The 67,238-nt window shown below is 43.6% G+C and overlaps 5 protein-coding genes across 5 annotated transcripts; 3 read left to right on the top strand and 2 right to left on the bottom strand.

The window, feature by feature from the left end:
* The first annotated feature begins 207 nt into the window (after positions 1 to 207).
* On the top strand, positions 208 to 16,914 carry tgm1l1 (transglutaminase 1 like 1). Its single transcript, XM_068571652.1, has 14 exons — positions 208 to 444; positions 4,706 to 4,986; positions 5,156 to 5,347; positions 7,793 to 8,044; positions 10,429 to 10,547; positions 11,055 to 11,162; positions 11,591 to 11,768; positions 12,283 to 12,421; positions 13,343 to 13,535; positions 13,931 to 14,084; positions 14,292 to 14,576; positions 15,300 to 15,460; positions 15,565 to 15,701; positions 15,798 to 16,914. Exons 2-14 carry the CDS (start codon positions 4,707 to 4,709, stop codon positions 15,940 to 15,942), a joined length of 2,343 nt encoding a protein of 780 aa, XP_068427753.1. The 5' UTR covers positions 208 to 444; position 4,706; the 3' UTR covers positions 15,943 to 16,914.
* Positions 16,915 to 18,567: 1,653 nt separating this feature from the next.
* On the bottom strand, positions 18,568 to 22,456 carry abhd4 (abhydrolase domain containing 4, N-acyl phospholipase B). The gene is made up of 8 exons (XM_068571555.1): positions 22,302 to 22,456; positions 21,214 to 21,299; positions 20,941 to 21,045; positions 20,541 to 20,829; positions 20,035 to 20,222; positions 19,840 to 19,951; positions 19,547 to 19,733; positions 18,568 to 19,215 (listed from the first exon to the last, which is right to left on the bottom strand). The coding sequence occupies exons 1-8, from the start codon at positions 22,352 to 22,354 to the stop codon at positions 19,126 to 19,128; spliced, it is 1,110 nt and encodes a 369-aa protein (XP_068427656.1). The 5' UTR covers positions 22,355 to 22,456; the 3' UTR covers positions 18,568 to 19,125.
* A 414-nt stretch (positions 22,457 to 22,870) lies between these two features.
* dad1 (defender against cell death 1) lies at positions 22,871 to 25,167 on the top strand. The gene is made up of 3 exons (XM_068571556.1): positions 22,871 to 23,193; positions 24,032 to 24,201; positions 24,957 to 25,167. Exons 1-2 carry the CDS (start codon positions 22,983 to 22,985, stop codon positions 24,160 to 24,162), a joined length of 342 nt encoding a protein of 113 aa, XP_068427657.1. The 5' UTR covers positions 22,871 to 22,982; the 3' UTR covers positions 24,163 to 24,201; positions 24,957 to 25,167.
* A 2,805-nt stretch (positions 25,168 to 27,972) lies between these two features.
* On the top strand, positions 27,973 to 32,559 carry pigr (polymeric immunoglobulin receptor). Its single transcript, XM_068570521.1, has 8 exons — positions 27,973 to 28,042; positions 28,668 to 29,003; positions 29,575 to 29,656; positions 29,881 to 30,107; positions 31,571 to 31,667; positions 31,786 to 31,874; positions 32,031 to 32,080; positions 32,208 to 32,559. Exons 1-8 carry the CDS (start codon positions 27,994 to 27,996, stop codon positions 32,289 to 32,291), a joined length of 1,014 nt encoding a protein of 337 aa, XP_068426622.1. The 5' UTR covers positions 27,973 to 27,993; the 3' UTR covers positions 32,292 to 32,559.
* Positions 32,560 to 51,462: 18,903 nt separating this feature from the next.
* lrrc24 (leucine rich repeat containing 24) lies at positions 51,463 to 56,056 on the bottom strand. Its single transcript, XM_068571041.1, has 4 exons — positions 55,839 to 56,056; positions 54,704 to 54,982; positions 53,915 to 54,083; positions 51,463 to 53,479 (listed from the first exon to the last, which is right to left on the bottom strand). Exons 1-4 carry the CDS (start codon positions 55,998 to 56,000, stop codon positions 52,233 to 52,235), a joined length of 1,857 nt encoding a protein of 618 aa, XP_068427142.1. The 5' UTR covers positions 56,001 to 56,056; the 3' UTR covers positions 51,463 to 52,232.
* Between the last annotated feature and the right edge of the window lie 11,182 nt (positions 56,057 to 67,238).

Genomic DNA, 67,238 nt, shown 5'->3' on the forward strand with positions numbered 1-67,238 from the left:
TGTGTGTGTGTGTGTGTGTGTGTGTGTGTGTGTGTGTATGTGTGAGGAGGGGGGGGGTAGTGGGGGGGGGGGCTACTACTCATCATGTAGCCTGAAACATTACGTGCGATTTTTGACGTAGCGCGCACTCATCGCCACCGGGACCTCATACGTCTGGGAAACTTCAGCCCGCGCGCAGGGTGGGGCTGCGTGGGCTGGGCTGAAAGAGGGGCGTGTGTGTGAATGTGTGTGTGTGTGTGTGTATGTGTGTGCGCGCGTTTGCGTGTTCGCATAAAAAGTACCCTTGCCTTACATTCCGGGAGAGGCATTACATTCTGATTCAAGAACGGAGCGGAGTGAAGTGAAACAAAGAGAAACTTTCCCAAAAAGTGTTGCCGCGGAGAGAAAGTCCGGACGCAGCGGAAGGATTCATCGCGGAGCCGCAGCAGAACACACGCAGATAAAGTAAGTTTTGCAGTCACTCCTACTCAAAGTGTTTTTTTTTATTACTTAGAAGAGACATGTTAAGTGAAGTGCAAACTTGAAGCGGCACGCGCACGCGCACGACCTAACGGTTTCTTAAACCAGATCAAGTCTCTCTTACAATTGAGCCTCACAGGATGATCCTCGAGAGAGGGAGGCTCACATCACAGACAGATACATATCTGTACAATAATAACAAAAAGGAAAGACGATATTAAAACAAATAAATGCATACATCTAAATATAATATTGTCTTCTGTTCATAAGCCATAAGTTGTGACTTTGTTAAACTTCTCATGGACTTGCTGAACTTTTGTTCATCAGCTCCCCCGATTTGGTTTCGAGGAGTATAAAAAAGATATATATATATATATATATAAACCATTGCCATTACTCTTTTGTTTGGTTTTCTGCACATGTTGTCTTTTACTATGTTGTAACATTATATATATATATATATATATATATATATATATATATATATATATATATATATATATATATATATATATATATATATATATATATATATATATATAAATCAATTAATTTTACACACCACCAGACAAGAAGCCCACTCGGCTGCTGAAAGCTGCAGTGTTGTTGTTTGGAAACAGTGACTTAAATTGGAGGCTCTTATCTCTGGGGGCCAGTGGGCATACCACACCAGAGGGGCCGGCATGCCAACACAAACCGATGAAGGGAAGTGCAGAGCTGCAGAGGGTTCGGGAGAGGGCACAGCACAACGAGGGAGACGTGATACGTGATAGGCGGGGGACAAAAGATGAAGCAGAAACACTTGTTTTCAAGCTTGGCCGGCCGCTGTATTATAAATCCATTTAAATTTGTGCATTAAAGTGTGAGGGAAGAGCAGCCGAAAAATTAGGCTAGTGGAATGGCTTTTCATGGTTTTAGGGGGTTGAGTGGATGACTCTAATTGGGCAATTTTAAACCACCTAAGGTGCAGTAGTGAGATAACTTGGCTTTATTAAAGCCTGTGAAGACCCACATTACAAACAAAACAGCCCGAAGGAGCTTTTGTTCAGTTGTTACATTTGATAATAACCCATATTTGCAGTATACTGCTGGGCCAATTACAGTTGTAGTTTTTTCTTTCATCAACACAAATATTTGGTCACCCATAGTCTGAGCGGGTGAGAAAAAAGCAGAGCCAACCAAAATGCTCTGCAGCCTGTCGTGCATTTCACTGCATTTCAATGCACGTGAGGGGTTTCTTTTCACCAAAGTTAGAGATGGAGCAAAAGGCGGCCCCGAACGGTTCAGTGAGCGTGACTTCAGTTTTTGGGTTAGGAGGTAAGGGGGGGGGGGGGTCGTGTTGCAATACGCACACAGCTGACTTGATCCATTGTGTCTGTCACAATGATTATAAATGTTTTCAGCCAAATATTTAGAGGACTTGGTAACAGTCAAAGGCAAGGTAATGTCATCTGACCGGCACGTGAACTCCAAGAGTTGAAAAATCAGAAGTAGCCCCAATATCCTACACACACGCACACATGCATCTACACCCACCCACACACAAACACACACACACACACACACACACACACACACACACACACAAACACGTGCACATTCTACACTTTCACATGGATTTTTTAGGGTCTGATATGTGAGGCGCCGCTCCCTACCACCTGTTCCTCAGCTGTGTACCCTTTGAACTGCATCACATACCATACCAGCCTCATGCAAATATTTAACCATTAAATCAATAGAAAACAGGAACTTTATCAAGGACTCTCTCTCTCTCTGCTGCTTATCTTTATAAAAGAGTGACACCTCGCCACCTATCCACTTTCAAATTTTCGCTTTAACTTGCAAGCAGAATGCTAAAGGTTATCACAAACAAATTAATGAGACATTGCGAGCGCACAGAGCTAAGTTGATGTGCAATGGACCACTTGGTAAACCCCCTCGCCTCCAGCGACAGAGTCAAAGCTCTACCGCCAACCAGGAATGGTGTGTTTATCTGCTCCAGCATCAGCATCAATGTTAGCTAGCCAGGCGCTTACTACACACAGTTGTAGCCTCGCCTCGTCTACTATCTCCACATTGCTTTTTAGGGTGACAGTTTGCTTTAAAGAGTCCTTGTGCAGGGCTGGAACTGAACAGAACGTCCCGTGTGGGAGCCAAAGGGCTCCGATTTCGAGAGTCAAGCCAACGATAGCGGCTCCGTCCCACATGGTAGCTTATTGGTTTTAGACAGGTTTGCACTCCAGTAAACTCCAGGCAAAACATGGTCTGTTTTTTTTTTTTTTTTTGCATAGATGCAAGTAGCCATCAAAAGCCCACCCTTTTTTGACAAGTCTTGTTTTTAAATTAGCTGAAGTTGACCGGAGACACAGCTAAGGAAACTAATTCAAAGAATTAGCGTTCATTAGCTGGCGAGCAGCTACGAGTGATGAAACCTGTAATTTCAGCGGGAAGAAAACGGACTATGCATGCTTAAAGAAAAGAATCCTGTTTCTGGGTCTCTGTGTGAAAATACACACTTTCTAATCAACAAAGTTAACGAGACAATCGGAGGCAGAAGATGGTGGGTCAGGACTTTCAAGGGAGGCTATAACCAACATCTTCTTTGCATGTTTACAATAAAACAATGCAGTTCTCCTGCCTTTCTGCATTACTGCATCTCATTACAATTTATGGATGTTTTAAGAAGAGCTAACAAAACGCCTCTGGTGCTTTACGGTGCCTCTGCCCTGTGTGGCATTTATGTTAAGACAGAGGAGTTGCAAATGGTGAGAAAAAGGAAGGAAAGGTAATGAGAGGGAAAGACCCCTCCCCTTCTCCTTCTCCTTTCTTTTCACTTTCCTAATGTTGACATTTGGTGTATGTAAACACAATTGTCAAACTCTGAGGATGGGCAGGAAGGGGCGGTTTATCTCCAATGTGACAAATGATCTAATTTCCTTGTGTTTATTGGCACGCTGTTTGAGGGTGGGGATGTGACAGTGTGATAAATGTTCGTATGATCGACAGTGCTGGACATCCGCAGTGTGCAGTGCTGGACAGCCGCAGTGTGCACACGTACAGAGATACACACACAAACTACATTATTTCGTAACAGCCGAGGGGAGGCAGATGAAATCCAGCTGCTTTGATCATGTATGTGAGATTGAGTGTAGCCAACAAGGACGAAAGGCTGAACAGGCCACAAGATAGTTTGAGGAAACTCCACGGCCGAGGAGAGCGTAAGTGCGGAATGTGGTAATTGTGGGAGAAAGGCTTAGGGTCAGAAAGAAAGGGTGTATTTGCTGTTTTTATGACCGTGAGATAAAAGAAAAGCAAAATCTTGGTGGAATGAAATGCACTGCAGCACACTGCCAATGACCTCAACGGGCGTGGGCAGCATCCGTCAGTCTCATGAACAATGTTGTTGAGCTGGGCTTCTCACTGCTGTCTAGTTGTTGCAGGTGGGTTTGGTTTGCTCTCACCACATTACAATTGAATGACGGGATTGTGTATGTGTGTCGCTCACATTGTCAGCAAAAAGAATATTATTCGGAAAATTCAACAGCACATTTCTGTTCGTAGAAAGAACAAACAAACAAGCCACAGCACAGTCAGCAGTTTCCTCACGAGGAGGGCTTCTTTTTTTTAGAGAAGTAGTTCCAATAAAAAAAAACTGTTTACAGCGAAGTCTGGGGATTATTCTGGCACACTTGGTCAAATAAAACCCAAAGTATCTGCATTGATAGAAAACACTAGTGCAGTGGTTCACAAGCTGGGGGTTGAGACCCCTAAATGGGTCCCAAAGAAGCTCTGAATGGTCACAATGTGATTCAAATTAAAACCGAGAAAAACAAATCTGATAGTAGTTGGAGGCTTGTATTATATTTTCCTTAAAATATAATACTGTCAAATCTTTTAGCCTCTCAGGATTCTCCAGATGAGATAAACTAAGATGGACAAACTATTCTGTCCACACAAAGGCCATACCATGTGATGAGGGGTCCCAATGGGACATTGTTTCATTTGAATGGGTCACTAGCCAACACATGTTGGGAACCAGTGCATTAGGGCTTAGTGCGATGTATGTATGAAAGGTGCAATGCACATTATCACCAACGTTTTCATTTAGACCTCCTCATTGTTCATTTACGCTATAGCTTAATTTCAGGAGGTCTTCTTCTCTGTGTGCCAAAACAAAGTGGTAACTTAATGTATCTCCAATTGTATTCCTGACATTGAAATAGCATTTTCCTCAAATGTCCCCCAGAATGCCAGGTGAGCGGTTATCTGTGAGAGGCACGTCGGATGTGGGGCGCTTCCCCGGAGCAGCACCGCCCACTCGGGTGGAGCTGACCATTCATAAACAGGGAGAGAAGAAGCTAGAAGAGGGAGGCTGTCGCCGCTGGTTCCGGAAGATGTGTCCGTGCTGCTGTAAGCACCAGAGCAGCACCTCCTATGATGTTACAGATAAGGTGGAATTTGTCAAACCTCCGGCTCCAGAGCCCATAAAGCCGAAGCCTGAGAATGGAGAAATGAAGGAAATGGAAGGTAATGTCACATACTTTAAGTGTACATTTTGGTATTAAATTGAAGGGACTAGGTTTAATTAAACTTGATTATTTTTTGCATGTTGCACATCAATGTTGACCCTGACTTAGTCATAGAAGCTACAATACAGACGCATACTTAAAATTCATGTTGAACCGTCCTCTCTCAGAAATAAAGTTTTTGGTGAACTCAGTGAACCTGCTGAGCTCCAAGACGGGCCAGAACCGACAGGAGCACCACACCGACTTGTATCATGGGGACGATCTGATCATTCGCAGAGGACAGACCTTCCAGATGGAGCTGGAGCTCAACAGGCCCTTCAATGCTGACAATGACAAGCTGCATCTGGAGCTTAAGACAGGTATGGAAGGGGTGGACAGTGCCTGTGCGTGTGTCATCATATCTTCCAACAGGGTCTATGAGTCATATGATAAAGAACTACTATCAATATGATTATTAGCAGCGGCGGAAAATGCATTCAGGGCTTAAAAAGCAGATCATGTCACATCAAATGGCCTATTGCATTCAGATTGACCCAAACTGGGTTCAAGAAAAAAAGGGATACAGAAACAATAAGGAAAAGCAAAACAATCAAGTAAAAATATATTAATAACTTGATGGTCCCCCAACTCCATCAATTAAACATTCTTTTATGACTTTGAGGGAATCAGAAGCGACAGATTACAAAAGGAAAAACAAACTCAAAGCAGAGTTTTGGGTCAAGCTCCAAAAACTGGATCCTACATTTCCCATAATGCAACTCACAAGCATTTAGTCAGACCATCCCAGCATGGTCACTCAAACCAGTTAATTTCAACTTTCTGTTTGAAACTTGAAAGCCCAACGCCTATGCCAAGATATTATTACTTCTGGGAATTAAGGAAGACCTGTGATCATCTATCTCAACGGGACCTACTTTTACCCCAGATTACTCAACACGTAAAAACACAGGGTTGTGTTTTTACGTCACACCGCGCCATAGAAGACGTTATACAACTGTTTTACACAGATTGAGTGGTACTTTCCACGATGTGGGAACTGATCTTATTGCGTAGAATTGGCGGGATGCCCCTTTAACCAGTGGTTGCCACAAGCCCGTGTGAAACGCTGAGCAATGAGCGACCAGCTCTAAATGAAGCGTTGGCAAATGTGGTCTGAATGCCACGCATAGCAAGCACATATAAATCAAGCAGCAGTGCAGCCGTAGCTGCTACACAAGTTTTGGATTCCTCCCAACAGCTCACAGTCTTTACAGCTTCCAGACAGCAGGACACCGGACACCTCGCTCTGCTATCTACAGGCCTCATACTCCAGCAATCCACTACTTGCTTGGGAAATAAATGGCCTTTACATCACCGCAGAGCGGTGATTTGCCATCACCTGCTGCTTATATAGTTACACGGAGGAGAATGAACAGAATGGACACACATAAATGTCTGAGCCTCCACAGTCGACAGGCCCCCATTACCTTTGCTTTCACCGTCGCGTTTGCTGTGAAAAGATGTTAAGTGCTGCCCTGAAAGCGGGTTATTTCCTTCAACTAGGAAGCTGAATACGGATTCAAAGTCAATAAAAAACACACACAAAAAAGTCAATCCGGCTGAAAAGAGTGTTTTTCATGGATTTCCTTTTGAACATGTCCTCAGAGATGAGAGAGGAAGCCTCGGCTGCGGTCGGATGGAGAACAATGGTTTCTCGATCGACTCCATATTTGCTTAAGCAAATGGCAGCTAAAGCTCAGCAGGGTGGCACAAAGCAAATAGTTCAGCGGAAATCATCCAATAATATTTTGAGAGTAGGTCAATAAGTCTTAATCACACTAACTGGTGAGAACGGACTTTGATATTACCATTTTGTCTGAAAGCCACGTAAAACGCAATGGGCTTGGCTTCCTGCAGAGATGCGTGCGTGCGAGCAGCGTGGGAGGTTTTTTCAGACTGTGGACAGCCGGGTTAAGGCCTGAGATACATGGTGGTTTACAGTTTGCAACACAATTATCAGTGCAGTCCTTTCACCCCTAGTCCTGCTGTCTAACTTTATTTATTCCAAATATTCAAGGATTGCAGCTGCACAACAGAATTTTCACTCCAACATAAAAGGCAAAACGTTAGTCAAATATAATTTTGACTGCACAAGCAAAAATGCACAAGTTTCTATTCATATATACGAACACATATGCATAAACTCTCTTTAAAGCATATTGTGACAGACATATTGTGACAGCATCAGCTGTGTTGTGTTTATTATATATGCTGTGTTTCTGAATTGCATTTTTGAATTTACTTTTCTCAAGCTTTATTTGCTATGAGTCATTTTTATATAAAATGTTAGCTTATTTATATTTTCATCTAGTTGTTCACAGCAAATAGATTGCATGCAGGTATACTTTGATCTTGGCATTTTGGGAAACATGCTTATTCGGGTTCTCACCAGAATTTGCTAAAAAAAAATGTCACCACTCACACGTTTGCCTGTTCCATTTGATGCTGCGGCAAGACCGTTAGCTTAGCTTAGCATAAAGACATGAAGCAGCAGGAACCAACTAGACTGGCCGTTCCCGGATAAGTCACTCTTACGCTTGCATTTTTATACTGCCTGAAGAAGCAAAGAGATAACTTATTAAAAAGAGCGCTTCAGAGGTCTTCATGCAAAGCTAAACAACGGTTTTAAAGCTGTGATTTCATATTTAACAGACAGACATGAATGCGGTATCAATCATCAACATCCAACAACTTTATTGTCCAGCACAGCAGGCGTTTGTAATTGAGAAGTTCCTTTATACTCAAATGTAATAAATATGTTGCAGGTCCGCTGCCCTTGGTGTCCAAAGGCACCCATGTCATCATCCCACTGGTGGATAGTCTGGAGGACGAACGCTGGGAGGCCAAGATCGTAGAGCAGAACGGCAACCGGATCAAGCTGTCCGTCAACTCGCCAGCCAGCGCTGTGATTGGCCTGTACGGGCTCTCGGTGACAACTAACTCGTCGAAGGGCGAGGCGGCAACTACTCACGACTCCACCAAGAACATCGTCATGCTCTTCAACCCTTGGTGTGAGGGTAAGATTGTCGGCAGTTGTGAACAGCGGTGGGACGGAGGGGTTTACACAGATCGAGTGCAGGAATGTGGCAGAGGGAAAGGAAAAGAAGACGAGTCATCGTTGATAAGAGGAGAAGAAATGTAGGAAGAAAGCACAGATGCCTTTGCATAACAAAATGTCAGGAATGAGTTATTATCCGACTTACTGTTGGGTTTGAGGCGGAGTTGCTTCAGAAAAATCAATGTTTTACTTGCAGGGGAACTGTCTGATGCAGCCCAATTACCAGGGAAAGTGTTCCCACAACTGCTTTAATTTACAAGAGCTTTAGCATTCCGATAGCAACTACTTGCACAAAGTCTGTCTGTTTTAATCTGCGACAAGGATCATGAGATAATGTAACACATGTGTGAGGAGGCCCAACTCAATCCATAAGCATGTTGCTGTCCATCAAAAATCGACAGCGTGACCTTGTATGAGAGTTACATAAGCCCACTGGCTAAGGTTCAAGCCTGCTGGCTCACTTGGTGATGCCGCTTAAGCACCAGGCTGAACTCAGTCTGGGACCAATTGTGTGTAAGTTGAAATGGGCCTTTCAGTGGCCTCATTGATGAAGCGTTTGCACAAGATAGCATTTTTTTTAAACCTTTGTCTTTGCATAAGTCAAACACTTTAATTTGAATACATATTTTATTAATTCATTACGAAATCGATAAACGATGTACATTTGTTTGTTTTTTCTCTCATTAGATAAGCCAGCGATAACTTTTTTTTTGGCACACACAGGCAGACAGATTCCTGAGTTAAATATGGCTATAATGGCTAGCAGACGGTTGCCTATTTACACACTCAACAGAGCATTGTTAGCATTTGGAGAAGTGTTTCCAGAGGTCCAATATCCACTCCCAATATAGGGGCCTGTTTCACAAAGATAGACTTTGACTGATATAAAACGATAGCCAGACTTCAAATAAATGTCTCAATTCATCTATTAAACAAACTGTTTATAGTTATATTATTTACTATAAGCAGGTCTCATTTACCTTGTGGCTTTTGCCAAAATGTCAAAGTTCAGTCTCATTGTTTTAAAATGAAATGAAATGACTAAAACATAAGGAAATAAAGCCCTCAGTTTGCTGTGCACTGTAAATTCCCTGCACAGGATATTTGACAGAAAATAAATATATTCGCAACACACCAAAAAAAAAAATACCGGTGGGCCTGGAATTGATAAAAGGACGCTCTGTCTTTCATTAAGGCATGGCCGCTTTTGGCAGCAAGCCCAATCTCCTGTTCCCTCTTTCAATCTCTTCTTCCCGAGACCAATCTCTCCCTCGCGCTCATAAAATTCAAAAATCGTACAATTACTGTATATAGAAAACGCCATGGGGCGAGCTCACAGTAATCCTGCAGCTGGTGACAACCTGTGCTCTCCCTCGCTTTAACAGCCTCCATGTGTGTTTCATGCCTTTATGTGCCTCTCCCACCCAGTCACCCTGTGTGCTGTCAACCACATCCTCACCCCATTGCATTGCTCTGTTTTCTGCTCTGCTCCTCCTCCTTTACATCATCCTGTGTGTGTGTGTGTGTGTGTGTGTTCGTGTGCGTATGTCTGTGCGCCTTTTTCTCCCCGTATTGCAGAAATAATCAGTAAGAAGAAATGAAAAGCACAAATTATCACAGCTGCCAGATGCTGTCAGCCTCAACCTCTCTTTTCTCCTGTAAACTCTCAAGACTGTTTCGCTCCACTCCCCCTCGCCCCCCCTTTCCCTCCCGTGCATAACTCCCTTCCTTCATTCGTCCCTCATGACTTTGTTAAACCTCTTCCTTCCACTTGATTTTTCTCATGTCAATCTCGGGTACTCTTGTACCTTTACCGCTTTCCCTTTCTTTCTTCCCGTCACGTACCTCCCCCCCCCCTCCTCTTCACCCCACCCACTGGTAATCACAGTGGCAACAGCAAGAGATAAAAGCTCCGGTGAAAAACAAAGACACTGTTTTTGTGAAGCTCATGTCAGGGGGTGCACGCCCAAGTCTGTGGAGCTGATGTCACTCAAAACAGACTGTTTCCTGTAAAAGAACGTGGGGCCCCATTGCAAGGTCCATGAACTGATTGTGTTGCCTGACCATTTCCTGGCCTTGGGGATTCTCTCACAGAATTCCTAAAAAAGAAATCACATTCTTAGGTGGTTTGGTCACTGAGCCTGGATGCTGGGTAACCTTCACAGATGGAGAGGAAGCCGACATGACTGGAGCAAACCCTTAAATGAGAATCTTACAGTTCAATAAAAAAAAGGTTTCCTTGTATTTCCTGTCATGTCTGGGTTAGAGTCTAAATGTAAAAGTAAGAATACTTAAGCGTACAATATACAATTATAACGGCCAATTATCACCATGTCTTCCCAGAGGACGCAGTTTACTTGGATGATGAGGAGGAGACGAAGGAGTACGTGCTGAATGACACTGGGAGGATTTACTACGGCACCGAGAAACAAATAGGCGCCCGCACATGGAACTTTGGCCAGGTACGCGCACTATTGAGACGACACGTGACTCAAGAGTAATGCATTCATGGGTTTGGGTGAACATGGCATCACTGTCTGTGGCACTCAGACTATTTGTCTCGACTCAAGAGGTAAATCTTTACATATACATTGTTTTATTACAGAAAAAATGTTACTCAAACAGAAGTAAACTGTGTGTTTTGTGGAATTATACAAATTTGGTGCACAAACGAGCATCTCAATGGGCTTATCCTGGCATCATAAAGGTAAATCAGATAAATACAAAGTTACATCTGCAGCTTTTCTTTATTCAATGATCAGTCGCACATACTTTTAGTTATGTTTAGTAGCCTCATCAACTTTAACTCCATTTGTCCACTCCAAAACGATTGTCAAGAAGCTGCAAATCTCATCCTTCATCTCTACACTCTCTCACTTGTTGTAGTTATTGTTTATTAATCCTTCATAATGATTCAAAATCCCCATTTGAATGAACTGATTTCCTCTGCTTTTCCTTTTTGGCTTTAGTTTCACGAGGGAATCCTGGAAGCATGTCTGTTTATCCTGGAGAAGAGCGACATGCCACCATCTGGCCGAGGGGATCCTGTTAATGTGGTTAGAGTCCTAACTGCCATGGTGAGTTTAGATTTATACTGACATCACACTCTCCCAGGATATTAGAAACACTAAAGTTGTGAGTCTAAGTCCTCCAAGGTTCACATGTCTGGTATTCAGTTAACTTGTTAAATATATTTCTGTGAATTTTGTTTCCCAACATGAAATGATGTTTCTGAGCAGCCAGGGAGAAACTCATGCTCGGGAAAAAAAAAAGAATATTTAAGTGTTTCGCCTTAACGTACGGTAGTCAAATTGAGATATATTGATAATACAAATTCTGACAAAAAATTAGGAATGATCCTTCATGTGTTTAATAAATTTCAGCTAAGGTCGTGCCCTCATTAGTAGCTATTAAGCTAATCATGTACTGCTAGGGAAATTATTATTTCATTTGAATGTAAATGAGAGCAGCCGTTTGTAAATGACTGTGTCGGCGTCATCTTCAGATAAACGCTCAGGACGACTTTGGGGTCCTGGTGGGGAACTGGTCCGGGAATTACTCTGATGGAGTCTCTCCTTCTGCGTGGAGCAGCAGCGTAGAGATCCTCAGGAAGTACCACTCCTCCAATGGAACGCCTGTGTCGTATGGACAGTGCTGGGTCTTCTCTGGCATCACTACAACGGGTGAGTGGGAGGGGGAAATGAAGAAGGAGAGAGCATGTGATGGTGTGTGTGTGTGTGTGTGTGTGTGTGTGTGTGTGTGTGTGTGTGTGTGTGTGTGTGCCGAGTGGACACGTGAATTTCATCAACAGTCAAAAGATTCCAATCAGGCCCTTTTCATTAGCTCCCACTAGTCTATAACAGATTACTTCATTGTGCGTTTACCCGCAGGGTCCCTCACATGGTAGCTAGAGCTGACCATAGCACCTGATAGCATGCCGTAGCTTAGCTCATGTACACCCTAAATACCTCGCCTTGCCATTCCTGTCATGCCTCACACTTTTGCCGCAGATAGAGCCGCATGTGTTGCTTTCAGTCAGCCAGGACAATAAATTCCCATGCAACCCCGCAAATGCCAGCACCGTGAAAATGTCTGAAGTCATTATGTTCAAGCACGAGCATCTGGAGAACATAACTCAACTGTCGAATGACCTCGTAAATTAACTTTTAATGAATCTCTCTCTGTCTTTCTCCCCAGTGCTGCGGTGTCTGGGCATACCCGCCCGCAGTGTGACCAACTTCCAGTCCGCTCACGATACTGACGTATCCCTCACCACAGATGTGTATTTTGATGAGAAAATGGATCCGATCGACCACCTCAATAGTGACTCTGTGTGGTAAGATGTGCAACCATACATGGCCGGGGCACCTTGCTTGGGAAAATTGCCTGCTGCCAAGCCCATACCTTAGGAATGTGCCGTATATTTAGATCTGCGAGAAAGCAGTTCTCTCTAACTTGAAACTTCACATGCTCTCAGCGGATGTTAGTGACTGTGAGCGCGCCCCGCTGGTCAGCTCTGGAGTCCTAGCTGATAACGCCACCCCGACCGACGGCGTTGGTTGACCCTCAACTAAACAGAGTCTCTAGCTCGATCAGCAGTTTTGCAGGCGTTTGCACTGTTAGCGCTGTTAGCTGTGAGCCTCAGCACAGCTTAAAGGCAGTCATTTATACAGCATTAAATGCCCCAACAGTAATTTCATGTTCCTGCACGGTAATGTAAACCCGGCAGTCGTTGCAATGTAAATGTACCAATGCCAGCTTCATTTGTGTAAATAATGCAGGTTAGATTAAGTTTCCGTACTTGGTCATTCCCAATTATAGTTTTTACGACATTGTAGCCATACTTCATCAACAAACAACACCGGCACACACTTTGGAAACACAATTCTGGAATTAAGCTTCCTCTAATACGTTTAAATGAAGAATGTACTTATGTCATAGTTAAGGAATAACATTTTTGGGAACTATTCTTATTTGTTGTCTTGCCGAGAGTCTGAGGAGAAGATTGACACTTCTCTTATATGTATCTGTCAGATTTTGTTAGATATTAAGTATGCTTAGCTTGACTAACCTGGGTACATGGCCACTAGCAACTCTAAAGATATCTAAGAAAAACTGAAAGACAAAAAAAGCTGTTCGCCCCTATTTCCACTGTGCACTTCACATCCATTATTATAAGCTAAGAAGCGTATTTTCCAAAATGTCAAACTCCACCTTCAAATGAGACCTCAAACAAACACACTGTAATCCCCTCTAGGAACTTCCACGTATGGAATGACTGCTGGATGGCGAGACTAGACCTGCCCCCTGGTTATGGAGGATGGCAGGCGGTTGACTCTACTCCCCAGGAAACCAGCCAGGGCACCTTCCGCTGTGGCCCCGCCTCCGTCAACGCCATCCGCTCTGGCCAGGTCTATCTCAAACACGACACGCCGTTTGTCTTCGCTGAGGTGAGTGTTCGAAACTGGCTAGCAAGCGTACGCTCAAGGCTCATTATAATTACCGAAGTAAAGGAAATGTGGTCAAACTAGATGGCAGGCACAGATTGACTAAAAGAGTGGACTTTAAAACTGTATCAGGCCTTAATCGCAAAACTTTATTAGAGGTAATTTAGTGAGTCTCAGCGGACGCCATCTCTAACAGCGTACATGCTTTTCAAATAGAAAATAACAACCAAGCTCATTATTATTCACAGCAGAAAAAAATAAGGATTTGCTTCCCATATCCACTTGTACGAAGCAAAAATTCCTGATGAATACGAGTGGTGTGCACTTCGCATCCACTTCATCGTCGGTAGGAAAGGCAAACTTCTCATGTAGCCGACTTGTGGATATTTTTCTATCAGGTCAACAGTGATAAGATCTTCTGGCAGAAGAACCCGGACACCACTTTCAGCCAGTTCCACAGTGAGAAGAAAGCCGTGGGCCACTGCATCAGCACTAAAGCCGTGGGCTCTGACGAGCGGGCGGACATCACGCACCTGTACAAACACCAAGAAGGTACTTGGCAAGCATATCGTGATTTAATAGTTTATCGCTGCATCGATCAACATTCCCCTCGTTTGACCCCACAACTGTCCACCTGCTTCTCACAATATTAAAATGTCTCTCTTGTTTATTTAGTTTGGACTGTGTGTCATATTTCCTGTGTCTGTTCATAAATCAGACCAAATGAGACGCACTCACATTCTCCTCCCTCTGTACCAGGTTCTGAGGAGGAACGCATCTCCGTTGAGACCGCCAGCCGTTTTGGCAGCAAGCCAGATGTCTACTCCACGGCCGTGGCAGAGGACGTGTGCATTGAGGTGAAGATGGAGGGCGAGGGGCCCAGTATGGGTACTGACGCCCAGCTCAGCATCGTGGTGAAGAACCTGAGCTCGCAGCCGCGTCGGACCACTCTGCACAGCCATGTGGCTGTCATGTACTACACCGGGGTGCTGAAGGGCACCATCAGAAAGGAGCAGATGCCTGTGGAGCTCTTGCCCAATGAAGGTAAGCTGTCCACTCAGTGTAACCGCTGCAATTGTTTAACAATGGATCAAACGCGTACGTGAAAGAGGCCGTCCACTGTGACAGACTTCTTCTTCACAATACCTGTCCACAAACAAATAGCAAGCAGATAGAGTTAACAATTCGCAGGTGGTTATACTCTCAGGAGCTGGTGGAGACCAAAACATAGCTGAACGGAGATGAATGCTGATGTTGAGCCGCATGTATGAGGCAGCTGTTTGGCTGACTGCCATATGGACTTAAAAGGCAACAAAAGTGATACACCAGTGTCTATCTGAAGCTTACTAACATTAGCTGCCATAAGGTACAGGTCATAAAAGACCAAAAAAAAAAAATTAAGGCTCCAGCAGCAAAACCCCTGAGACTATTGAAATGAGCAAAGGTATGTTTTATGACTCGTGACTTTTCATTTGTGAGAGGAAAATGTTCTAGTTTCAAAACTGAATGCAGTCGTCTCGCTTTAATGCAACTTAATGTACTGGAACAGCCAGGAGGAGCATTGCTAATAAGCGACTGTAGATTTAAAAAACTCTTCAAAACATTAATGAGCAAGATTTGAAGGTGCCAGTTTGACTGCTTTAAAAAAAAAGAAAAAAGAAGCTTGACAGAGCCAGCGCCTGCCTTCCTCTGTTTGAAGTCGTTATGCTAAGGTATAAAAATGCTGAATACTGAGCCCAGAGCCCTTTTCTGTTCCTCCCCACACAGAGAAGACCATTGAGTGGATGCTGCCCTACCAAGAGTACCAAAACGAGCTGGTGGATCAGGCAGCTCTGATGCTGACCCTGTCTGGGAGAGTCAGTGAGACCCAGCAAGTATTAGCCAACCAGACCACCTTCAGGCTCCGTACACCCGACCTCAACGTCACGGTAAGGGCTTGGTTTCTACTGCACATCTTCTTTTCCCCAAATGAAAGGGGGGAAACATGTTTTGGTTAGCACTAGGGACTCATTTTGAATTGCCCCTCCGACAGCCTTTGGGTGAAGCGGTCGTTGGCAAGGAGATGGCAGCCAAGATCACCTTCACCAACCCTCTGCCACGTATGCTGAAGGACGTGGTGTTCAGGGTGGAGGGCCTGGGTCTGCAAAAGGGCCACGAGGTGGTTGTCGGGTAAGAATATATCTCTTTATCTCTTTCACACACACGTTTCCCTCAACATTTCCTTCCTCCAGACTAATATCCCACTCGTCTTCCTCCACCTTTCAGCGATGTAGGCGGCCACTCCACAGTGACACTGACGGAGCACTTCGTCCCCACCCAGCCCGGATGCAGGAAGCTAGTGGCGTCCCTCGACTGCAAACAGCTCACGCAAGTGCACGGGGTGGCCAATATCGAAGTTCTCGCGCAGTGAGAAGCGACTTCGCTTCCTGTCCTCTCGCTTGTTCTTCATGAAATATGAACAGGCAGCTTCTAATTAAATGGAAAGTGTGCTGAGTTCCTGTATGTGAAAGAATCTTGTTGGTTTTGTACTACAGAAGAACACAAATGTGGATATCTTTAAAACTATGAATAGACAATTAGCAACTGTAGCATTGTCAGTATTATTTGCTTTTTTTAAAAATATACATATAAATCCACTCTTATGCCTCACTCTGAAATGTCTAAACTGTGGTGAAGTGTGCAGCGGGGTTTTTAAACCACGCGCAGCAATTGAAGTGCTTTGATCAAAAAGCATCTGTATATTGAAGTTATAAAAACCTGACTGCACGCGGACCGTCCAAAGACCAAAGAATGTGAAGGACAGTCGTGACAATGTAAATACTGTATGTCATGAGAGGAAAAGTAGGAGAAAAGTGTTGTTGGACAAAACAAACCTCTCGTGGCGAAGGAAAGGTACTGGGGGAAGTTCTTAAAGGGACTGTTGGTGAAATTCGTATTGACATTCTGCAAAGGGCACATTCTTATAGTTCACGTTTTTTCCCTCCCGGGACATTTAAACTGATTAACTATTTAATCATTGTTGTCATTCTTTTCGTGCCAATTCATGACGCAGAGTTCCCCCTCCAAAAAAGTAATCTTCAAAAATATGTTTAAAAGGTTGTTTTAATCACCAGATGGAATGCCATTTCTTTCCATATCCACTTGTACAAAGCAAAGATTGAGCTTTGAAGCAATCTCCCTGCACAATTGGACTCCATATCAAACCGCAGTGGCCTTAATTCACCTAAGCTTTACCCGGTTTCCAATCTGTTTAACTTGAGCACTCAAAGTACAATGTGAAAAAAAAGTATTTTAATGACATTACATGATATTTATCTACCATATCTACCTGCAATCATTATTTTGTGTTCCTGTATTGTGTGTGTGTTGTGATGGAAATAAACCTAACACTGAAATAATGGCCTGACTCACGAGTTCTACTTCCATTCATCGTTGGACACGGGTTTACTGGAACGAAGATGTAATACTACTGTAATGGTGAGATCAAGAGAGGAAACAAGTGGCTACCTGTACTTTCCCATTCGAGCGATCAACCATTTTCCCTCTGAAGAAATCAAATGCCTTGAGCGTGGCAGGTTTTGCTGTCGAGTGATTCATTTCAACACTGCCACTTGAGACAGGTGAGTTGACGCACCTTTGCCGGCTTTCATCATTCGAGATATTGATGTCTGAGGTATACACAGGCACTTGGATGTAAGATTTTTTTCTTTACATTTTGTCTTCGACTTCTATTGGGAGGTTTTGACTTCTTTTTCCTTGCCGACTGTGTGGTGGCAAACCACTTTAGACAGGTAAGACCAAGCTCTATAGGTGAGGTAGGGCTTGTCTTCGCAGTCTGATTCATCCCTTTTGTTCTGCTGCTCCACGTTTTATCTGTTGCATAATGCAGTGCCGTAATCTCTCGGATTGAGCTGCAGTCTGTTAAAGGAACAGTGTGTATAATTTAGTGGCATCTAGTTGTGAGGTGGCAGATTTGCAAGCAACAACATTTACAAAGCATGTTGGAGAACTACCGTGACCTTCAAGTTAGGGTTTTTATTAGTGATAGCATCTACTATAGTAATAATCTGCTATTTTTCATTACAAAATAATTGCTTTAAAAAAATAAGTTATCTGAAATACATGAAAATAGTTTCTAGAGCAGCACCAGCAATGTTTAAAGCAGCGATGGCACTTTATGGAGACACTTATATCTCACTGGAAACAACTCTAAAAATGTAAATGCAACCAAATCCTCTGTTGGCGCTACCGGTAGAGAGAGGAGGGCTCAGCCTGCAAAGACGTTTACAGGAACAAACTAAGGTAAACAGTGACCATACATACAGAGCTTTTGTTTGAGCTGGTTCTTACAATACACATACACTTAAAGCCAGCAAGATTGGGGCTTAGAAATAGTGCAGTCTTAACCCATTTAGCGCTGGTTCACATTTAATACTGAGTTTCGCCATCTCTTACTTTAGTTTTAAAAAAAGCTTGTTATAGAGCCAGGGCTTTGTTTGTCCATTCTGGGCTACTGTAGAAACACGGCGGTGCAACATCTCAAACTGTGTGAAAGAGAACATTTGAAAACTGTATTTAAAACTGTATTTGTAGAAAAAAGGCATTTAAAGCTAATGATTCTTAGCACTTTGACATTGAACATGAGGTACTGTGAGCTCAAATAGATACTGGCCAATGAACAGTCCAGCATTTTAGGCTAGAACGCATTTGTATGTTGTCTTTTATTAAAGATCTTTTGAATAATTGTGAAATTGTAATCGTCCACCCAAAAAACAAAAACATGCTGCTACACCTCTTCCTGCGGCCGAATCCGTGAAACGTTCCACAATTGCGCATCAGCTGGTGAGCCTTTTTGACAAGTCCATGACAGATTTTACTGCGTGTGTGATGTGCATTGTAATTATACAAATATAGTGATATGGGCAATAACTGGCACTTTTATTCAACATTTGGCTATTAATATTTGTGCTTTCACTAGCCATTTCCATTTTCTACTGCAGAAAGGCAAAAACGTCACATGTGGACTTTCACAGTAGCAGTTTGTAAAATAAGAATTTATTGTTTTCACGGTATAAAACACAAGCAGCTGTTTGATGTAGTGCAGAATATATAGAGAGAAAAGCGAGACTTAAAGACAAGATATCGATACAGTACTTATGTGAGGCACATAATAAAGAAAATGTTGCGTCAGTGCATCTAGAGTAGTGACTGTTTCACTTACTGTTAAAACCTAAATGGGCAATATAATTTTGCGAAAGTACAATTACTATTCTGTATGATCACCTTCACAAACGTATTCAATCATTTATCAACAAAACCATTTCCCCTAACAATATGTCAGCTTATAATTAAACAGAACTTGGCAACAACAGTCTACTGTGAGAACATGACTGTGAAACGAAGAATATCCAAACGCATGTTGAGCTACTGGATGTCTCGATACGCCACAGAACCATCCAGCATGCTTCACATGCACAGGTTGTACTGATTAACACCCCAACATAAATTGTCTTCATACTTTCAGTCCTTTTGCGCGCGCGCACACACACACACACACACACACACACGCGCGCGCGCGCACACACACACAGAGTCAGTTAACAGAGTTGCATATATTTTCCACCACTCTATTGAACTCTTCTGGTTGATCAGCATACACGTGGTGGGAAGCGTCGTCTATCAGCTGCACAGTGGAATAGATAAGAAAATGGAGAGAGACAAGTCAGCAATGATGCACTGTCGCGTTAAAACGACTAGAGTCACCGGCTCGCAGTTGTACGCCTCCGGCAACAAACTTCAAGGTCGACATCCATAGCTGTCAAAGAACTTCTTCATTTTGTCCCCATTAAAAGACACTAAACTATGGTTCACATATGAAATCTTGAGTTATGGAACAACAACAAAAATTTGTATCTGAGAGATCAAGCCCAAAGAAGAATGACGCCAATCCAAAAGCGGACCATCACGGTTTTGGCTCCTAACCCCTCATGACTCTACCCTCCGTTTCTACTCACGATGACTGTGGTCGGGGCCTGGTTCCTAATCTGCACCACCCTGTGCCCTGACGAGCTGTCCATCCAGGATCGAGCTCCGTACAGCATGGTGACGGGCATGGAGGGGGGCAGCTGGTGAACCCGCTCCAGCATGGGCCTCTTGGCCCAGCCCAGAGACTCCGCCATGGCCCCGAAACCCACCTCGCCACTGGCAGGAGAGGAAACAGACAAGGCGGTAGGACGTTGGTCGGCTTTTTGTAGGCGTCATGTTGGGCAATCGAGAACGTGACAAAGTGTGTTTTTTTTTTCCTCACCTCGGGGTTTGTGCATTACAGTGGTAGATGTACTGCGTCATGGTGTCGTCCGCAAACAGATCTTCGAAATTCCTTTTGAAATCGGGACGGAATCGGTTCACCAAGCCCGGACCTGAAATCAATGACACGCTACAAGATGAGCGGAAAGCACACGACGTGGCGCGGTACGACATTAGACGAACAACGTTATCTCACCCCACGGCCCCGCGGCTCTGATGACAGCCAAGGGGTTGAAGAGGGACACCACTGCAGCAATGGCCTTCACCCAGCGAGGCAGTGGCGGCCGCTTCATCACCTCCGTCCCCTGATCCTGACCCTCCGGGGCCTGTGTCTTGGGTCGCTCAGGGAAACCCCATGGGTCCACCAAGATCAGATGAGACACTCTACAATAAGAGAGCAGGAACGTTGTCATTTCCTGTCAACTGGCGTTTATTAAACTTTGTTATCAGCAGTGTGTTTTGCCGACTTTGGAGGCGCCAAAGTCAAGAATTGGTCAAATTCTACACAAACGACCGTGTTCTGATTTAAATTTTCATGAAAAGGGTAAGGCTCAAAATATATTAGCTTTCTTGCTGGAAATTCAAGCCTTTTGCACATTAAAAAAAGTTGCCCATGTGACTGAAGATGAAATCAGATTGGAATCAGGGGTGAACAAAACAAAAACGATGGTCGTGATTCTGCATCACATGAGGCATCATTACCTAGCAGGGTACTGGATGGCGTAGGCGGCAGCCAGGTATCCCCCGAGACTGTGTCCCAGCAGAACCATGTTCTCCAGGCCCACCGACTGTCTCCACTGCTCAATGGACTCGACGAACTGCTCCTCCGCCTTGGCGGCATCCGAGGGGAAGGAAGGTCTGGAGCTCCTGCCGAAGCCCAGGAGGTCAAAGGCGTAGAGAGGCCGCGACCGACTCAGCGCGTCTATGTTTCGGATCCACAGGCCTACCCCGCCTCCAAAGCCGTGGACCATCACCAGGGGCGTCTTCGGGGCTAGAAAGATGTCGGAGTTATGCAACGGGTTGTACCGTGGACACATTAGTGCTGTGGAATTACAGTGGTTGCCTCAAGCTAAGCAAACGAAGGCTGAGAGGAGGGTGGTACCTTGTTCTGCCGGCTTGCGCGCTCCCTTCTTGGTGAGAGTCAGAGTCCATATGCGGTTCTGGTTTGGCAGCGTCACAAACCGAGCCCAGAGGTCATTCTGAATACCTGTGGTGACCAGACATGGGTAAAGTATCAGTTAGGTTTGTTGTATAGCTTAGGACATAGCAGTGTTGTATTACACTTACACAATATTTACTGGGCTTGTATAAAGCGTGAACAGCTTTCATAAAGCATTACAAGTGATTAGCAACATTCACAATCACTTTCCCTTACAAGCAAGAATCTTGGACTCGGCAGTCTTTAAATGGGACATTGAGGTCGGACGCCAGGACGGCCACCAGTTCCAGTTTGAACTCGACCTGACAAGAAAAAAATAAAATAAGACGGCAGTGGACCGTAAAGGGAATCATTCAAAGCATGCCAAATATACAAAACTAAAACGCTTCAAATGTCAGTGCCTCGATGAATTAATCACATTAATTTTCCTGTGAGAAATTAACACCATGAGAAAACTCAGACACTATTACGTATTTTGTTAAAAACAGACACTTAATTCAGCCGACTAGTCAGAGCTCTTTTTTTCTCCCATGGTTTCGCAGGTCTGACAACAAGACAAATATGCATAATAATTACCTACAGGTTAGAGGTCACACCTCACCCTCTCTGGTTAGAGATGGCAAAAAGGCCAGTCTCGCATATCTACCTCCATTATCAACGGGTACACAACCAGGTGGTCTACCTGTTATGCAAAATTAGCCACTGGGGGCTCAGGGCTAAAAAGTTTACGCAATCGATGTGCAATTGAAAGAAAGTGCCGAGTCATGCAACTACCTCACAAGGCGAGTCACTCACAGCTGCTCTTGCCTCCAGGGAATACACAAACTTCACTAAAAAGACTAGTTAAACAGGAGTGACAGATCAAGACAATACCATTTGATCCCTGCCCGACTAATAACAAGCCTCATCTCCCACCAATACAAAGTCCTTAAGTTCACAGGCTATTAGCAACTTTGCGATCAATTTGCACTGATTTCACTTATTTCTAACCATTCCTGTCACATAAAGCTCACCAACAGCAGCCGTGCTATTAGAGCAACAGACGCAACATTCCAAAGAAAGTGACATACATATGTACATTCCAAATTAGCATAAAGACGTGTGTATTAAATATTGTGTTTGCTGGCGTTACAATGACGCAACCTTTCAGTGGAGTATTGTACAACAGTCACTTATACGCACGCGCCCGAAGGGCAGAATTGACACATAAACACACTCCGTTTTTCTAAAGTTTAGCTAGCTCATGACGTAATCAGACAAGGTTGTCTCCGGATGTTTATCTACCGAAGTTGAACGTGACTTACTCGGTTTCACACTCGTTCTGCCCCGCAGCTGTGGTTGTTGTCGCGGTGTCCATCGATTGACATGTTCTGATCACTAAAATTTAAATAAGTGAAATGATGGGGTTGACAGCCTGCACTTCTATCTTTCCTTATAAATTACACAAACCCACTATTGGGTCAGTTGAGCGCGAAGATTGTCTGCTGCGAAGATGTGCTCAAAGGTACAAAAGAAAAAGCGGGACTAAAAGTATGTGTTACTCACAAGCAGCCAAATTGATGTCGAGTGTAGCTATTATTTATGATCAAGTGCTGTCGCTATACACACTGTTTATGCGTGTGTTTGTGTGGATGACTCATTTGTGAAATTCGGACCCTAGGATTAACATATTGGGCACTGGGGCAGTCTGCGAATTGGTGACAACAGAGAACGCATTAACCATATCTCGAAATAAGGGCAGAGTGAGCCGTCTGTCCCCTCGTCAACTCCTCTGTGTTGTAACAGTGGGCGGCGCCAAGTCTCTTCTCTCCGAGCGACTCGGAACCCCGCGCACGCGATCAATGCTCGGACCTGACTGTATTCTTTGTAACACCCAAGGCCGCTTCCGGTCTACGAGGACACGTCACTTTTTCGACTGAGGAAAAGGACCTGTGCAGAAGCTCATTGACCCCCGTTTGTACAAATTAGCCGACAAAAAACAAATCATGTCGAACTCAGTCATCTCGGTTGTTGGTCGGTTTCTAGACGAGTACACCACTACGACACCCAACAAGCTGAAGGTGGTGGATTCGTATTTGTTTTACATCTTGTTGACAGGAGCGCTGCAGTTCCTGTACTGTCTGCTCGTCGGTACCTTCCCCTTCAACAGCTTTCTGTCGGGCTTCATCTCGTGTGTGGGCGCTTTCATCCTCGGAGGTAAATACTTGTTTGGTTAAATGTTCTTTTATCTCGCCGACGACGCGTTGGTTTTATCGTGGTTTCCGTTTCTGGACTTCTGACCCGCTCGTGAACGTCTGTTCAGACACACGTCAGCTAGCCATACTAGGCTCGAGCTGTGGCTAAGGCTAACTATGTAGGAGGAAGATAAATACACACGTTCAGTGTGGCGATTTTATCACGCTCTATTAAAATATATAAGTACGCTGAACTGCCGCCTAAAGTGATCTATTTACGCTTGTAGTAAAGTGTTCAACTTAAGTTCGTGGTTTTATTGGCGTTAAAATAACGTGTGTGATCAGACTAAATACTTAGAAATGCATAATACATTATTCATGATGCAATCAAATTCAACACTGTTTCAAAACTAGCATATAGCTGATCCAGTATCACAAAGTTCCCTTTATGAAGGCAGGAGTGCTGTATCACAGTGCACCCGGGTCTTCCAGGTGCCCTCATACATCTGGGTATACCTGAGTACGTAATCTTATAATTAATGGTTTTTCCCATGGTGGAGGAAAGTGGGAACCCCTGTTGACTCAGAATAATAAAGGAGAGAAGGGGAGATTTAGTAATTGGGTTCATGTAATGATCATAACCTGAACTGTGTGATTACTCTATTTCATTGTTTGACTATGAAAATGTCCGAAGAAGATGGGAAAATGTGCAAGTATATCAATGATATTCAGTTCACAGTAATGGAAACGAGCACTAAAACATCTCTCGCCAACACTTTCACTGAAATACGTGTTATTAATAAAAACTAAGATGTCACAATAGTAAATCCACTGTCTTCTTTAATTATTTTTTTTTATAGTGTGTCTTCGTATTCAGATCAACCCACAGAACAAAGGAGACTTCTTATCCATCTCTCCGGAGAGAGCCTTCGCTGACTTCCTATTTGCTCACACCGTGCTTCATCTGGTTGTGATGAACTTCATCGGTTGAAACGGACGTGCGTCTGACTTCCCGTGTCCTCCCTCTCAGGTGGATATCTCACACGTCTCATTTTAGGAGTTCCAAAAAAATAAGTTGCTACTTTAGCTCAAAGCCCTGCTGTCACATTATAGCCCGAATCCCCAATGGAGATGATCACTCCTAGTTTTTATTTGTATATTGCTTAAGTTTCAACACATCCAGTCATCAGATTATATTGTTGTAGCTTTTCTCTCAGCTCCACGCCGCTCAAAGTATGACATTTCTGCAGCTGTTGGATTTTTCTAGTTTCTCGTTTTTAAAGTGATTTCTCCTATATATCGTTGCAGCGAGCACTTTATGTCGCCTTGATAGAGCTCACTAACCAATTAGGCCTGAACGTCCTTTCGTTCCAACATGGTATATTCAGATTTTTAAAATAGTTTAAACCAACCGAGTCCAGGACACGAATGGCACTAAATAGTTTAAAGAATGTGTTCTTTTAATGTGTTTTTGTACGACTGGTATTCTTTTGAATAAGAAAAAATGAATCATCTCACTGCAGCGTGTGAGAGATGCATGAGTGTTTATAGAATCTTACTCTCAAAGGGCAAAACATAAGAGAATGTATCCAGTCCAAGGATGATGACTGTTGGTTTGTGCTTGTAGAACAAGTGCTTGGCTTGGCTAGAAAACTGTTATGGAATTTTTAAGATTGGTTTGTGCATAATGTATTCTCTCGTTTCTCTCTCTGAATTTAAATAACTGCTCTGATAACCTCAATGTCACTAATTCAACCATCTCTTTTTTTTCTTCTATTTTCATAGATCACGCCAGGAAAAAATATCAAAACTTCACATCCCACCTATCAACACTGAATTAGTTGAACTTCCCATGCAAACATGCAGTACAATTTCCTTATGGATTGATTTCTTGCATTCTTCTCTTTTCTTTCTTATCTTTCTTTTTTTACATATAAATTTGTAAAGCATTCCCTTTTGCACTGAGAAGAATAAATAAAAACAACTCAAATGGTGACCTTGAGTATACATAAGCAGTTCTTGACAGTATTTTCAACAGACTGGGTGAGGAGTGATGTTTTTCAGTGAAATAATGTGTTTGTACATTTTAGGCGGAACAAAATGTGAATGAGTCAAAATGCAATATGGTCCTATTTGGCCAGTGAAAGTATCATGTCTATTAATTGATCCCATGAAACAGACAGTGGAACTTCTGAACCTCTATTCATGAGGGTGATGGCTATATAGTCATATTACAGCCTTAAAAATATTACTTTTTACACCAGGATTTGCAGGGGCATCATGCTACATTTTGAGTTAGCTACAGAAAAAGATATTAAAACCGTTCAAGGGGCGGGAAAAATAGGGAAAATTGCTACGAAAGGATTCCATCCCTTGCAGAATTCTTTTTTTTTTAACCCCACCCAGATATTTTATTTCTTCCTTCAAGTTGAAGAACTGAAACTCCTGTATATTCCCGAGCCGATGCGAGTGAGTGCAGCCGAGGCTCTCTGCCCATCACGCTAAGTAAGAGAGGAGAGAGCGAGAACATTGCACCCCTTGAGCAATGAGAGGGTTTGCTTCGATTGCCCGCTCTGGCACACCTGATGGAAACGCATTCCAGCTCAGTTGATTGTGGCTCTGCAGAGCCACTTAACGTTTGTCAAAGACCGCGCTGACCCGAGGGGTTCATTGGAGTTAGTTTGCTCAATGGGTGAGGGGTGTGAGGGTTTGAATTGGATGTGGAACTGCCTCGCATACAGAGATGACAAAACGGGCCGACTTAAGTCGGCGTCCCGTGTTTCTTCAGGTCCTCTACATCTCTTTCTATGCCACTTTGATAGCAGGCAAGAGATGTACCCACCTCGAAATATTAAAGGTATAAGATTATCGTCTTCCCTTTTTAAAAAAAAAAAATGTCAGCATTAAGTTGCGAGAGGTGTTTTTTTTGGACATGTCTCACTTGAAAGAATTTAAACGGGGAGTTGAGAATACCACATTTCTACATTTAAAAAAAATCTTTTTAAATAAAGGTGATTCTAACGAATCATTAAATGCCTTGTGTTAAATGTCTTAACTGGAGGTTATTTAGCGTCTGTAGTTGAAGATGTACTCTGGTCATTTACTCAAGTAAAAGTAGCAAAACCATACTTAAATGTAGACTCGGTAATCAACAACATTTACTTTGAGATTAAAACTTCTGGTACTCGGGTGGCCCATGTCATCGTTACTATTTATTTATTCATTGCACAATATTACTCGTGCGTTTACATTTTTAGTGTCCTGATTGGCCGAGGTAGAGCAGATTCTCTACTGTTTGCTATATGAAATGCATCTCGTGATACGGTCAATGTAGGTTTGTTGAAAACCGCCATGTCACTGCCGAGTAAATGTAGAAAGTGTAAAAGTTTCCTCTGAAATGTCGAGTGGAAGTATAAAGAACAACAAAATAAAAGTAGTGCTTGAGTAAATGTACATTCCACCACTATTACTGTACTTTGTGTCCAACAGAACTAGAAAATGAAAGAAACAAAACATGCAATTTATTAATCCCCTTTGGAAAATTCTTCTCTGCATTTAACCCATCCTTGATTAAGTAGCGGTGGGCTGCCCTGTGAGGTGCAACCAGAGGTTTGGTGTCTTGCTCAGAGACACTTCGCCGTGTGAACCGGTTATCTTGTGATAATGGAACAACCGCTCATCCCCCTGAGCTACAGCTGCCATGAGGTCACAGTTTGAGGATCTTGCTCAAATTTGACAGAATTTTATGTCTGTAATTCATACTGCAGACTTGATCTGTGATATTGTGTTTTTGACCAAACTGCTTTCTCTTACATCTCATTAACTAATCTGAAACATGGAGGAAAGTTGGGATCATCGAGCACATCCTGTTTTGTTTTCAATTCACCAAAATCAATCTCTCTTGACAGAGTGCAACAGATCTGCGAACCAGACCTTCCGATTGAAACGCTGTGACTAATTAGTTTTGGGGAAAGTTTCGATTCTCAAGTCTGCCAGGACGACTGTCGCGGGAACGTGTTCAGTTTCACTTCTGTTTTCCCGGGAAAATAATGACCAGAAAAGGCCTTGCAGCCCCGTCTCCCCCAAAAAGGGCGTTTAGGGACATCCATGACACCCTTCACAGAGCAAATTGGGAGCCTTGGAATAATTGTTTGTTAATTCAGTGGCTGACGAGGACGGGGGCCGGGGAGAAAGGGGGGTGGCTGTGTGTCGGAGCTTAATCCGACAAATGAAGACTGGACCAAATCCAAAGTTTTCAGGCATCAAAATCAAATTATTTCATTGTCGCCTGCCAAATGATTCTTTTGCATGCATGGTGGGAAGGCTCTTGGCGTTTGGTTGCTTTGGAGGATAGGTTATATTAAGAATACAAAATGATGGATAACTATGAAATGCAGGAGATATAAGAGTCATGACGGATATATATTTAAATTCAAAAGGGCCCAAAACTGTAGTTAAAAAAAATAAAAATGTTATACAATCCAAAAATAAGCATTTGTTGCTCAGAAAAATAAAATTCACACCAAACACAAAAGCTAATAAGTATGTTTCCCAAAATCCAGTTATTCTGTAGTCTTGATTTTTGTGGGAGTCCAGTGTCAAAGAAATACAAAAGATGTCAGCAAAAGGTTCATTTAATACAAAAAAAATACCTCAAAAACGTTTTAGCTCATAATAAGAGATCAGACTCTTGGCACCTTCATGGTTAATATCTGGAACATCTGGATCCAACTTGTAGTCACATGACCGAGGGCTTATTGGCATTGCGGAACTAGGAGTTTGTGTTGAGACAAGAGAGAGATCCTCAAACTTACAGCAAAACATGCTGCGACCCTTTCTGCTCGCCCTCAGTCTGTTACTATGGATCCCAGGTAATAACCAAGAGCATATTAGCTTATGAAAGTTGTACAAGATGTCTGTTGTAGCCTTTTTATATGCAGATAATTGAGGAAACAGGAGAGTTCTTAGGACGATTCATGTCTATCATGCAGCCCCCTCACATTGAATTGTGCTTTCGGCAAAGACTCACGCTTCAGATCTCTTTACTATTTTATCTCTTCTCCTTATTACTCATCGCTGAGAAATGACTAGCAAGGTTGTTAATGTTATTTCTCTGCTTGAGCCAGGGAAGGATTTTGTGTTATTGTCCTTTTTTTTCTTCTTTTTGTGTAATCTTCCAACCCTCCGTGCCGCTTGCCCATGGCAACATTATGTTTGATGTTTATTTTGCCAAGTCTCCAAAAGCCTGTTATATTTGTCCGCCCCAAATCTCTACTTTAGAGGGATAATCCAATTTTGAAATACAGGGAAGTTAAATAGGGAATAGTGTTTTGTCACAAAGGAAACTGAAACCATAAATGTGGAAGGAGTATTGCTCAAGGGCACTTTCCCTGCCGCTAAACCCCAGATAACAAACGTCCACTGTGAGTCTTGTTTTGACTGAGAGTCTGAGCTCAAGTTGGAACTCAGCACTCAATCTTGTCCACTCTCCGCCAGGCTTTCTCTGCAGGGTAACCACCGAGGGAGAGCTCTCAGTCATGGAGGGTCAATCCCTCACAGTCCCGTGTCATTATGACCCCCAGTATGCCAGCTATGTGAAGTACTGGTGCCGGGGGAAGATGAGGGAGTTCTGCACCAGCTTGGCTCGAACCGATCTGGTCAATCCAGCCACCGAGAAGGTGAGCATCTTCGACGACCCTGTCCAGCAGGTGTTCGCTGTGACCATGGGCGACCTGAAGGAGGGGGACTCCGGCTGGTACATGTGCGGCGTGGAGGTGGGCGGCGCGTGGACCGCCGACATTGTCGCTTACACGTACATCAAGGTCGTTCATGGTGAGTAATAGAGTGATTGTTGAACTGACGCGCATCTTGTTGATCGCCGTTGAAAAGGCCATTGTAATGCATTTTGAATGCTTTGACTGCAAATATTTAAAAAAATAGGAAAGTGTGTCGGATTTAGTGGCCCCTAGTGGCATTATCGTAGATTGCAACCAACTGAATACCACTTTCCTCGCTCCTATGTTTCCAAGACTGTTTAGTGAGCTGCCGAGGGCCAAAGGAACCGTGGTAATAACACTCAGACAAGCGGTACAACAGCTTTGCCCTCTGCAGCTCACTTTACACCACTTTTGCAATCATGGCGGGGAGCTACGGTGGCCTTCAGGTAACAAAAATGTGAAAGGTTCTCGCCAGAGCCGGTGTTTGTCCATTCTGGACTGTAGAAACATGATGGACTCTGTGAAAAGAACCTGCTCCCATATGTAAATGGGACCCCAGGGAGTCTTAGTTTCAGGTGATTGTACACAAATTAAAACATAGTTGTGAATATCATACTCCATTTCTGCTAATAGATCACCCATAATGCAACACACTGGCCTTTTAAGCCTGCATTCCTTTCCTGCAGGTATATCAGTGGTGAACAACCGACTAAGTGGGGAAGAAGGGAGTAGCGTCACAGTGGAATGCCACTACAGTGAGAGATACAGGTATACTATTGTCAAATTCAACATATTACGATTGTCAGTTGTTGTTGTAGTTGCTTTTTTTTTTTACCATCAGACAATGACGAATACCCACTTTTAAAAAACACATTTCTAAAGCGCAAACCTGAAAAAACATGGTTATTTGTTTAAAAAGAAATCTTCAATTCAAGCCAAACAGTGATGGACAGTGAGCCTTCACTGACTCCCCTGTCACTGCCTGCAAACAGAGACATCGAGAAGAAGTGGTGTCGGAGTGGAGACTGGAGCTCCTGCCTGCTGACTGGTTCTGAGGGGAGCTACGAAGACACTTCAGTGGCCATCAGCGATGACAGAACTAGGACTTTCACTATAACGTTAAAGAAGCTGCGGATGAGTGATAGCGGCTGGTACTGGTGCTCTGTGGCAGCGCAGCAGATGCTGGTGCATGTGCTGGTCACACCAAGACCCACGACGAGTAGGTTGACAAAGAAACAAACATATATATATAATTCAATGTCGGGTTATTGTGAGTTTTATTTAACGTAGTATTGTTTTTTTGGCACTTGGTTTGGAAGACCAAGCAGACACAACATTTACATTTCCTTTAAGGGGCCTATTTAAGTCCAATAATCACTCTTCTTTTAGCTTTGTTGTGGTTTCCACTAACTCCTGAGAATAAGATCCTGCTCTGTAGCCACAGCATTACATTCACCAGCTATAGATGACTGAAAACAGCTATGCTGTTTTCAGTCATCTGAGGTTCATGAGAGCCATGAGAGAGAATCATGTGAAGTTCATTAGCGGGTGGAAATCAAAAACAACGAGCTTAAAGAAACTAAAAGGCTCAATGAGGGCTGCCAGAATGAGCCCTTAACCCAGAGAAGAGTGAGCATTTCTGCTGCCTCTTTCGGAAGTCATTGGGTTTTTTTTAATCGTTTTTGTGTTGGTCAGATGTCTGTAATAAGGTTTAACAGAAGCTTAAGACATTTAACGTTCCGTTCCACCGCTTAAAACACGTCAGCAGATACACCACTCTCGAATATTTAAGCTTTTACATGCCTTAAAAAAGGCAGTTGCTGACAAGCGGCTAAATTACGGCAACAGAACTTTAGCTGAGGGCAGTCATGTGACCGAACATTAGCTTTTTTTTTCCATCTGGCGTTTTCACTCATAAAAAATCATAAAAGTATGGTGTCCCTTTGTCAAGATTATCTAGTTTTAACTTTTATTTTATCATATAACCTAAAATCCCATTGAAAGAAATCCTTGGCTTTCTGCTGAAGGAATCAGTGTGGGTCTAACTTCTCAGTTGGTTTCCAAAGATACGTCATTCCCACAGCACTCTATTAAGGTAGAGTGATGATTCTCTGTGAGTTTGTCATTATACCACTTTCACAGCAAGCATAATCATTTTACTCATTACTGCAGCTTGAAGAAATACTTTTATTTTCATCATCCTAATCCTCACAAAGTCGGCCTAATTCTCACTAACCTGGATTTCAGTCTGCGAAACTTCTATTAACATTCGTTGAGTTTAGCTTGGCAGGTAAAAAACAGACAAATCAGTGTACTATGGAGAGATGATAAGATGGTGATCTGACTCGCAAATGGAAACTCTCTCAACGCTATTAAAAGCACTGTGTGTATGAAAAGAGCAAAAGTCTGCTGCTACGTGGCTTCTTCCCCACGCTCATCACTCTGCAGCGGCTGAATGAGAAGCAGCCAAGAGCAGCTCTGAAGATCAATATGCGTTTGTGACAGATGGCGGGGGGGATCATATAGGTCTCTGGCTGTACAAAGGTATTGATCATCATGAGTCGCTTATCAAGAAATATTGACCCCATGAACTCTGCGGGGGTGCTGCTGCAAACACTCTTTTGCTTATACAAGGGCATTGTTTTTTTCTTCTTTTTAAAGCAATACTTTGTATATCCTCAGCTGCCGGGACTTCGACACCCGCACCGACACAGAGTCAGTCTGTTGCGAACCTGCCTCCGCCCAAGCCCATCACTAAGGAGTCCCGTAACATTAACAGGCAAGAGGACTGAAGCTCTGTCATTCTTTTGGCTGCCGTGTCACTCTGTAAAAGCGGATGCAACACGGGGCCCTGAGCTGCTCTTGAAGACCGCTGAGTGTTTGTGTCTGTGTTTTAGCCACATCTTGGAGTCCTTGCTGGTGTGTGCCTCCGTCATGTTCCTCGTGGGCTTGGCCATATTGGCGAGGAAGTGGTGGAAACAACACAGTATGGCAACTTCTCTTTCCTTCTGAATATAAAAGCAAAGCAGAATCATACCACTAACCTCAACTATAGGTCCATGAAATATTGCCCATGCATTAAATATATGCATAATGCTTATTTGCATGATCATTTGCGGCTATCCTCTCTATCCATTTCTAGGGCAGGATCCTGTGCTGAGACAAGTAAATAGGATAAAAGCAAGGCACAATGTAAGCCCCGTTGATAAAAATAAAATCTGTCATTTTTCCATTTCACTCTATTTACAGATAAACACTATTATCAAGCATATGCTTTAAAGATTGTTATCATACTCATTTTTCTTTCTGTCTTCCGCAGGCGTACTCAGGAGATGTAGGTGACCCGCAGAGCGCTGCTGTCATTTTCCGTAACGCGGATTCCCAGGACGTGCATATGTACTGAGCTTTACCAACGTGGTGTTTATTGTTACTTTGCAACTGAATGTAATTGTTTATGTCGATTCACTGCACACAGCACATGCTTTATTTCCACTTTATTTCTGCTTGCTGCTTTATCAATGCAACTGCCATAGTATGGAAAATTACAAGTATACTTGTCTTGTAAGAATTCATCAAAATACAATCATGTGGTCTTTTTTTGTAATTGTTCTTTAATGGCACTGTGGTCATGTATTTTTTTTTTTTTTGTTGAAATTAGAGATTTTTGCATATTGGTGGAGTTTACATTCTAACTGATAACTAATTATTATTATTTCTATTTTTATGAATACAATGCATACATTAAAAACATTTTTGATAAGTTATGATTTGAATTCATGTGGGAAAACATTTATTTTACAGGTCCATTATTGACTGATCACTTTCCGTTAAGTTCTGTGGAAAGAAATGATCAATTTGATGCTATTTACGGAGGAAATAGAGATGATCACCATATTTGGCAAATGCACTGCAATCCTGAACTTATCTAGACTTTAGCCTGAGAAGCTGTATGTAAGAATGCCAATGTCCAAATCAGTTAGACCGGACATTAAACGGACTTAACCCTCTAGCACAAAGTCTGTGTAATGTCATGGCAAGTGAGAGAGTGTATTGATGACATTCTACGATGTGATTGGCGCAAAGCCGGAAGAGTACAAACTTCCAAGAGTGAAGAAGCGTTTATGTGAATGAAGACACCAACGAAAAGGTCTAACTGGAATGACGACAAGATTTGGGATCTCATGACGAGAAGGGCAGACGCCAAAACTGTCAGAAGAATTGAAGGATCAGCTTAAAGACTTTGTTGTTTACGACCAAATTGCAACTTGGCTATGGGATCGCTGTGTAGTCCAAGCCACAGCGCAGGGGAAACATTACTATAAGAGCGGTGACAAAGAGAATAGAAGCAGAACTCTCTGGTATTTATTGGAAAATTGCTGCTAGATAGCGCTTTGACAACAATAACAAATGTATTCGACATGAAGGGATGTATGGTCATTGCATTTTCATGGTTTTGTATGGAGAGACACATGGACGGCGGGAGAGAGGTAAAGGGCCATACATAGATCCTGTCGATCCTTGATAGATTCTAGACCGCATGACTTTTTTTGACCAGGTCAATGGAAAGTGGTAAGAACACAAGGCACTAGGAGGTCATTTGGTCACTATCTGACCACAGATGTGGTGCGCATGCTCAACCAATTGAGCTACAAGGGCGACCCCTTCTGGCGTGATTACACTAGCGGTCAAGTTAACGGAATATTTTCCATCATTGACGGATCTAATGACGGGAAAATGTAAAGGCCGACCGTCGAATTGACGCACTGGAGATCCTGGAACGCGTCTGCCAGTACAGGTCACCGAGCGAGGCCAGCGAAGCTGCAGCACTGCTGGTGGGAATCGGGAAATCCCACTGTCAGAGAGCCCAGTGAGTCCAGTATCTAGTGTGGCAGCAAAGCACGGGTTCAGCCTTTAGAACTAAATTTAAAACAAAAACACGAAAGGCCCTCTGTCTGAGACATATATACGAATTTATTTATCTGCTTCAAGTGTGATGACATTAAAAATGTGTGGTGTTGGTGCTTTTCCCATATTGGTATATAGATTATTAAAAAACACACACATACATGCCAGATGAAATCCCTTTCAAAATTCAAAACATGTTTTAAGGCAACGACATAACCCACTTTAATTCATATTTGTTTGGCCTTGAGGGCTTTCAAAGAAACATTTCCACTGCGGTCAAAATCTCTTCCAATTGCCTTGGCACACACAAACAACTGCATGAACAGGAATTCAAAACTTAATTAAAAAAGCTCAATAGAAGCAGGAATGTAAAACAAATACTGACATTACTAGTGTGTGTACTTGACATTAACTACAGCGTACTAGGTGAATGTACATTTTTTGTTTCACATTTACAGATGCAGCCACATCATGTATGTAATAAACCATGCTGCTCAAGGAACAAGACCCTTCAGGACTACTGATTTGAGAAAATAATAATCATTACACTGGTGCACTGACAACCCCTGGATTTAATATAACACTGGGCTCTGTTTTGGGAATTGTTGTCAGCTCCAACTGCTCTGCGTTTGTTGTGTCTATCTGTTGCACCAAAAAGGTCCGGTGTGAATAAATAATAAGTGCAAGTTGGTATTTCCTGTCTGCGCAGAATCCCCATGGGATGGTACATTTTCAGCTTCGGCTGCTATTTTAGCAGAACTAGACAGCAATGTTTACCACATAACAAGATACTAAAATGGCTAATGAACACGTTTAAGCATGGACACATTGTCAGTTTGACGGAAAACAGATTCCGACAACGTGAACATTGTTGTGAGACTTACTTATTTAAAAAAAAAGAAGTGAGCAAATGAAGTCAGGGACCGTATGAAAGAGCCCCCAAATTAACTCTGAAAAAGAACAGCTCTGCATTTCATGCTTGAACCGTCTGTTCTCATACTGAACCTCAAACAACGTGTTAGAATTGTAAATTGAACAAGCTAATGAGCTGACCAGAACTGCTGTGGAACCAACTAGAGCTTGGAACTCGAAGTAATAATAACCGTCTTCCTGCAAATGAGGTTTGTTTTTGTCATACAGATAAATTGAAAAATGAATTTGCAGTTTTTTGTTCCTTTGTGGGGTCACGCAGGCTGGGACTGCTTGCACCCATGTCCTTCACTTGAATTAATTTCTCGCTTTTCAAGACCTTTCATCACTCATGGCTAGTGCTACTGCAGGAAATACCCCAGCTTTTATTTGATTTTGGCTTTGCATCACAAAAAAACAGAATCGTTTTAACCCTGTATAGCAACCTGCAGTTAGTTCTGCATTCAGTTTGACCTACTTCGTTCTGGTGGGTGGATGTAGTCATCTGTATACGACAAGGCATCCTGATCAGGTGGCCGAACCAGTTCAGCTGGCCCCTTTTAACGCTATGGACTCGACTCCGAGCTCCCTTGGGATGTCTGAGATCTTCACCCTTTATCTCGACGGCTAATCCCAAGCACCCAACAAAAGAAGCTCATTTTGACCACTTGTGTTTAGTATTTCAATCATTCTGTCACCACCCCAGTGCTTCTCAAACTTTGGAGGAAGAAAAATGTGCACGCCCCACCGGCCCAACACAATTGTAACAAAATGGTCCATGCTGATTTTTTATTATTGTGACTCATTCATCTGTGCTTTTTCAAAAGCAAAGATAGAAAAAAGAAAATGGCAATAACTTTCAAGTAAACCAGATTGCTCCATCTGACAAAACAAATAAAATGTCACTTTGTTAGATCAATGCAAATAAAGTAATATTTATGCAATTAATAACTGATATTTGACAAACAAAAAATATGTTTATTGTGTGCTGCAATTGACCTGTTTTGCACTGAATATATTTTCAAGGTAATAACAATAAAGTGCAACCTGTGCAAAACAAAACAAAATGTGTGCAGATATGTGTGAGCCATCAAATTGTATCAGTATTAGTGGCTGCAATAAGCCTAAGTCTGCTTTTACTCTATGAATCTTCTTAAAACAGGGTTGCAGGCTTAATATGGCCGCCCTCCATTCCTGCTGAAAGTTGAGCTTGGATCCGTATTTTCTTTTGAGAGGGGTAAGAGCAGAAAAGGCGAGCTCACAGACATCTGCTTTTGGCAAAAATGTCAAGAATTGGTGAGCAGTGCATGCACAAGCGTAACCTTAACATGAAAGTACAGGCATTTTGCCATGTTTTTGTAAATGACTTTTTTTTTTATAAATGACTTAGTTTTATTTAGTCTGTGTACTTTGTACTTCCAATTCCAAGATACTTGAACTCTCGCGTTTGAGGCAGTGTTTCACTCCAAACTCGGAGGGCACAATCCACGGTTTTCTGGCAGAGCACCAGGCCTCAAACTTGAAGGTACTGAGTCTCATCCCGACTGGTTCAAACTCGGCTGCAAACTGTGCTGAACGGTACGGTCTGATGGAGCCAACAGAACCACACATGTACAAAGAGCGGTGATACTCCGATAATTAATCGGAGCCTTTCTAAAGCAATGGTGAGCATAACCTTGGTTGCCCACTCCACAGGCGCTGCCTCTGACTTCCATGCGACACTGAAGTGGCATGTCAGCCAAGACAAACCAAAGATGTCCAGAGCGTTCGGCATCTAAAGATGTCCAGATGTCTCAAAGCAAACTCATCTACCCATGGCACCTCGCCACCAATGAGCTTTTTGACGACTTCAGCCACCTTTGCCATGGATATGGATGGTTCTGTAAGTCTTTAAATATGGGCTCCTACACAGCGGACGTGTTGTTTGGGTTCAGGACTTCCTCAGAGTGCTCTTTCCCCTGCTTAACAACATCCCCAGTCTAGGACTGCAATTCTCCTCCCCTGCGGAACACAGCCTGAACCAAGCCCAGCTTTCACTTTATGAGTTGTTTGACGGTTTGCCTCAACTTCCTAGAGGCCAATTAAAAGTCCTGCTTAATAGACTCCCCCCACATCCAGATTTTTGATTTTGGCATTCACCACAGCTGCAGCCTGTCTCGCCAACCGGTACCCGTCTGTGTATTTTGGAGAACCCGGGGCCATCAAAGTCTACAAGGCCGCCTTCCTTAACTTGATCGCCTTGATCGCCTTAACCGCTGGTGTTCACCAATGGATTCTTAGGCCGCAGGCACAACAGCCACAGATGACCTTTCAACCTTTCAATCACAAAGCCTAGCAGGGGCTTCCACAATGGAGGATTTTAACATGGCCCATTGGGATTCAATGTCCCAGCCACCTCATGGGACATTGACAGCGACTTCTGATCTCAGTCCCCCTTGCAACACCTTTTGGTTTACCATCTCTGTCTGGCAGCTTCCCCCTCCTTTTGTTCCAACTCCCCATCAGTCAAGACATACTCAACAACAACATTAACATCTCCCGACCACCACAGTTGGATTTCAGACTGCATGCACGCCAGCCCAACATTGTCGACAACAGAGCAGCTGATACCTGTAGCGAGAACAACAAGCTAGTGGACTGCAGGGAGCCGTCTCAGCTCCACGCACAAAGTGTGTAAAAGCTCCGCCATCGGTGAAACAGAGCTCAGAGGAGAGAAGAGAAACAAGCCCAACAGGCGGCAAATGATAGCAAAACACAGTTAAGACTCGCTGAGGTGAAATGAAACCAAACTCCTGATTATTTTTTGTCCCTGCATCGATGCAATGGTGTTGACACACACTTTACTTAACAGGTCATATTAGCCACGCAACGAGGGAGAGCAGTGCGGCTGCAGCCGCTGAGCTGCTGTGGCTCGTAGCATCCTGGTGTCTTCACAGAAAGCATTGCTGCTGCTGCTGCTGCTGCTGCTGCTGCTGCTGCTGCTGCTGCTGCTGCTGCTGCTGCTGCTGCTGCTGCTGCTGCTGCTGCTGCTGCTGCTGCTGCTCGGCAACTATCAGCTCTCAAAAGATTGTTTTCAGCGTGTGTGTGATTTACACAACACTCCTGTTCTATTCCATTCTATTGCACTGTGCTGCATTCTAACATATGATGTTCTATTCTATTCTGCTTTGTTGTATAATGTATTGTATTCCATAATATTGTATTGTGTCCCATTATGTTCCAGACAATTGTTTACTGCTTTATATTTGGTTATACTTTATTATATTCTGTTCAATCCTATTTAGTTATTTTGACATATGTGACATTGTATTCTATTCTGCTCATTTCTATTGTATTCTTATGTTTGATATAATATTATATATTCTATTATCCTCTGTTTTTTTTCTGTTCCGTTTATTTTATTCCATTCTGCTATGTTCTATCTTATACTATTCTAATTTATTTTTGCTCCATTCTATTATGTCCTACTCTCTTCTGTTTTATTCTATTTATTGTGTTTTATCACGTCTACTCTCTGTAGCCCACTCTAGTCTCGGTGAGGGCCACCAATGTGTTGATGTTACAGGGACTTAGTCATTAATCTAAATGCGTTTGAAGTGGAATCAGTTCTGCCACTAGATGGAGGTCAACTCTGTATGAAATATGTTCTTTCTATATCACCGTGTGTGTGTGTGTGTGTGTGTGTGTGTGTATGTGTGTGTGTAAGTGTTTTTGTGTGTACGCGTGTGTCTTTTCATGCTCTAAGAATTTTTTCCTTTTACCTTACCAAACACTTCAGACAATCTGAAGAAAAGAAAACTGACAAAAAACCAGGGTCTGTTGCTTTTCACCACTGAGCTTTGCACAGAAAATTACAAGCTTTGAACATCTTACTATTCATGTGTTTTCGTTTCAAGATGAAAACGTTCCAACTCTTGCTCATGCATTAGGAATTGCATTTCTCTTATGGTTCCCTTGAGTCATGCCATTTCAGAGCATCAACAATCAATACATTCGTACTCTCTCTTTGTGCATGGCTGCTGCGGATAATGAGGCATCAGTGGGAACATGAAGGGCCAGCATGAGGCATAAGTGACTCTTCAAGGCTGTGTGACAATCGGTATGAAGGCAAAGCGTTGCACAAGCATGCTCCTCATTAAATACTGCATTATTCTTGTTCACCCAAACATAATATGACTATAAGTTATCTGAAGATGAGAGTATTCTGCTGTTTGGACGACGATGGTGGCTGTCCAGATACCAATGTAAAACCTTAGTAGCAGTAGTAGTGTTCAACTACACGTCCTTACACGTTCTTGCTTTGCACGTTGGAAAGCATGATTTCATAATTTTTGCACTGTATCTTGGTTTAGCTGCTCTATCACAGATCGACCATAAGCTGCGTGGAGAAAGAGACATAATTTCCCCCCAGTGTTTCTATAGTAACGGCCGCTAAAAAAGCAAAAACAAAAACAATGCAAACTGGTACCAAGTTGCTGGATCCTGTTCAAACGTGACATCCACCGTGACTAACCGGACTGCCTCTCGCCAGCGGAGAGGATAGAAATGAAGGGCACAGGCTGGTCCCCAGTGTACTGCCCTGTGCATGTTACATTCTGAATTAATATGAAGGCAAAAAAGTATTTGTCATGTTGGGTATTGTGTCCCTGAGCAGACAATGAAGTCGCTCTCCCCCTGTGTGTGTGTGTGTGTGTGTGTGTGTGTGTGTGTGTGTGTGTGTGTGTCTGTGTCTGTGTGTGTGTGTATTGTTATTATCTGAGTTTCACCTTGCTTTGTGGACATAGAGCCGGGGGTGGCTGTGCGTGCTTTCAGTGCATGTTAGCGAGCGTGGGCGTGTTCCACTGGTTAGCCCGCAGCCGGCGCTCTGCACTTGATCTCATAGGGTGAGTTAGCTCTGTCAGTACTGTTAGTAGCTTTGAGCTTTGAGCTATGAGCCACCACCTGGCCGTCGACAGAGCTGTCGAGAAGCAATCAAAATGCCCCCCAGTCTCGGCTCTTTCACCTTTTGAAAAGGTGCATCTCCAAAGTGAACTTAGCATTAAACCTACTTTCTGCTAGAGCTCCTTCTTTCCTTCCTTCCTTCCTTTGAACATGAGAGCAGTGATTGGAAAGAACAGCTAAGAATATAAATTGATTTGGAAAATCTTTTTAAACCAGCTGTTCATGTGGATGCACCTCGTGGGGACAAACATGTCTTGTTGTTGTGTTTACTTTAATTGGGTTTAGCTCCAGCATGACCCGATGTAAAGCCTTTCATGACGTATGAAACATATCCAATGCAGCTTTATTTCAACTCAGACAGCACCTTGAGACTGAGATGAGCTGCTGCATAAAGGACAATATATGTACACTGTCAACATTTCCAGTCTGAAAAAGACAATATTCATCTTCAATATTCTAAAGAAGAATGATAGCATACATTCTATGTGATCCGTTGATTCTTTATGAGCCTGACTGCTGCCTGAGATCTTCGGGTAGGGCCTTACTAACGCTTTTAATCCGCGACTGATCCCCTAAAGGGGACCGGATCTTTGCTTCCGCTCCCCTAAACTTGGCCACTCCCTTCCTGGTAACCTGAGGCAGGCAAGTTGTGTCTTTTTTAAAAGCTTCTCTGAAGACTCACTTTTACCACGTGGCTTTTTTAATTGCATTTATTTTACATCCAAGAGATTTTATGTATTTATTGTATTTCTTATCTTGTTTTACTTGTTTGAGCGTGCACTTTGTAACTTTGTTATGAAACGTGCTATATACATGAATAAAAAAACCATTTATTTCTACATAATAACTTTGATTTAATTATTTTCTAAAGTAAGAGTGGATTCTAGGGTGAATGTATTTAGTTTTGTTAATGGTTTGTTTTGAGATTAATAGTCAAAGAGGACCAATGATTGATCCCTGGGGATCACCCAATGAGCCGTCCACATGCTTAGAGGATGCAGAATATAATATCTAGTAATACAGAGGCAAAGGATGAGGGGTAATCTTCCACTACCAATGAGATTTTCTTCACAGCACAGAACATGCCAAGATATTGAAATGGCATTTGTATTATATATGCTGCATCTACACAAACTTAAATGTCAGCTTGATTTGAAATATGTCAGCACTGTGCAGCAGACTGAAGCCATCAAGACAAAAAGAAACATATATATTGTTTGGATAAAGGGTAACACTTTCTCTAAAGCCTGTTTAAAAGTGATTCACAATGCGTATCAGTCCAAATGTCAAAGAATCAGGAATTGGCATCTCCATGACAACTGAGCAAACTTGTTGATGAAGATGAGGTTAAAAGCCCTGGAGAAAGACAACAAGCGGACCTTGAGTTAGCACTTTCAAAACCTTTCTCGTGGTCTTTTGTTTCAGGTAAAACAATGGCAAGCATTCCAGTTCACCTCTGATAGAGGATGTTTTATTACCAAAACACCTTGTGCCACAGGAGGCATTTGTTTGCTGTTCACCCGCTCACCCGATCTGCTTCACACTTGGTGGCCCTATTTGCAAAGGATCTAAGGTGGTGCAGTGTTGAATTTGGTGCAATTTGGACACATTTATAATCAACAAACTTTGTATAAACCAGCAGTTTGGCTCTGTTTAGCAGTGGGGACGGGGCTCCAGGACTCCAGGGCTCCGCCGAGCTGAAGTGGGCAACGGAAATCACCTTCACTTCCCTGGAGTCGAAAAGCAATGAGAGGCTGTCTACAACACCGCAAGCAGCAATAAAACGGGCACGATACTTTCACAACACAGCAAGCGACAGTACCGGGAGCCAACCGTCCAATATATGAAAGCTGGGGTGGGTAGCGTATTTCAGAAACACTTTTTGTTATGTTTGTTGTCACTCTCATAACTCACTGACAGCAATCTGACAGCAGTCAATAAATCAAACGCTCACAAGTGACAAGAAAAAGAAGTAGCCACGGTGATTGTTTATGCTGATTAGGCAGTGCTGTGCTTCAAATTGAGACGGAAACTTTTTAACGGATATCAGTTTATTAAGCCACAAAAAAGGTTGAAAGAGAGAAAGAGCGAGAGCTGCTCACTGGAAACATCTTTTTGATATCTGACATATGAAGATTATTGGGTCAGCGTCGCGGTTAATAACAGTTTAAAACATTCAATAGTTTTTTTGTGTTAGAGGTCCTTGGGCATAGAGTCATAAGTGAGCACAAAGAAATACAAAATTATATAACGTCTTTGTTGATTCATACTCCCGCGCACATATATATCTGGACATGGCAAACATTTGAGATAAACGTCCAGTTTCACTGAAATCATTAAAGCAGTGATTGAAAGAACATTTGAGATGACTGAAAAATATTACATACGACTCTACACTCAAAACTTCAGTCCTCTTAATTTTACAAGTGTCACAGTGTCTGATTACCAACACAATGTTAAGCACATTCTGTAGCACATTGTCTGATTGCAGTGTAATGCGTTGTTAATATGATTATAATGCAGTATAGACAATCATTTGAGGTTTTTGTCATATTTATTTGAGGTTAAGCCGGGATTCCTTGGATGGCGGCAGAATAGCTGCTTCCTATTTGAAAGAGTCGTGGCAAATGCCAGAGGGAATGAGACTGTTTTGACCATTTACTGACGGGACTATACGTCAGGGTTCAGCTCCTTCAACAATGAGGATTGTGATTTTAAATGTCATTGCCAGCGTGAAGCAGCACTGCTGCAAAAGCGGTCCAAGTGGGTCAAGAAGCATTGTGCGCTCATCGTCTGCAGGAAAGGCAGCGCATTAACAAAGGGCTCAGAGCGGAGGCTGGGCAGAAGCCGGTCGTGCATATGACATTGACTGTCTCTACTTTCCCCAAGCAGCGAAGATAAAGACCGAGCTATTCACCATCTAACCCTAATTTGGCACTTGTTTCCTGATACATCAGCATATCGGAACATCAGAAAGACTGTTTCTGAAATTGTTGGGCCTACTTCGCATTTACTCAGCAGACATACAATGCATAAAATTCAACTTTTCGAATGAGCTGGCGCCTCTCGCAATGTTCTCAGAGGAAGGCAACTGCTGAACTACTTTCACAAGTGACAATTTAAACACTGGTACACAACGGCCTTCCATATTCAGAGACAGAAAAACACCAGAAGCACAATTCAAGCCCAGTTAATATCTATTTGCTTGACTGAGCAGTGCCCTTGAATAGCATAAACCTATTAGGTGTGACACGTTTATTGAACTTTTAAACTATTGAGAGATTACTGTTATTTCCGTCAGCCCTTTGACTTTGAAAAGTTCGCTGTGAGTCGTTACAGTGCGCTGATAACTGATAATGTTGGATTTCAGAATCCTTTCAAATATATATGAATCCCCGATTTGGGTTATTTGCATATAAAAACCTTTCTGCACCAGAGAGAGGAGTCGCTGCTTCTACAAAGTGCTGTCAAACTCACTAACACACTCTTTGGCCTAAATGATTAAATTATAATGAAACGAGTTCGTTATTTCGAACAAAAACATAAAACATCATGTCTTTTTATGTTTTCCTACATAACCTTATACAATCACTTAGCCTCACATGTGTACATTGACTTTTACCATGAAGTGTAATTGTCATAAAATCAAAAGAAAGAAAAGTGGTGTCTTGTGGGGGTAATTACATGTCATAGTATCTGCCAAACAATAGGATCAATATATATTTCATGCTTCTGCGGTACCATTGGCACTGAGCAATTTATTGGTGCAGCAACTCAATTTCGACCGGTGTGTATGCGTTGATATTTAGGTGAATATGGTCATTTAGAGGCTGAGGATGCCCTCTTGAGATTTATGTTAGAGTTAAGGACATAATAGGAGTTTGATCATGAGCACGGCTCCGGCTCAGCAAGCACCCAGTGTTTTCTGGGACATTGCACCTCAACAAGCGCCCTTGTCTCAGCGTCTCATCGCAGAGCAACACTGTAGCACACTTAGAAACGTTTTGTACAATTATATAACAATGAATTATAAAACACTGCTCTCCATATGATGTTTAATAATGCATTAGGTATGCATTTATGACACTGAAATAAACGCAGATTCACCACCTCGTTCCATCTGCCTGAGGGCTGCTCGCACTGTGTCAAAGACTGCTGAAAAGTTACATGAACAATTAATCTCTCGTATAATTAATACAGGTGAAATGCGTGCAGAATAAAAGTAAAGCCTCAAACTCCTTTAATTGATTTTTTTCCACTCTGGGGCAAAGCTTAAAACACATTATCACTTGATAAAGGTGTTAGCACCGATGTAAACATCCATCAGACATGAACCAAGTCACCTGGGACTTTCATGGACTTAAAAATGCACTCATCTCCTTTTAGCTTTGTTTTGGTCCCCACCAACTCCTCATGGAAATAGCAGGCGCTGCTAAGTGCTCTGTGTACTACCATCAGGTGCCGAGAAGGTATTGTACAGTGAGGCTTCAGAGCCTTTTGGCTCACAACAACTGCGTTCAGCTGCTGGAAACAAAGGACTAAACTAAAACAGCGAAGTTAGAGGGTTTAAAACAAACAAAAAACACAGGTGGAAAGAGTGACTATTCTACTCAGGTACAGGTACAACCACTAGTGCGAAACTGTAGTTGAAGTGGCAATCATTAAGCTTTCAAACATGCTTGGAATTGGCAGTCCTGAAAAACTGTGATAACAAATTTAGTACAGACAGTGAGCCAGTTTGTAATACTGCAAATATATATATATGAAGATTGCTCAATCAACTACTGTGTGACCTCCCTTGGTGATAGATAGTGACTTAACACACATTTTTTTATTTGAATAAACTCATCGGATCAAGTTAAATTTGGATTGTACTGTAAAAATAATGATTCTACTGTAAAAAAAACAACACATTAATATTACAAATAAAAATAAGATTGTCCCCATACAATGTGAAATGATACTATGCTGTCAAATAGTAGACTGCAAAATAGATTGCATTAAATGTTACACACACACATCAGCTACAAAACCATGTCTAAACCAACAGATGGGCACTCTGTACACTTAACACATAACTCACCATCAGCGATCCTTTTCACATAAAAATATCAACATAGTGCAGCTTTAAAGAACATAAAGTCTCCCTACAGTCAAAGCAATCTGGCAGCAATGTAATAAGGCCTTGAATACTTTATGTCCAAATCCATTAATAGTCCCATTTATTTTAATAAATGACTCTTCTGTTATTTTATTGCCATGCTTTGACTGAACATGGCGCTCTGCAGAATGAGACAATTCCCTTATTTGGTTTCATGAATCTGTCGTTCTTCCAAACACATACAAGATATTCTACAAAACAATGTCAGCCGCCTATGTATACTTGGTCCGCGACTTAACGCGCCGATCTCCCAGCGACAAAGCAGCTGACTCTCTCGTTCACCCCTTGATATATATCGACGGTGTTCATGCCCCATTGCTGCTGGTGGTCAGCATTAGACGGAGCGCTGTTCAGTGGCTTCGTATTTAGCGGCCATCCAAAGTGCTTTCAAGGTTTGCAATCCGGCACGGCCGTTCACATTTCACCGCGTGACATTCGCCTTGCCGATGGGGGTGACGGGAAGGAGGCAGCCACCGTGACGGTGAGGGATGAAGGACACACCTCGGTGATAGAATATCAGTGACGGTACATCAGTGTCACAGAGACGACAGGTTTCACCCACCTTTTTAATTTACTGCCCAAGGTTCAATTTGCAGTCGTTTATTTTCCTCTTTTGCCAAAAAATGCAATTCCCGGCACACACCGTACCACGGTGATTCCTGAGTCCGATGTGTGTGAGGCTTGACCACGGGCGTTCCAGCAACAAGCAAGTGCTCTGACTCCATTATTTTGGCCTTTAACTTCCTGTCCAGTGTGTTGAGTAGATCGGCATCGGCTACAGGCGGACAGCTTGTGTGTGAAAAATATACTGTACCGCTCAAGGGCTGCTGGAGCTGAGAGGTTGTCTTCTTCATCAATTTGTAATTAGATCAGGTCTTACTGGAAAGAGAACGAGGATATTGTCGGCTACTCAAGTAGAAGCAAAAGTCCTTGTGTAAAAATGTCCTTAATTAAGAGGAAACAAGTAGGTCAGCTGAAACACACTGTAATTAAAGATACTGCGTTACATGTTTCAAAGGGAGAAGGGGGTTATGATGAGTTATGATCTACTACACGCTAAAATAAAGAACCTCTTCAGGCTACACAATGAATTGCGTGACACTCGTGGAACAGCATCAGCAGCACGAGCCCGTATGTCCAGACCAACAGTACAGTCTCTATAGGTGGCACTTAGCATCCTGTTCAAGGAACTTAATGTCAGTTATAAATATACAGCCACCTTCCTCATCGTTGCCTCGCGACCACTGACCAAGAAAAAATGGAACATTATCTTCTCACTCTTTAAAGTGTGTGACTCGAAATGTAGCTGAATACAATACTTGTAATTAAAAGTGACGGACTTTTAAAGATACTCAAAACAAGTTTTTATTATGTGTTCATTACAATATTTAGAACACGCACGCAGGCACACACACACACACACACACACACACACACGCGCACACACACACACACACACACACACACACAAAGATAGCTGGGTGAGAAGGTGTGGTTTAATCCATGTTAATAAATCAGATTCCAGACCAATGAAGTAAAAATCTATGGTTGACTGATGGTGAAGTATGCAGATAATGTAAAGTGTGGTATACTATTCAAACGACTCAAGTACACCTTTGTACTTCTTTGTACTTGGTACGGCTGATGTACATGAAGGTGGTAAAAATCTGTGTCGCATAAATCTCACTTCTAAATACTTGTCATTTTGTAAAGATAAAAGAAGAAAAACAATCACAATATGTTTAATATCCAAATGAAGCGTTGAGTCTGTTGGGATTATAAATACACTATGATGATTGCAAGGACTTTGGGCTGCAATAACAAATTAACAGGTGTCTTGTACTTACTGCCTAACAGTCTCTTACCCAGGTGACCAATTACTGTGATGATGATGTTGCGCAGATCCATTCGGAGGAGAGAACAGACAACTGAAGAGGAAATTGCTTTTCAGATATCGAGAAAAACACCAAGCAGCGTGATTCATTGACGTTTTTATGTCTCTCTCTCTCTCTCTCTCTCTCTCTCTCTCCCACTACAGGGCGCTGCCAACCCAGTAGGCTATTTGAGGAGAGGTGTTTCTTAGATTTTCTTATGTTTCGTCTGTTTGACAGGCCAATTGTTGGTTTTAAAAAAAAAACATTTCTTTCAATCACGTAATTCGAGGAGAGAAATCTTGCACTGTTCAGCCGTGGCCTGCCAGCAGGACTATACTTTCCACTGGAATTTGTAATCACACAGTGGCTCTTATTATACAGGACTGGAATCCACACACAAGAGGGTTGATTGCTGTTTCTGTCTAATTTAGAATTTAGCCGCACTTTTCTCTGCGCAGGTGCACACAGGTGCTGAATCCTTTGAATGCCCGCTCTGATATATATATATATATTTCATATGAATGAAACTGTGCAATATGAATACATTCGACTGACATCGCATGTGCCTCAAATTCAACACATGCCGCATGAAGGCTGCATTAATCTCCCCCCACAACCCCCCCCCCCCACCAAGAAAAAGAAAGAAAGAAAAGAAAATGCAAGGACGACATCTTACATTAGACAGAAATTTATACAAAATAATAAAAAAGCTATTGTAGAGGCTGGGTAGCATCAATAATTCAATCCCACATATTTGACCCTCATGTGGAAAAACTCATTCCCTTATGCTGAATCGAGTTGAAGGCAGAGATGAGAACAGATACATGAAAGGAGGTGGATGGTGAAAGAAAAGAAGAAAAAAGTACAGCATCAGTATGAGAACCATGAGGTATTGCCTCTTCCCCGGCTGTGTCCTCGCTTGATTGATGGGATCACAGGCAACCTTCGCTATGAAAAGGGAAAGCGGCAAAAAAAAAAACAACTGATTGTTGCAGAATCTGAGCAGTAACGACTGGCACGCATCCGCTCTGTTGTGTGACTGTGCTTTACAGGTCCTGCTGAACTTCTTTATCTCCTTTTATAAAAATTTTTTATGAAAAGAGGAATTGACGATTGAGCCACAGACAGCTGTCCTTGACTGTCCCTGAATACTCCAAACCCCAATAGGCAAATAAAAACATATTCAGATTTTGAAAGCAGCTTCAAAATCTTTGCTATTAAATCTTTAGCTTGTTGAACAAGCCCATCGCATAATGTATATGCAGTGGGCTTATGTGGCATTACATGTGCTCGAGCGTGTTGGGATAAAAGAAGTTAAGGCTTCTCCGTGGGTTGTAGCACATAAAAAAATTAAAAAAAACCTTGATATTCACACCCCGCCGCCATCATTAGTATTATTTCTGCATAATTTTCTGGCTGTTAAATCAATTATGGAGGCCTCTGATCAACAGCACGCGCCAGCAGGTGCACTGGTGGGGATCTTTGAAAAATAATGTGATGAGTGAAGCGCCGTGTATGTAAACCAACAGTTTAACACGCTCGGCGTGCGCTCAGCGGAAGCGGGGGTCGTGCGCAATAACAGACAACCCTTCCAACCGCCAGTCACATTGGACATTTTGAGGCTATTTGCCATTGTGTCCATGACAACCATTGTAAGCGGGGGCTTTGTTGGACGTGTAATGACACAGACTGCGAATTGTATCACAGCAAGCACAAAAGAAAATCCTTTTCTTTTTTTTTGCTTGTACAGGACAACTGCATTAAGAGCATTTCACAAGCCGCAGAATACATCTCCAGCTTTGTTGCTCTGGTCAGGTCTTTTGTGTGTGTGGTTTTTTTTTTCCATGTTCGGGAAATGTTCTACTTTTGTCCCTGATTACAGCTCAGATGCCTGCTGCGAGGCTGCTGGTGTTGCAGCTGTACACACACACTGCCATCTGAAAGCCTTTGTTTTCTTTTTTTAATACAAAAATGTCAGTTAAAGACACTTTTATTTTGTGTGTGTGATCTGTCCATCAAGCTAAACTCTGGCAGGCGCTACAGGATGCCTCTGGCTACAGAGAAACACAAGTTAGAAGTCATTGATTCCCCGAGGAGTATTTGTACTGACAGTGTTGTTGTGGTTTGTGTGCTTATGTACGTTTCAAGGGTTGACCAAGACCAATTTTCCACCTTTGCTGACAAGTATTGTGTTGTTTTCTATTCTGGTGTGCTACTACTATTTATATCTTACTATATTCAAAGCAATGGTTTAACAATTTTGGAAATGAGCTCATTCTGAGTGACGTAAAAATCAATGTTACTTTCATGTCCTTCAAACAAACACAGGACTTCTGCTCGAGGGGCCGCTCTTCGTGTCCCGTGTGACACCAAATGTTGAGGGATCTTTTTTTACTCGTACGTCATAAGATGTTACATCTGTAGCTTGCGTTATGCTACAAGCGTACTGATTTTTCGAGTACAACCCTAACCTTGTACCCTAAACCATACCGAGACATCTCACCAGTTCAGAACAGAGACGTGCAACTAAGTCAGTTTCTTGTTTCTGTGTCAGGTGGGTTTCATCACCGTCCTTTACCTCCCCTTTAAGAGACGAGAAGCAGGCCCCGAGTCGATTAACTCAGATGAGAGAAGTGAACGTGAACACACGTTGCGACCAATTTCTTCGCTCCATCGTCAGCAGAGTCAATATTGGACCCATTTGTCACAACTCACGTGTCCAGCGAAAGAAAATTCACATTGTACAAACGGACCAATGCTTTCAGATCCGGCCAAGGATATAGTTTCCTAACTCTAAACACGGCTGTTAAATAAGTCAATAAAAGAATGAGGGCTGAGAATGAGTGCAGATCAAATACTCGACGTCAGTGTGATCAATGTAATGTTTGTAGTTTGCCAGCAGGTTTAACAGATTATTGAAAGTTCACAACATCGAAGCAAGTTACTTACATGATCTGCATTCGTCTGCATGATCGTTTTGTTCTCGCGAACTGCCGAATGGTGCGTCACTTGAAATGTTCCTGCCGCAAGGAATTGTGGGACGGCAGGAAGGTCCAGTGTTTCCTATGCTAAAGAAGCTAATTAAGGAAACATTGAAGCACCTTTTCTTTTTTTAGAGGGTTTGAACAGCTCTTATTGTGGCGCCCACCTAGATACTTCAAAGTCATTTCCTCATTTAAAAACATTCCAAAAGAAAAAGGACAGTTGGACCGCAGCCTGTTTGCAGACGTATGTTCGGCCTGTTTCCGCAGGTTCAACTATTAATGCCAAGCTAAGCTAATCAATCTTCTAATTTAACTCCCTGAAATGAAATGAAATATGCTTGTTTGTCAACTGCTAACATGTATTAAGTGTTTGTTTTTTGTTGTAGAAACCAGTCAGCCTGCTTTACCCTAGAACACTAACGTCAGGTGATTTTCACCCGAGCAATTGTTGTTACGTTATTTTCACTGTGTTGCTTTTGTCTAAGTTGTGTGGGTCTTTGTATAGCTTCATGCTGCACAAAGACGTTATTGGAGGTAGGCGTGTCTTCCTGCTCCAATCACTGTTTTTATTGTACGTGTTTGGGTGATTCTCACACGCTGTTAGTGATAGTGTGACTGTTTTTTGCGGATGGGTCTTAACATTGAGGGGAGATGTTTTTCTTCACAGAACAAGACTCACATGTCCCAGGAACATGTGGACCAAATAACAAGTTCATAACTCCTTTATTTATATTTTAAAGCCTTTTTTCAGCTTCCCCCCGTGATTTTCTTGTTTTTAGTTTCATGAGAAGTTCTACAGGGTAAAATAAAAGAAGAGTCCTTTAACGTGTCTTGTATTTTTGTATTTGAATATATTTCGATGAGAAGTATATTTCATCAGGTACATTATATCGGGTTAAATTCACCCGACGTTAGTGATAGTGTGAAATTTTTTAAGGTTAGTGTTCTAGGGTTAATGTGCAGGTTTGAACTATTCCTTTAATTGGATTCCTCTATGCTCGCCTGGATTCTACAGCAAATCATTGCAATACATTACCGCTGTATTAATATTCATGCAATAGGTCTGTCAAAATTGACAGGAATTGCAAATGGAGAGTTTGTCCCCATTAAAACAGGTTAAAGAGGCAATGCTAAAGTAAGCGTTTTATTCTATGTAATATACTGGCATTGCGGTGACGCTGTACAGTGACTATGACAGGCAGTAATATTGATGAAGTACTTTTTTTAATGTGGAACATGCCCTTCAGTCCTGTTTTTTTATTTATTGAGTTCTTGTGAAATAACCATGGCATTTAATACAGTTGTCAAAATATGATAAGGAAGAAAATACAAATCCTTTTCAAAGAATACTGACATGTTTGAATGAGAATCAATATGGCTCGAGGTCTTGGCATACAGAACAAATCTGGCATTTCAAAACACATTTACCAAAGTATCCTCCTATTCTCGTCCACGAGTAGCTCTGAAGGCACGAGTGATGCCACAGTGCTTGGCAGCAGAGGAAAAGAATTGCATTAGTTTTTTTTTAACTATGGGCCTCTGCGTGGTGACCGAAAGCCACAGTCTCCATAAAAAAAAACTATCTTTCACACCGATCCGGTTCATGTCATGGGTCAAGTGCAAGAATAAGAGGATGGAGAAAAGCACTATGCTTTTATAAGTACAGTTTGGCTCGAGAGTTAGGAGAACAGCTGTGTTGGAGAGACCTGCCGACTTGTAAGAAACGGGTGCCAATTCTTTTAAAATACATTTTATTATGTAGAAACTGAAGACAAAAATGTACAGTATTCACACTGGAATGGTTGTTACAGACTGATGTTAATGGAATTAATTCAACCAAAGATTACATTTCAAACAATAGAAATCGTAATTCCTTTGTTCTTGTTTTGCAACAAATAGGTAGAAAAATAAGAAGACATGTTAACATCAAGGAAAACGATGCTGTGGTAGAAATGTAAAAAAAAAAGCTGCATTCAAAATGAACCTCTTTAAACAAATCCACCCACCCACACCCACTCACACATACAGTATGTGTAATGATCATAATGTACTTCCACTAAGAGGATTGTTTTTTTTCAGTCTAAAGCTAATGGGATCTGCAACAGGGTCCACGAAACAGCTGTACTTCACAGTGAAAATTAGCTTCATTATATTTACACAAAACACCGACAAACACACACAAAACAAGAAAAGTACAAAATATGACTCACTGTTTTAATCCGGTTAGTTTCCACTACTCGCGAGGATTTAGATGAACTGTCATACAAACCATTTCTGATAAAGAAATGGTTTGAAATTTAAATTATCTTTAAAGGGTAGACGTGGAGACAGACATGTATGGTGCAGGTGCTAATTCCCTAATTGTCACTGTGTATCCCTTTGCCCCATCTTAATGTCTTACAATCAACCTCTGAGGTTTCCAGGTTTTCCCCCAGCAACCACTAACTCACGCTCTTCCCTCTAATGAAGACCACATACTAATCTGATGCTTCAAATCGTTGCACCAAGGTGATTTCCTCGACTGTCTTTACTTAAGTCCACCACCACAATTTTTTTCCAATTAAAACACTTTAACAATGGATCTCGTAGGCAACCTGCGATCCGAACAGAAGACTCTGACTAAGGAAGAGCTCCTCTGGGTCCGTTGTTAGGGGTCCCTCGCCTCCGTCTGCCGGGTTTCTGCGGAGCCCCAAGCCCCCTGACCTGGTCAGTGTCTGCACCATTTCGTGGTCCAGGAGGGCCTCCTTCATACCCTTCTGCTGGACAAACCCACTCATCATTGGACATCTGGACGAAGCGGATCCCAGGACGGGCTTCGTTCGGTTAAGCACGTACATCTCGTGGCCGTGGTCGTCGCGGTACTCCTCCAGCTGCGCAAAGGTAGTAGGTCCATCAGAGTAGTCGTTCACATAGAGGATGCTCTCTTCCTTGCTGGTGCAGTAGGAGCCGCCTTCTTCCTCACGGTACTGCTGGTGACGAGTGTAGATCATAATCAAGAGGAGCACGGCGGTGAGGGCCAGCAGGGAGATCCCGACCGCAATGGCGGTCTGCGTGGCAGGGCCGAGAGCGTAGAAGTCCATGCTGTCCTGTTCGTAGAGCAGCTCCTGGCTTACATCCAGAACCTCTGGCTGATAGAAGGAGTTGGCCGAAGAGGGAGCAAAGGAGTGCATGTTCAAACGAGGCCAGAACTGTGATGAGTACGAAGAAGAAGACATGTTGACGGCCAGGTGAAAGGTAACCCTGGCTACGCCGCCAGGGTTCCAGGCTTCGCACTCGTAGCGGCCAGCATGCGCTACGGTCACGTTGCTGAGGAACAGCATGCCGCTGCCCATGTCCGGATCAAAGCTGTCCCTCTCGCCGCCCTCCTCAGTCCCACGCACAAGCCCCTGGATTCCTCCTGCGCCCCCAACCTTGATCCTGCCACTGCTGGGCAGGGCCGTCACCACTCCTCCGGCTCCGGGCCTGAAGAGCTCACCGTTGGGTCCCAGCTCTTGAACCAGACCTCGAGGTGACAACTGGGCCTTGCCATGGGAGGCTTTCTTCCAGGTCACCTGAGGCTGAGGGTATCCCGACGCCTGGCAGGAGACCCGGAGGCTCTCCCCTAGTCGCACAGTCAGGTGGCTGGGCTCGAGCTGCACTACGGGGGGGATGCAGACCAAGCTGTTGGGAGCCACCTCCACCAGGCTGAGGTGGGAGAGGCGAGGCGGTTCGGAACACATCAGCCGGCGTTGTTCGGCGGAGCTCAACAGACGCTGTCCGTCCTCGCTGATCCAAGTTCTCAGCCAGCCCAGGGCACAATCACAGCGCCACGGGTTCTCTAGAGGTGAGGAATAGAAGAAGACACGGTCAACCAAGTATATAGTTGTGTCAACGGCTTTTTCCAATGGCAAGAATGAGCCTTTGCTTTGGAGTCAAAGTGGCAGAGAATCACTGGAATCTACAAATCCATGGAAACTGAGCAAACTCCAACTGTTAACAAAGACCAAAGGATCAAATTGAAAGCTCCAGAACAGCTGCTAAAATGGCCTTGAATGAACATTGTTTGGCAAACTAAATAAAACATTTTCTCATTAGCTGGATGAAACACTTTGATATGTAAAACATGTTTAAAAGGCATCTCATTTTTATTGACGTGAGGTTGCGGCTATGGCATCGCTTTCACAAATGGGGTACATGGAGGCATTTTTTAAGGCAGATCAAATTAACTTTGGGGGGATTATGTCATTCCACAGTGAGACCTCGCTCGGCCTACCTGTGACACGGAGCACCTGCAGACTCACGAGCGGTGTGAGAGACGAGGCCCCCAGGGTGCGGAGGTGATTCCTGCTGAGGTCTAGCAGGGCCAGGGATGACAAGCCCGACAGAGCTTGCTCCGCCAGCAGCTCTATGCTGTTCTCCTGCAGGTGAAGTTCCTGCAGACGCTGCAGAAGGCAAAAAAAAAGAAAGACATAGCAGAAAAGAAATGTCAGAGACAGAATGACTCAATTTCCTCCTGACTCAGTCTGGATTATTCACACACGTTGTCACAAATTGGATTTACAGTTGCACACGTCATTCTACACGATCCATAAAAATGCATCCCATATTGGAAAAGCTTTAGCTTGGCTTGCAAAAGAGAAAGTTTTTTTTTTTCACTTCACCGAAAGGTCAGTGGTTCAGGTCTCTGGAAAAGATAAAATCCAAATGACCATTAAATAGTGCTGTCCAGCTATCCATTTATCCATCCATGCACCGCTTGACAAATACTGGTAGAATTTGGCAGTGATGTGTCACATAATCACTCGTACTAGCCACGAAAGAAATTACACATATTCTTTTTGAATGTCTTTTCAAATTGGGTGTTTGACAATGGTTGTTTGAAATTTAAACAGTCGCACAAGGAAATTACAGCACACCATAGCCAACTTTAACTAAATAAAACGCAAGCTCGTAAAAATGCTGCGTGGCTAAGCTAGGAACACCACTAGCCACTGCAACTGGCGAGCAACAACGTTGACGTCAATGCCCGCATCCCTCCATTCCTTTCACTCAGCTTGCCAACCTGCAGTCCCCGGAAAGTGTGGTCCTGCACTCGGGTGATCTGGTTCCCGGCGAGGTACAGGATCCGGAGGTGCTCCAGACCCCGAAACATGTCCGCGGTGACCAGGTGGATGAGGTTCCCGTTGAGGGCTAGCTCCAGCAGCTGCCCCTGGCTGAGGAAGGCCCCGGGCTCCAGCGCTGATATGCTGTTGTTCTGAAGGTAGAGGTAATGGAGGCTGCCAAGACGAGTCAGGTCCTGAAGACGGATCTGCACGACAGCGTTATCCTGGAGGAAGATGGTCTGCAGCGGGGAGACGGGGTAAAATCTAAATAGCAGACTGATGACATTAGAGACACAGAGGAAGGAATGTGATGTTTGAGTTGACGTCTTTGTTTTTGCACGAGGAATTGAGCGTGGCTTGTTGCCATGCTGTGCTGCTCACTGAGTAGAAAAAATGTATTAACCATGAGGAGAGATTGCATTAACAACGGGGCCACCGTTAGAGCTGTTTGCACTCACCGGGTTGTGCAGAGCTTCGGAGATATGTTAATGTGGGCAATCCAAACAACGTGGAATGAGCCAGTTCGTGATGGTGATAATAAGGACTCTGACAATGCGGATCGTGCTACAGTTTAGGTCTTTTGCCAAATGCTGCAGAACTCCTAGACCCCTGTCAGCCACCAATGCATGGCTATTGGCTTGACCGCTAAATGCACTTGCATCGGCGGCTTCCTTTTGAAAGAAGCAAACGCGAACCACGAAGTGAAGTATGATCAACGACACGGACCCGTTGATTGAGGTTAATGACACAATTTATGTGGGACATGTCTTTCATTAATATTCATGGGTTGCAGTAATGCTGGGGGGGCTGAACCCAAGAGGAAAAGACGTTGTAGTGTTAAACATCTTCTCAACAGATGATCAGAGGGTGTGCGAGAGTCAATTTCTGAGCAAGAATGAATAATTACACAGCCAACAGCGCGGCCCCTCCCTCGGGCTTACATCAAAGAGGGTCACATCAAATTGATTAACCACAATCATTTCAGGGTAATAAGAATGGATGAGAAAGGAAGTCAGCTGGTAGGAAAATTGCTGATGCGGGAAGGGAGGTGACAGCTAGCGCCCACAGACTTGTCGCCGATTCTCTCCAACTGACCTCTGTGACAGAGGGGACGCCCTGCGGGATTTCTTTGATCCCCAGAGAGCCGCACTCCACTGTGAGGCTGTAGCAGCGGCAGCCGGAGGGGCATCCCGCCGACTGACGAGGGACGAGGGCAACGACCACGAGGACGAGGCCGGAGAGCCACAGGAGGACCATGGCGCGTTTTTCAACGGTAGTTCTTCGGACCTTCAACGGTATAGACGCTCCCCCCTAAAAACAACAACCTGGAAGGAGAAGACGAGAGAGTGGAGAGACAAACGTCAATCACTCAACTCACAAGTCAGGGTAATACATTTCATCCTGAAAGCCAAGATTAGTGCAGATATGTTGTATTATGCAGATGGCACAGAAAGAATAAAAAGCAATGGAACACAAGAGTATCTCCTCATCCCGGCCTGTTTACCATTCAACTGTGTCTATTCAGTGGAATATACACAGATATGCAGCCCATAATTGAAGCCATGTTATGGGCTTCAATTAATTAAAGATTAAAGAAGACAAAAAGAAAAAAAAGATGCGCAGGTTGCCTCAAGGACCCCTCTGTTCCCCCCCCTCCTCTTACTTTCTGTCGCTCCCTTTTTGTCCTGACCCCCTCTGAACCCGTAATCTCAGAAAGCACATTTACTTTCTCAAAAAGCAAAAACCCCCAAGTGGCAACGAGCCCTGATCATCTGATCAAAAAAACATAAGCGTCGGCTGTCTGCTGCACCTCACAGCAAATATCTTCCTTTGATATGAAACCCATCACTGATGGGCCCCCACCCACCCCAACACACACACACCCAACTATTTCCTATACAGCCCGGAAGGGATTTCATTGTTCCGCTCCACAGTTCGTGGCGGACAGCCAGCATCACGCAGCCCAGCAGCGCTCACAAGAGTTCATTGGCAGAAGATTGCGTCAAGATACTGCGGGGGTCGGACGGAGATTTAAAAATAAATAAACGACACGTTAAATGTCACACTAAGCCCCGTCATTCTGCTCCGGTGACAGCAGGTGGATTTATTGCCGCCTCTTTCTGGGAGAAAATCTCCATCACAGTGGAGAAGCTGACGCCTCATTTGATCCGATCTCAAGTCTCACATTGTGATGAAAACATTCATCTGCACCCAGTTCCTGTTTTCCATATCCTGTTAACCCGTTTGACAATTTAAAAAAAAAAAGAAGAAAATTCTAGTTTACTCAAGATTGCAGAGTCACCCAGACAGATAATTGATAGCGTTTACATCTCGCTCGGTGTGATTCTGGAGCTCGTCTGGTGTATTAATTATTAGAATGCGCGCAGATCTCATTACAGATGAGTGATGAAAGGGGCCCTGAGCCGGAAATACACTGTGACTGATAAATATTCAGCTCGCGGGGTGTTTGAACTGCTCCGTCAGATTGATATCAAACGCGTCTCATTTGGAGCCTTCTAATCCCCGACCAGTAATGCACTGCCTCCATGAGTGCAGAAGCACCGGGGCCACTACTTTATCCTCGGTGTCGCCACCCTGCATTATTAAGCAAAATGAGCAATCAACTGGATTTATTTTGAGGATAGCCAGCCAGATTATTACAATGTGACCTACATAAGCTGTTCAATCGTCTTCTCCCAGCAAAAAAAAACAAAAACAAAACCGAGACACTTATTAACAAAAGCATGACATTTCCTCCCCGGAGCTCTCTAAATAAGCGTGGAGAGAAATAATGTACTTCTATTGTTAAAGGGAGAAAACGCACAGACAAAAAAATTGAATTTTGAACAAGGCCTTGGTCTGTCATTGAGCTTTTGTTATACATTTCGCAGTGGGGCGACTTTTAAATAGCTTTGACTCTTTTGGAAAGTGTCAGAAGGGAAGTAAAGAGGAAGACACTGTGCCCCCATACCCCCGGCTAAGAATACACACACAGTCTGATATCTGTTAGAATATGAGCATCAATGCACACAACACCAGGTGGAGAAAGCAGCATGCGCGCCTGCGCTCTTTCGAGTGTTGCTCTGTAACAAAGCGGGCCCTCGCATCCAGGGATGGATTAATGAATGGGCCTACCAGACCCAGGACCAGGGGCCCTGAGCTCAGGGGGCCCCCAAGCCAGAGCCTCTGCGTGACGTCACTGTTGTTAACTTTGTATTGATATGAAACGATGCGCCGTAGTCGGTATATGTTAGGCTTAAGTCATTCATGCTTAAGTATGTGCACTTCACATACACTGTGCTTGTCTGCACTCCATTTGTTGCTTTACCCTTTCTTGCTTCTCAGTTACGGATTTTTGTAAATAGTTAATTTAACCATTTAATAAATTATGTTTTGAATTTAAATCTTACCTCGGGGTGGACTCCCTACTATGTTATTTCCACTTTGAGCCGTGTGGTTGTAACGATTACAAAAGTTATTAGTTTAATTCATATAACCAAAGTCTCTGCTATCATTTAATTTGCGTTACGTTGTTTGCTCTGCTGTCCATACCGACTGTTTTGTTCGCAATGTTTTTTTGTTTTTGATTTTTGCAGGGGAAAGGGGTGGGGGGGGGGTCTTGACACGTCCAGGGGCCCATGGGTTCTTAATCCATCCATGCGCGCATTGTGTTGGGACGAGGCTGATGAGGACAGAGACACAGGGATCTGTGGAGTTTAGATGTCTGGGGTCTGCAGAAGAAGATGTCCATTATTCATGCCCTAGATGGAGAAACTGGGGCTCAGAGTAACTGCACGCGACATGAGGACTATGGGGAGACTGGGGATCGAACCAGTGACCTTGTGGTTTTAGAACAACCGCGCTCCCCATGAGCTACAGCCGCCCAGACAGGAAGGAGGCGCCGACAAAAATCCTAAACATCCGAGGGATAGAGTTCCTTTAAAAAAATGCTGCTGACTCTAAATTGTACTCACAGTACAGTGCTTGACTATTCCATATTCAGTTTTGCTCGAACCATCATCTTTTGTCATGCTGATGTTGGGTTTTTTTCAGTGGGAAAAAGGTCAATTTGTTCATTTCGGTCTCTGGGTAATCCTCTGCGGAACACACGTAATCTGCACAATCAGATGCTCGTTAGCTATAAGCCGCTCTCGGCACTGTGCGACGTTTTCATAGAAGGGAAGGGAAGGGGGAGGCTGCTTTGTTCGACGGTAAAAAACGAGGTCGGCAAAAATATCTCTATTGACGGTGTAAATATGTGCAAACAGGATGAATAGAGCGTAATGTGGCGCACATTGATGGGCTTGCAGGACCTGCCAGGGCAGATGGCGGTCAACATCTCATAAAATGCTCGTCACACACAAAAAGCCTGCTCAGCATGGGTGTCAGCGTTTCCCTCCTAACATGCATCACACCCTGCAAACATCAGTTTGTTGCACCGGACTCCGCAGCAAACTTTGTCTGATTGTCTGTTTGTCTGATTGTCTGTTTTATCTGTCTGTCTGTCTGTCTGTCTGCCTGTATGTTTGTTTGATTGTCTGTTTGTCTGATTGTCTGTCTGTTTGTCTGTCTGTATGTTTATCTGATTGTCTGTCTGTTTGTCTGATTGTCTGTTTATCTGATTGTCTGTCTGTCTGGAGGTGCAGTAGACGATCAAGAGAGCTGGAGGGCATGAAGCAAAGTTCACCCTCTCGGCTCGCATGCCGCCGATGTGCAGGTCGGCCTCATCCCGTTGTTATGGTAACCCTCGTGACGAGGAAAGAAGGTTTGCTCGCGGCAGCCCCGGTTCCGGTGAGCTGCCGGTAGTCAAACAACTCTGCAGAAACAGAAGCTGCCGTTTCCCCCCCGGGGTACCTCGAGCGATGACCCCCAAGCTCAATTGTAAATTCTCCTTCCATAGCGCGTGAACTTTTTCCTCCTCTCTCTTTCTCTCCTCCTCTCCTCATGGCGTCTCAGAGAAAAGCTTTCCACCATCCCCGCCCCCCACTCTGCAACAATCTCTGACCTCATTCCGTTTTTCCTCATCCCTTGTCCTTCCGTGCTGACTGACAGGTGCTACATCATTCGTCTCCGAGCATCCTTTTGTCCACAAATAGACCGAGGCCAAGGTGCGCCGAGAACACCGTGGCACCGAACCAAGAGCAACCCGCTGACTTTGAGCAATGGTCTCAAGCGCGCACACTGGAAAACACACACTCATTCACACGTACACACGCACACACACGCTCATGAAGATGCAGAGCACGCCTACGAAGTAGCGCTTGTATACACTGACCAACAATATAACACACACGCTCACCCTTGCACTCGGAAATCCTGCCCACGACCAGCAGCAAACCATCGTCATTCACAGCCACAAACCCAGGCCGATACACACACACACAAACACACACACAAACACACACACACTCTCACGCTTACATAGTTTTGTGTGTCAGCGGTGAAGGAAGCTCTGCTCAGTTAATAAGCTTGCATTGATTTCTTTATTTCGCTACTACTGCTCTGTCAAGCTGGACTCCACAGCCATTGATTTGTATGTTTTTTTTTGTTGTGTTTTTCTTTTACCACGAAAGCAGATGTTGGTGAGGCGGAGAGGGAGAGTTTTGGGATTGCGTTTGTGAACGTCTATGTTGAAGAAGAAACACAGTGAATTAGTGCGCATGCATTGATTGGATGTGCGTGCGTGTGTCTCACTGTCAGGTTCTACATCCGGCAGAATCTCTGAGCAGCATCAGCATCCGCAGCAGCAGCAGCATCCGCAGCAGCATCAGCGTCAGCATCCACAGCAGCAGCAGCAGCAGCAGCAGCAGCAGCAGCAGCCACTTCTCCCAGCGGGGCCTAGAAGCCTCGCTCTGTGTCTCGGTGCACGGACGGAACTCGATAAATCTTTGCTTTTTAAGAGTTCATGTGATAAACTGCTGTGAGGTCAACCTGCGACGCAGAGACTGTTGTTGGCGATGTAAGCCGGCCAGCAGAGAGAAAGGAGGAGTAAAAAAAAGAAGCTCAAAAGGTTATCGATGTTAAACTGCACAGAGGCTTAAGGCAACCAAGAAAAACTGATTTTGTTCGGGGCCGATGTGTTGCTTCGCAGGGCGACGACATGGCAGCGGTCACACCTGTTACAGTGCACAGCGCCGCCGTTAGTCCACCGGTGGGACCATTAGAACCAATAACTCACGTATCAAGGTTCAACAAATCTTCACGTTGGAGAACTCTGTTTGACCGATAATTAAAAGGTAAAAGCAACTTTACGGCCGCAAATGATCAATATTCATTTTCCACAAGATTAACCTTTATGCACTCGCTGCTCAGGGAGCGCCGAGTGTAATGCCACGTCACCATTGCTCAGAGCTTAAAGCGAGATTGGAAACCTCTTTTGACCCTGTGAATCCCTTTTTTGTGCTTCTGGGCTTCCTTAACTCATGCATGACTAAAACGAGGCCAGATTGCAGATGAACGCAGACATGCAGAAATTATATTGATTTTGAGAGTCATTGGAAACTATATTTATTCTGTTTGGGTATGAGAACGTGTTGAGTTTGTAGTATTGTAGTTTTATCTGTAAACCCATTCCTCTCCAAAAATCAATATAATGTTCTGTGCGTAATAAATATTTCAGTTGTTTTGTGATCCATTTTTTAAACAGGGCTTTTGCAACGCCCTGTTTTATTCAGCATTGTGAACTTGTGTTGGTGGCAGGTTTTACACGTGATCGTTCTATTCAGCGCTGCAAAGAGATCACAGCGGTCACAATTACACCGACTTCTTCAGCAACTGCGTCTGAATGACGGACGCTTCTAGCGAAAATAGTGAAAAAAAGCGGGACCAGCGATTTCGTCGCCTGGACCGACAACGAGGTCCGACTGTCGCTTGGAGTCACGTGATCGAGGCGTGACGAATCAGTGACGGACGCGTCGCGATCGATCAAGTAGCGAACGCAGATGTCGACGTAATCATTTCCAAACTTCTCCGCTTATGCCCATCCGCACAACGGCGTAACCTGGGAGTTTTCAAACATACCCAACCTCGGGAACCTTTTTCAAACTGCTCCGTTTCCGGTGCTCTAAGCGGACGTCGCAAAAGATGTCCGTTTTTGAAACGGAGACTTGGTCGTGTGGACATGGCCTAAAACATGTGGTTCATGTTGTAAACACAAAACTCTTTGATTATGTTGAGGAAAGGACCATGGTTTGGGTTAAATTAAGTATGTAGGTTACTTATGTAGCGTAGTACGCGTGACGTGCTTCCATACTTTGCGTAGTTACGTTTGTACTAATGTAGCAACTTAGTTACACACGTACAACTTAAGGTATATAACTTAAAGTAACAACACTCACTACTCTCTCTATACGTCCCATAGCGAGTTTGTCATTTTCTAGCGCTGTATACGAACATATAAAATAATTATTATACCCCATGGTGGACTCAAAGCATCCCACAATGCATCATGAAAAATAGTGGAAACCAATGGTCACCGACCATATACCAGCATGCATTGCGCTGCAGAAACAAAGAATATTCTCTGGCTGTTCTTTGTAACCCGTGAGCTACGCTATCCCCAACTATATCAAAAGTAATAGTTGGACATGTTGACCTTTATTCACTTTCTTGATGAGAGTGAGGGAAGAAGGTCAGTATCACTCTTATGTCAGCAACACCCAGGTGCCTGTGGAATATGAGGCTAAAAATGGCGAAACAGCTGGCCTGACTCCTAATTAACACCTTTTTCTTTACACCAAAGTGTAAAACTGTCAGGTGGTGGTGTTCACAGGTTACAATCCAGACTCCACACACTGGCTTCCTGAAGCCTTGTTGTCTCCAAAAGGTCGGCAGGCAACCACTGGAGACTCCAGAGAGTCAACTTTCAGATGTAATCACCTTTGGACAGAGCCTGTTGCTACCTGTTTGTCCTCTGTTTTCCAAGCCTTAACGCTAATCTAAGCTTCACTGTTCCGGTATGAAAGCAGGAAATAAAAAATGTCAAACTATCCCTTTATAAAAGTGATTTATTAATTTTTCTGAGAACCCATTAACGGTGAATGAGACGTCAACCTTGTTCTGAGCTTGTGCGTCATTGTCACTTATTGTATTCAGGCATTTAGCTGGCAATTTCCTGTCACCTTTTGAAATACGCTCTCGCTGTCAGCACTTCCTGCTCTCCACTTTTCAGATGAATCACCATATGCACATCACCTGACACTTGTGTCTATTCACGTTTTCTTGCGTCTCCCCTTTTCAAATGCCAATTTTCTGCAGTCTGTCTCTTCGTGTCCCTCTGGCAGTGTCCGTTCTAATTGTCCAGGTCCGTTGATGCAATCGATCAGAGCAATTTCACTCTCAGCAGCTTCATCTGTCACACTTTAATTCACGAGTCAGCGGATCATGCCGGGGCAGAATGAATGGTCTGATTTTTACATTCCTTAAGCTCCATTCCCATCGACCTGTTTGCACCCTACTTCTGATCGCCCACTCTCCGGCGCGAGGGTGCAGCAATGAAAGGAAATGGGATGTGGACACAAACGGGCACCAATCACGTCGGACTGCTGCTCAGTAGTTTCGCATTGTGATGGATGGATGAGATCAGACAGGTTGAAAGACGGATGAAAGGGAGTCCCATTGTCCTCTGAGAAGAAGAACAACCCCTCCCCTTCCAATAGTAGACCCAGTTGCGTTCGCAAACATGTTTTTTTTTTGGTTTTCTTTCAAGCCCTTGCATTATTGTTTCTCTACCCCGATGTTCCAGATGGGTGATTGTGATTATAAATATTACTCATTTTTATGGCAGTTGAGTTGCAGGTATTACTCAAGCAGTAATAACACCGGTCGCACAGTAGGTTTGTCCAAAAATGAAATGGATGCTTTGCAGCGCTTCGATAACAATTGCTTATCGTCCCGCTTTATTGAATTCCAGTAATATTGCTTGCGCAGTGGTGTTTGCAGAAGGAAGTCGCTGAATCTTCATAAATTGTGTTTCTTTGTCGCCAACGACAAAGTGACAGCATCTGCTGACTGCGAGTGATGGACGTCAGGCGTATGTGGAATAACCTTCTGGCATGTAGTTTATATTGTGGTTATCTGTTGTGTCTGGCACAGTGCGAATAATGAAACTGTAAAAGTAATCAGGTTTTCTTCTATTTTGTGCCCATGCATTTCCGTATTTCAGCATGAGCTTTGCCATCTGCCCATATTGTTCTTAACTCAGGCCAGAAATTGGGGGTGCAATACAATTACAGGCAAGAGAGAAAGATTTCAGTTATCATTGTCTGGCAGACAGTAGCCAATGAAAAATTAAAGCTTTCTGCAGGCGAAAGAAGTCAACTTGTCTGTACGGATCTGTCCACATGAGACAGACACCCCGCCCTCGGATTTGCACAAACGAGGTCCTATCTGGGGGCCCCGCTGTTTGGCTCCCTGCCACTTTGTGTGCGGAATAGCAATTAACCTGGAGGGGGGACGGGCATTAACACTCCGACATTAGGGAAGAAACCGTGACACTTTTGAAGTCAGAATAAGAACACACGGCGGTCCGTACAGGTCGTCTGTACCAGGAAGCTGCCGGAGACCTGATGCTACATTCTTCCTGGCATCTCCCATAGTGCCCCTGTAATATTCCTGGCAGATTCTTGGACAGTGTGTGTGTGTGTGTGCTGTGCTCAGCACCGATCGTATTATGCTTCTTTTTTGTCCCATCACAACAGTATCACTTTAATATTCCCATGTGATGTGAATACACAGTGGCTCTGCAGCGAAATTGCTCATAGTTTGTCTCTAACTTGTATTGTAAGATCAAGACAGCTGTTTTATTGCTGTAGTGCTGCGGCATGATGGGAGAAACTGTAGCAAATCTCAACTAACAGATCACTCTGCTGTTGTGAAGCATGCAGTGCAAAGAGTATCTGTTGCCTTTTGAGTTGTATATTTAGAAGGGAAACAGCAAGAAAAAAGGCATCGGAATATGCAGCAAGTTCTCATTATAGAATGTAAAGTAGAATTAGTTCATTAGGCACACCTCGCCAAGACGGATGCAGTTAAAACAACAGCTCTGCAATGAATCAGACAGTCAAGATGGCTGCAATGTTCAGGGGTTTTTTGTTGTTGTTTTAGCAAGGTTTCGATTCAGCTTGTTGAATTGTATACTATTAGATACCAACAGACGTACACGGGTGCCACTTTATGAGGTACACCAGTGCAGTCTCATGCAATCCAACACTCTTCTGGCATGAAGTCTACTTGGTAATGCTTAGTTTCTGTTGACGCTGTCATAAAGGTGTTCATCCAATTACATGTTGAAGCATTGAGGCTTTTCACCGGACTGCTCTGAATATATTCAAAATGTGTTTTGTCTGCCCCACACATGTATGTACATGAGAAAGATACACAATTAAAAACAGGTCTCTACATAAAAAGGTCTAGTACATCGTCTTCTACTGCAACCGTAATAATATACAGACCATAAGTGGTTTTCCGCATCTCTGATTAAGTCTCCGAAAACTGAACATCATGAGCTTCATAATGAGATCTTATGGCAGTCCTGTTACTGGACTGCATGAGCTTCTTCTCGGTTGTTAGCTATAAGCAATGATTCATATCATTAAGGGGTTTGCTACTGGGGATAGTCTGCAGCAGTGAGCCTTAATTTAGCGAGGTAGTTGCAGCTGTTGTTCTATTGTTTTGTATTATACCCAAGAGCCGTTTCTAATATTTTGTCCACCCCGTTAGTAGACTAGAATTTGAGGCTTATCCTGCTGCTGACCCATATCATATAACATGTACTATTTAAGACACACTACTCTACTTGTAACACACATGGCATAACAAGGGAGGGGGCTAAAAAAAAAAGGTCTCAATTTGGGGTTTGGGTGCCTTCACGGTTAAATAATGAGGTTTCATCACACTTCTACGCGATATATTCCTGTAAAAAACACACGTTCTGATTTATTGCTGCACTCAATCTCCCAAAGTACATGGTACAGTTCTATCACTCAAGAAACATAAAATACTACATAAAAAAACACCTTTGTGGGATTAAAGGGTATCAAAGTGTATCAAATTATGTGAAGCAAAATGAAAAAACAACAACATCAAAATGCACCTGTGTGTTACTGTCCCAGAGCGTCCCCTTTCCCCCCGAACAGACCACTGCGACCTACCGTTTGCCCGCGTGCGTGGACTTGATCTTCGGAGCAGCCTCCCACACTTTGCTGGAAGATACTTGAAAGACCAACCACAAAAAAAAAGAGAAAGAAAAAGAAAGAAAAAAGAAAAGACGAATCCCACTTCAAATCACTGCAGATAAAGCAGCCGGCGCATTGTTTGCCTCCCCCCACGCGCGCGCGCCTGGGCAGCGGTTTAGAGTCCACACAGGCGGAGCCTGTAATTGGATGCTGAGAGCCGGAGGAAGCCGCTCGCATATCTGCCGACGCCGGACGTCAGCGCTGATGGAGGTCGATTTAGACTCTTTATCTGTTGTGCGGCTTTGATTCCTTTCCTCCCGGTCAACCCTAGTTTCTTCTTCTTCTTTTTTGCTTTTTGTTTTCCCTGCCTTCCCTCCCTCAACGAGTGTTCCAACAGTGACCCACTCCTCTAATTATCCCTGCCTGACTTAACTCCCTCCCCCTCTCGCTTTCTCTCGGCGCATGAGGGAGAGAGAGAGAGAGAGAGGGGGAGAGGGAGAGAGAGAGAGAGAGAGAGAGAGAGAGAGAGAGAGAGAGAGAGAGAGAGAGAGAGAGAGCGGGGGGGGGGGGGGGGGGGGGGGGGGGGCAGGGAGAAGAGGCGAGAGAGAGAGAGAGAGAGAGAGAGAGAGAGAGAGAGAGAGAGAGAGAGAGAGAGAGAGAGAGAGAAGAGTATTCTCTGTCATTCATTCTCAAAGAGCAGAAATCGGGTGGCCGCGTGATTGCTGTGTTCAACTTTAAGAGTGATTCCCGCCTCTGTGGAAGCCGCGATAAAAAGACGGCGACACTTTTAATGTGAAAACCACCGCCGAGCAGACAAGCGGAGGCATTTCAGCACCACGGACAGCGGCCCGTCTTTTATTATGAAAGGGTTACGGGCGTGGAGGCTCACAGACTGACGCCTGTCGTTACAGCGCGTGAAAGCCCGGTGAGGCCAAGTGTGTGTGTGTGTGTGTGTGTGTGTGTGTGTGTGTGTGTGTGTGTGTGTGTGTGTGTGTGTGTGTGTGTGTGTGTGTGTGTGAGCCTTTTCTGTCTAGCCAAGGGCAAGTGATTTCCAGCCTAACCGTGCGGCCCTTCCATATCCTGCAAAAGCCCACATTGCTCAGTCGTAGCAGGCAGCGACAGTTCATTACTGGCCGTGGAGGAGAGGATGAATATATGAGCACAAGTTATGCTATTTTCCAGCAATTTCAGGGACCCTTTCACAGGTTGTTCAGCTGCAGCATTTGCAAAATAAATGGAAACGCTTCGTTGAACAGACTACATTGGAGCCCCATCCCTATATCAACTGTGTATGCTAATTTGAGCTGGATAATTAGATTTA

The sequence above is a fragment of the Clinocottus analis genome, unplaced genomic scaffold, assembly GCF_023055335.1.
Source record: "Clinocottus analis isolate CAN_PGR_092001 unplaced genomic scaffold, fCliAna1.0.p SCAF_11, whole genome shotgun sequence".
Classification (NCBI taxonomy): domain Eukaryota; kingdom Metazoa; phylum Chordata; class Actinopteri; order Perciformes; family Cottidae; genus Clinocottus; species Clinocottus analis.

Coding starts and splice junctions, on each gene's coding strand:
- tgm1l1 (XM_068571652.1), top strand. CDS start 4,707: ATGCCAGGTGAGCGGTTATCTGTGAGAGGCACGTCGGATGTGGGGCGC. Junction 14,577..15,299: donor GGAGCTCTTGCCCAATGAAG/GTAAGCTGTCCA, acceptor CTCCCCACACAG/AGAAGACCATTGAGTGGATG. Junction 15,702..15,797: donor GGCCACGAGGTGGTTGTCGG/GTAAGAATATAT, acceptor TCCACCTTTCAG/CGATGTAGGCGGCCACTCCA.
- abhd4 (XM_068571555.1), bottom strand. CDS start 22,354: ATGGACACCGCGACAACAACCACAGCTGCGGGGCAGAACGAGTGTGAA. Junction 21,046..21,213: donor CGAGTCCAAGATTCTTGCTT/GTAAGGGAAAGT, acceptor TGGTCACCACAG/GTATTCAGAATGACCTCTGG. Junction 19,216..19,546: donor AGGCCCCGACCACAGTCATC/GTGAGTAGAAAC, acceptor TCCACTGTGCAG/CTGATAGACGACGCTTCCCA.
- dad1 (XM_068571556.1), top strand. CDS start 22,983: ATGTCGAACTCAGTCATCTCGGTTGTTGGTCGGTTTCTAGACGAGTAC. Junction 23,194..24,031: donor GGGCGCTTTCATCCTCGGAG/GTAAATACTTGT, acceptor TTTTTTTTATAG/TGTGTCTTCGTATTCAGATC.
- pigr (XM_068570521.1), top strand. CDS start 27,994: ATGCTGCGACCCTTTCTGCTCGCCCTCAGTCTGTTACTATGGATCCCA. Junction 28,043..28,667: donor TCTGTTACTATGGATCCCAG/GTAATAACCAAG, acceptor ACTCTCCGCCAG/GCTTTCTCTGCAGGGTAACC. Junction 31,668..31,785: donor GAGTCCCGTAACATTAACAG/GCAAGAGGACTG, acceptor TCTGTGTTTTAG/CCACATCTTGGAGTCCTTGC.
- lrrc24 (XM_068571041.1), bottom strand. CDS start 56,000: ATGGTCCTCCTGTGGCTCTCCGGCCTCGTCCTCGTGGTCGTTGCCCTC. Junction 54,983..55,838: donor GCGTCCCCTCTGTCACAGAG/GTCAGTTGGAGA, acceptor TCCCCGCTGCAG/ACCATCTTCCTCCAGGATAA. Junction 53,480..53,914: donor GCAGGTGCTCCGTGTCACAG/GTAGGCCGAGCG, acceptor CCTCACCTCTAG/AGAACCCGTGGCGCTGTGAT.